The following is a 72,089-nucleotide window of genomic DNA, read 5'->3' as shown; positions in this document are numbered from 1 at the left end:
CTGTAAGTAGGTGTACATATAATTCTACATCAGGCGCACATATACCATGTGCAGTGTGTAAGACACGATACAGTATGTAAGCAGGTGTACATATAATTCTGCATCAGGCCCACATATACCATGTGCAGTGTGTAAGACACAATACAGTCTGTAAGCTGGTGTACATATAATTCTGCATCAGGCCCACATATACCATGTGCAGTGTGTAAGACACGATACAGTCTGTAAGTAGGTGTACATATAATTCTGCATCAGGCCCACATACACCATGTGCAGTGTGTAAGACAAAATACAATCTGTAAGCACGGTACATATAATTCTGCATCAGGCCTACATATACCATGTGCAGTGTGTAAAAAATGATACAGTCTGTAAGCTACTAAGCACGTGTACATATAATTCTGCATCAGGCCCACATATACCATGTGCAGTGTATAAGACACTATACAGTCTGTAAGCAGGTGTATATATAATTCTGCATCAGGCCCATATATACCATGTGCAGTGTGTAAGACACAATACAGTCTGTAAACAGGTGTACATATAATTCTGCATCAGGCCCACATAACCATGTGCAGTGTGTAAGACACAATACAGTCTGTAAGCAGGTGTACTTATAATTCTGCATCAGGCCCACATATACCATGTGCAGTGTGTAAGACATGATACAGTCTGTAAGCACGGTACATATAATTCTGCATCAGACCCACATATACCATGTGCAGTGTGTAAGACACGATACAGTATGTAAGCAGGTGTACATATAATTCTGCATCAGGCCCACATATACCATGTGCAGTGTGTCAGACAGAATACAGTCTGTAAGCAGGTGTACATATAATTCTGCATCAGGCCCACATAACCATGTGCAGTGTGTAAGACACGATACAGTCTGTAAGTAGGTGTACATATAATTCTGCATTAGGCCCACATATACCATGTGCAATGTGTAAGACACGATACAGTCTGTAAGTAGGTGTACATATAATTCTGCATCAGGCCCACATATACCATGTGCAGTGTGTAAGACACAATACGATCTGTAAGCACGGTACATATAATTCTGCATCAGGCCTACATATACCATGTGCAGTGTGTAAGACACAATACAGTCTGTAAGAAGGTGTACATATAATTCTGCATCAGGCCCACATATACCATGTGCAGTGTGTAAGACACGATACAGTCTGTAAGCAGGTGTACATATAATTCTGCATCAGGCCCACATTTACCATGTGCAGTGTGTAAGATACGATACAGTCTGTAAGCAGGTGTACATATAATTCTGCATCAGGCCCACATATACCGTGTGCAGTGTGTAAGACACGATACAGTCTGTAAGTAGGTGTACATATAATTCTGCATCAGTCCCACATATACCATGTGCAGTGTGTAAGACACGATGCAGTCTGTAAGCAGGTGTACATATAATTCTGCTTCAGGCCCACATATACCATGTGTAGTGTGTAAAGCATGATACCATCTGTAAGTAGGTGTACATATAATTCTGCATCAGGCCCACATATACCAGTGCAGTGTGTAAAACACGATACAATCTGTAAGCAGGTGTACATATAATTCTGCATCAGGCCCACATACACCATGTGTAGTGTGTTAGACACGATACAGTCTGTAAGCAGGTGTAAATATAATTCTGCATCAGGCCCACATATACCATGTGCTGTGTGTAAGACACGATACAGTCTGTAAGCAGGTGTACATATAATTCTGCATCAGGCCCACATATACCATGTGCAGTGTGTAAGACACGATACAGTCTGTAAGCAGCTTATATATAATTCTGAATCAGGCCCACATATACCATGTGCAGTGTGTAAAACACGATACACTCTGTAAGCACGGTACATATAATTCTGCATCAGGCCCACATATACCATGTGCAGTGTGTATAACATGATACAGTCTGTAAGAAGGAGTACATATAATTCTGCATCAGGCCCACATATACCATGTGTAGTGTGTAAGACACGATACAGGCTGTAAGCAGGTGTACATATAATTCTCCATCAGTCCCACATATACCATGTGCAGTGTGTAAGACACGATACAGTTGGTAAGCAGGTGTACATATAATTCTGCATCAGGTCCACATATACCATGTGCAGTGTGTAAAACACGATACAGTCTATAAGCAGGTGTACATATAATTCTGCATTAGGCCCACATATACCATGTGCAGAGTGTAAGACACCATACAGTCTGTAAGCAGGTGTACATATAATTCTGCATCAGGCCCACATATACTATGTGCAGTGTGTAAAACATGATATCATCTGTAAGTAGGTATACATATAATTCTGCATCAGGCCCACATATACCATGTGCAGTGTGTAAGACACGATATAGTCTGTAAGTAGGTGTACATATAATTCTGCATCAGCCCCACATATATCATGTGCAGTGTGTAAAACACGATATAGTCTGTAAGTAGGTCTACATATAATTCTGCATCAGGCCCACATATACCATGTGCAGTGTGTAAAACATGATACAGTTTGTAAGTAGGTGTACATATAATTCTGCATCAGGCCCACATATACCATATGCAGTGTGTAAGACACGATACAGTATGTAAGCAGGTGGTCATATAATTCTGCATCAGGCCCACATATACCATGTGCAGTGTGTAAGACACGATACAGTCTGTAAGTAGGTGTACATATAATTCTGCATCAGGCCCATATATACCACGTGCAGTGTGTAAAACACGATACAGTCTGTAAGCACGGTACATATAATTCTGCATCAGGCCTACATATACCAGTGCAGTGTGTAAAACATGATATATTCTGTAAGCAGGTGTACATATAATTCTGCATCAGGCCCACATATACCATGTGCAGTGTGTAAAACATGATACAATCTGTAAGCAGGCATACATATAAATCTGCATCAGGCCCACATATACCATGTGTAGTGTGTAAGACAAGATACAGTCTGTAAGCAGGTGTACATATAATTCTGCATCAGGCCCACATATACCATGTGCTGTGTGTAAGACACCATACAGTCTGTAAGTAGGTGTACATATAATTCTGCATCAGACCCACATATACCATGTGCAGTGTGTAAGACACGATACAGTCTGTAAGCAGGTGTATATATAATTCTGCATCAGGCCCCCATATATATCATGTGCACTGTGTAAAACACGATACAGTCTGTAAGCACGGTACATATAATTCTGCATCAGGCCCACATATACCATGTGCAGTGTGTAAAACATGATACAGTCTGAAAGAAGGTATACATATAATTCTGCATTAGGCCCACATATACCATGTGCAGTGGGTAAGACACAATACAGTCTGTAAGCAGGTGTACATATAATTCTGCATCAGGCCCACATATACCATGTGCAGTGTGTAAGACACGATACAGTCTGTAAGCAGGTGTACATATAATTCTGCATCAGGCCCACATATACCATGTGCAGTGTGTAAGACACGGTACAGTCTGTTAGCCCGGTACATATAATTCTGCATCAGGCCCACATATACCATGTGCAGTCTGTAAGACACGATACAGTCCGTAAGCCCGGTACATTTAATTCTGCATCAGGCCCACATATACCATGTGCAGTGTTTAAGACACAATACAGTCTGTAAGCAGGTGTACATATAATTCTGCAGCAGGGCCACATAACCCTGTGCAGTGTGTAAGACACGATACAGTCTGTAAGCAGGTGTACATATAATTCTGCATCAGGCCCACATATACCATGTGCAGTGTGTAATACACGATACAGTCTGTAAGCAGGTGTACATATAATTCTGCATCAGGCCCACATTTACCATGTGCAGTGTGTAAGATACGATACAGTCTGTAAGCAGGTGTCCATATAATTCTGCATCAGGCCCACATATACCGTGTGCAGTGTGTAAGACACGATACAGTCTGTAAGTAGGTGTACATATAATTCTGCATCAGTCCCACATATACCATGTGCAGTGTGTAAGACACGATGCAGTCTGTAAGCAGGTGTACATATAATTCTGCTTCAGGCCCACATATACCATGTGTAGTGTGTAAAACATGATACCATCTGTAAGTAGGTGTACATATAATTCTGCATCAGGCCCACATATACCAGTGCAGTGTGTAAAACACGATACAATCTGTAAGCAGGTGTACATATAATTCTGCATCAGGCCTACATACACCATGTGTAGTGTGTTAGACACGATACAGTCTGTAAGCAGGTGTAAATATAATTCTGCATCAGGCCCACATATACCATGTGCTGTGTGTAAGACACGATACAGTCTGTAAGCAGGTGTACATATAATTCTGCATCAGGCCCACATATACCATGTGCAGTGTGTAAGACACGATACAGTCTGTAAGCAGCTTATATATAATTCTGAATCAGGCCCACATATACCATGTGCAGTGTGTAAAACAGGATACACTCTGTAAGCACGGTACATATAATTCTGCATCAGGCCCACATATACCATGTGCAGTGTGTATAACATGATACAGTCTGTAAGAAGGAGTACATATAATTCTGCATCAGGCCCACATATACCATGTGTAGTGTGTAAGACACGATACAGGCTGTAAGCAGGTGTACATATAATTCTGCATCAGTCCAAAATATACCATGTGCAGTGTGTAAGACACGATACAGTTAGTAAGCAGGTGTACAGATAATTCTGCATCAGGTCCACATATACCATGTGCAGTGTGTAAAACACGATACAGTCTATAAGCAGGTGTACATATAATTCTGCATTAGGCCCACATATATCATGTGCAGAGTGTAAGACACCATACAGTCTGTAAGCAGGTGTACATATAATTCTGCATCAGGCCCACATATACTATGTGCAGTGTGTAAAACATGATATCATCTGTAAGTAGGTATACATATAATTCTGCATCAGGCCCACATATACCATGTGCAGTGTGTAAGACACGATGCAGACACGATGCAGACACGATATAGTCTGTAAGTAGGTGTACATATAATTCTGCATCAGCCCCACATATATCATGTGCAGTGTGTAAAACACGATATAGTCTGTAAGTAGGTCTACATATAATTCTGCATCAGGCCCACATATACCATGTGCAGTGTGTAAAACATGATACAGTTTGTAAGTAGGTGTACATATAATTCTGCATCAGGCCCACATATACCATGTGCAGTGTGTAAGACACGATACAGTATGTAAGCAGGTGGTCATATAATTCTGCATCAGGCCCACATATACCATGTGCAGTGTGTAAGACACGATACAGTCTGTAAGTAGGTGTACATATAATTCTGCATCAGGCCCACATATACCATGTGCAGTGTGTAAGACACGATACAGTCTGTAAGTAGGTGTACATATAATTCTGCATCAGGCCCATATATACCACATGCAGTGTGTAAAACACGATACAGTCTGTAAGCACGGTACATATAATTCAGCATCAGGCCTACATATACCAGTGCAGTGTGTAAAACATGATATATTCTGTAAGCAGGTGTACATATAATTCTGCATCAGGCCCACATATACCATGTGCAGTGTGTAAAACATGATACAATCTGTAAGCAGGCATACATATAAATCTGCATCAGGCCCACATATACCATGTGTAGTGTGTAAGACAAGATACAGTCTGTAAGCAGGTGTACATATAATTCTGCATCAGGCCCACATATACCATGTGCTGTGTGTAAGACACCATACAGTCTGTAAGTAGGTGTACATATAATTCTGCATCAGACCCACATATACCATGTGCAGTGTGTAAGACACGATACAGTCTGTAAGCAGGTGTATATATAATTCTGCATCAGGCCCCCATATATATCATGTGCACTGTGTAAAACACGATACAGTCTGTAAGCACGGTACATATAATTCTGCATCAGGCCCACATATACCATGTGCAGTGTGTAAAACATGATACAGTCTGAAAGAAGGTATACATATAATTCTGCATTAGGCCCACATATACCATGTGCAGTGGGTAAGACACAATACAGTCTGTAAGCAGGTGTACATATAATTCTGCATCAGGCCCACATATACCATGTGCAGTGTGTAAGACACGATACAGTCTGTAAGCAGGTGTACATATAATTCTGCATCAGGCCCACATATACCATGTGCAGTGTGTAAGACACGGTACAGTCTGTTAGCCCGGTACATATAATTCTGCATCAGGCCCACATATACCATGTGCAGTCTGTAAGACACGATACAGTCCGTAATCCCGGTACATTTAATTCTGCATCAGGCCCACATATACCATGTGCAGTGTTTAAGACACAATACAGTCTGTAAGCAGGTGTACATATAATTCTGCATCAGGCCCACATAACCCTGTGCAGTGTGTAAGACACGAAACAGTCTGTAAGCAGGTGTACATATAATTCTGCATCAGGCCCACATATACCATGTGCAGTGTGTAAGACACGATACAGTCTGTAAGCAGGTGTACATATAATTCTGCATCAGGCCCACATTTACCATGTGCAGTGTGTAAGATACGATACAGTCTGTAAGCAGGTGTACATATAATTCTGCATCAGGCCCACATATACAGTGTGCAGTGTGTAAGACACGATTCAGTCTGTAAGCAGGTGTACATATAATTCTGCATCAGGCCCACATTTACCATGTGCAGTGTGTAAGATACGATACAGTCTGTAAGCAGGTGTCCATATAATTCTGCATCAGGCCCACATATACCGTGTGCAGTGTGTAAGACACGATACAGTCTGTAAGTAGGTGTACATATAATTCTGCATCAGTCCCACATATACCATGTGCAGTGTGTAAGACACGATGCAGTCTGTAAGCAGGTGTACATATAATTCTGCTTCAGGCCCACATATACCATGTGTAGTGTGTAAAACATGATACCATCTGTAAGTAGGTGTACATATAATTCTGCATCAGGCCCACATATACCAGTGCAGTGTGTAAAACACGATACAATCTGTAAGCAGGTGTACATATAATTCTGCATCAGGCCTACATACACCATGTGTAGTGTGTTAGACACGATACAGTCTGTAAGCAGGTGTAAATATAATTCTGCATCAGGCCCACATATACCATGTGCTGTGTGTAAGACACGATACAGTCTGTAAGCAGGTGTACATATAATTCTGCATCAGGCCCACATATACCATGTGCAGTGTGTAAGACACGATACAGTCTGTAAGCAGCTTATATATAATTCTGAATCAGGCCCACATATACCATGTGCAGTGTGTAAAACAGGATACACTCTGTAAGCACGGTACATATAATTCTGCATCAGGCCCACATATACCATGTGCAGTGTGTATAACATGATACAGTCTGTAAGAAGGAGTACATATAATTCTGCATCAGGCCCACATATACCATGTGTAGTGTGTAAGACACGATACAGGCTGTAAGCAGGTGTACATATAATTCTGCATCAGTCCAACATATACCATGTGCAGTGTGTAAGACACGATACAGTTAGTAAGCAGGTGTACAGATAATTCTGCATCAGGTCCACATATACCATGTGCAGTGTGTAAAACACGATACAGTCTATAAGCAGGTGTACATATAATTCTGCATTAGGCCCACATATATCATGTGCAGAGTGTAAGACACCATACAGTCTGTAAGCAGGTGTACATATAATTCTGCATCAGGCCTACATATGCCATGTGCAGTGTGTAAAACATGATACAGTCTGTAAGCAGGTGTACATATAATTCTGCATCAGTCCCACATATACCATGTGCAGTGTGTAAGACACGATGCAGTCTGTAAGCAGGTGTACATATAATTCTGCATCAGGCCCACATATACCATGTGCAGTGTGTAAGACACGATACAGTCTGTAAGCACGGTACATATAATTCTGCATCAGGCCCACATATACCATGTGCAGTGGTTAAGACACAATACAGTCTGTAAGCAGGTGTACATATAATTCTGCATCAGGCCCACATAACCATGTGCAGTGTGTAAGACACAATACAGTCTGTAAGCAGGTGTACATATAATTCTGCATCAGGCCCACATATACCATGTGCAGTGTTTAAAACATGATACAGTCTGTAAGCAGGTGTACATATAATTCTGCATCAGGCAAACATATACCATGTGCAGTGTGTAAGACACGATACAGTCTGTAAGTAGGTGTACATATTATTCTGCATCAGGCCCACATATACCATGTGCAGTGTGTAAAACACGATATAATCTGTAAGCACGGTACATATAATTCTGCAACAGCCCTACATATGACATGTGCAGTGTATAAAACGTGATACAGTCTGTAAGCAGGTGTACATATAATTCTGCATCAGGCCCACATATACCATGTGCAGTGTGTAAGACACGATGCAGTCTGTAAGCAGGTGTACATATAATTCTGCATCAGGCCCACATATAGCATGTGCAGTGTGTAAGACACGATACAGTCTGTAAGCACGGTACATATAATTCTGCATCAGGCCCACATATACCATGTGCAGTGTTTAAGACACAATACAGTCTGTAAGCAGGTGTACATATAATTCTGCATCAGGCCCACATAACCATGTGCAGTGTGTAAGACACAATACAGTCTGTAAGCAGGTGTACATATAATTCTGCATCAGGCCCACATATACCAAGTGCAGTGTTTAAAACATGATACAGTCTGTAAGCAGGTGTACATATAATTCTGCATCAGGCCCACATATACCATGTGCAGTGTGTAAGACACGATACAGTCTGTAAGTAGGTGTACATATTATTCTGCATCAGGCCCACATATACCATGTGCATTGTGTAAAACACAATATAGTCTGTAAGCACGGTACATATAATTCTGCAACAGGCCTACATATGCCATGTGCAGTGTATAAAACGTGATACAGTCTGTAAGCAGGTGTACATATAATTCTGCATCAGGCCCATATATACCATGTGCAGTGTGTAAGACACAATACAGTCTGTAAGCAGGTGTACATATAATTCTGCATCAGGCCCACATATACCATGTGCAGTGTGTAAGACACGATACAGTCTGTAAGCACGTTACATATAATTCTGCATCAGGCCCACATATACCATGTGCAGTGTTTAAGACACAATACAGTCTGTAAGCAAGTGTACATATAATTCTGCATCAGGCCCACATAACCATGTGCAGTGTGTAAGACACGATACAGTCTGTAAGCAGGTGTACATATAATTCTGCATCAGGCCCACATATACCATGTGCATTGTGTAAAACATGATACAGTCTGTAAGCAGGTGTACATATAATTCTGCATCAGGCCCACATATACCATGTGCAGTGTGTAAGACACGATACAGTCTGTAAGTAGGTGTACATATAATTCTGCATCAGGCCCACATATACCATGTGCAGTGTGTAAGACACGATACAGTCTGTAAGCACGGTACATATAATTCTGCATCAGGCCCACATATACCATATGCAGTGTGTAAGACACGATACAGTTAGTAAGCAGCTGTACATATAATTCTGGGACTGGGGACTCCCTTTTCCAGAATGGGTGGGTCCCCGAGGACGCGCTCCCCAGCAGCCAATCCCTTGGCTCCTGATTAAGTCAAGTGATTGCTGATGACCCGGCTGTAGGCTTTATAAAGCGTAGGTGGAGCCACTATAGGAACATGCGGCCGTGAGTAAAAATATCCCCTGCACTGGAGAGGAGTGAAGAAGTCCCCTGCACCCGGCTTGGAAGACAACGTCCGGTAAGTGCAAGCGGGTGGGGGTTTGGTACTGCAGGGGAGTGGGTGACCGGTGCTGTGGCGGGTGGGGGTGAGTGGTTTAGCTAATGGCATTTCAGTGCTGTGGTAGGTAGGGATTCTTCTGGGGTGAGCAGGTGACGTGCTGGGCTGTGGCAGGTGGGGCCAGTACTTCATGGGTGAGCTGTTGCGGGCAGCTGGCACGTACGCGGGGGGAAGGGGGGCATCTGAGAGTTAAGTAAAATCCCCCCCAAGAAAAAGAAGGGCAGCACCACCGTCGGAAAGGAGGAGAAGCCAGGGGGGGGACAGGAGACAGCGGAGCCTGTGTCCCAGGAGAGCAAGGAGCATTACCTGCTGCAGATCCAGGACCTGGAGGGGCGGGTGGAGAGGTAAGCATGGTGGGGGACCAGCATCGGGCAGCCTAGGACTTGTAACTGCACCACAGCTGGATAAACCTAAAGCTCATGTCTAGCTGCTGCCCAGGCTGACAGGTAGCTCGGTCCAAGTGGTTCTGCAGCAGCTCATATATATTGTCTGAGGAGCTCATGCAGCTGAACCAGTAACGCGGCTGCAGCTACCTGCTTCCTCATATCCAACATATCCTGACTGAGAGGGTGGCTGCATCTACCTCCTTCCATTTTTGCTATTAGCCGTAAGTGTGCATCAGGGTGGGGGGCGTCGAGGGGGGGGGGCGGCGGTGTGATAAATATTAAATGTAGAGGAGAATGTCAACTGTCGCACTGTGGGAGTTTTTAAGCTGTAGAGAATTTGTATGTTTTTTAAGCTAAACAGTGTATAACACACACACAGGATCTGGTCTGTGATTGAACATGATCTTCGTGGGCTGTACCGGACAAAATGGACCCAGCAGGGATCTGTGTCGTGTACTATGTGTTTCCTGTAATGTGCTGGGGGATGGGGCTGGGAGCTGAAGTACTAAGAAGATTGTGGGGAACTGGCTGTGTGGGAAGGGACTGAAAATATCCTGGCTATGTACCAAGGGGAACTTCCAGGGACAGCGGGTTCGGTAACCACTGTCCCTGCGAGTTATATCCCCAGCATTAGGAGAAGTATTTCACTGAGGCTCCTTATATAAATAGCAGCACCATTACAATTATTATATATAATTTTTAATTAAATATATACAAATTTATATCCTTATGTCTTCTTTTTTGTAATCATATCAATTATTATATTTATGCTTCATTTTATTTATTTTTTTGTACATGCACCAGAGGTCTGAGATGGTAGTACATTTAAGGATTTTTTGGCCACTTTGTGAAGAGAATAATAATAATAATCATGTATTATTATTATTATATGCACTGGAGGGACAGAGCTTGAGTGATTACAATTGTCGTCATATTCTGCCCATCTTGTTTCCATCCTAGAGGCTTTTCACAATGCGTAGCACATGGCACTGTGGATTTATTCTTAAATATTGCATCCTTAGTAGCGCTCAAATGCAAAGTTGCTCATTTGCTCTACTACCTGACATACCTTTGTGCCAGATTACAACAAGTATATAGGGCATGTGGGTGGTCTCATGGCTTATGAGAGCTCAGAAGCATATATTGTAATGGGACCCAGAAATTGTGGAGTAGGACCCCAAATTTCTAAAGTGAGGGGTCCCTGGGACCCACATTTGTTTTCGCTCACCGCGATCACTGCTTAGGATGCTTTAGACATTCACACCGCTGCCCTTACAGCTCCCCAGAGCATCCTCAGGATGCTCCGGGCATTGCTGTAATCACCTGTGATTGTGGCCCCGCCCCATGTGACATTACGCGGAAGGGGCATGGCCTGCACCAGGTGCGCGAATAATGTTCTATATATTAAAATGGCCCTCGGCAGAAAAAAGGTTCCCCACCTCTGTTTTAAAACATCCAATGTAAAAATATTTTAGAGCTTTTTTGCTGTACTTACCTGAATTATAACGAGAACACACCGCATTTTGCTTTTGTAAGCTGCTGAACGTAACTTTTGAACGCTGAAATATGTTTCTGTATATTAACCACTTAACTGACAACTCTTTTTTCTAAAAAAAACGCTCAGAAATTGCCTTTTTTTATGAGTGAATTAGGTGAAGAACATGTATCTCAGCTTATCCAAAACAATTTCATTATTAAAAAAATATGTTTTTTCTTCTTTGTTTTCTTTTCGAATCGCCACTATCGGAACATCGAGAACATTGGGAACATCACGACCATCATGACTTTCCTTTTCCCAGTGGCTTCAGCCACCAGGAACACACTAGAGGGCTGAGCGGTGGTTAATTTACTTTTCCCCAGTGACTGCTAAACTCTGCAGCCACTGGGAGGGTCCTGCTGTGCTGACTGATCAGCAGTGATCGGCAGCAGGTCAGACACTGGGAGGTAGGGTGCAGGGAAGCAGAGGGACCAGAAGGTCCTTCTGAGAGCAGCAGCTGCAGAAAATATCTTCTCCTGCAGCCGCCCACACTGTGTATCTGACTGGTTGTGTCGTTTGTGACCAGATCAGATAACGGACAGCCTGGTGTGGTCGCAAAGGATGCAACTATGCAAGGCAAGTGGTTGAAAGAGAATAATTAATATTAAGGTTGAGGGCCGGATACAATTAGCCGTTTTCGCACTATTCACCAGTTTTGGTGCGATATTTACACGTATTTTCGCTATGCGCGGTCCCATTTTTCACCCTATCCAAATACAAAACACACAAAAATGCATATTTTCGATAATTGTGCATAGCGAAACTAGTGAAAAGTACAGCACATTTTGGGGAAATCAGTCTGTACCCCATAAAAAGCCTAACTGACATAGAAAATCAATACAGAAGTGTATTACTAGTCCTAATAAAAGTATTTTGGGTACTTAAATAGTGTGAAAAGGTTGTTATATGCATATTTGCATAAATGTGGAAAATTGATAAAAAGCAATATTTATGGGAGAAAATAATTACTGCAGTTAAATTGGAAGTACAATAAAATGGGTGTTAGTATATTTATGTGTCTATAAAGTGCAGTTTTAAAAAAAAGTTCAAAATACACCTTCTGCAGCAACCTGCAATCCTAAAAACACCTGTCCCATCCATACAGCCCCCCAAAATACCTGACCCAGTACTTTAAACCTATTTTCTAAAATTTTTTACATTTTCATTCCCAAAGAGTTCTGAATCAAGTCCCCACATTTTTTAGCCTAAAATAGGGATTTTGCACTTTTTTTCTGCTGCTCTGAGAGGGTGAAAACTTTTCACCTGTTTCGGTCTATGGAGTTTTCGCACATGCGTACACTTCGGGATTGGATAGCGCGATACGCACTTATATGCGAAAATTTCGCAACTGCGATCGCTTTTCACCAAAACGTGACTGTTCGCTTCTAATTAAATTCCCCTCTAAGTATTTATAGGAAAATGCACTAGGTGGATAATATTTAGGGTTTTATTTCCCATTACAGTCTGCCTAGTGATCATAAAGGTAATGAGCAGCTTTGATTGTCGGACACCTGTGAGAGGCTGATAAAATGGTGTGTCAGTGTGCTAGACTCCCACTATCTAGGGAAAGCAGGCTGGCAGGACTGCAGAGAGACACTGCTATTTGCATGTACATTCTGCTTTTTTTTGTGTAAGTGGAACATTAGGTCCTTCTACCTTAGAGAGGGAGTGCTCTGTTTAGTTTAGAGCTAGATAGGCCACGATTTATTTTCATGTTTTGTTTTTTTATGCTGCTAAATAAAACTAGGTGTGGGCTGGTGTGCTGTTGATTAGCACCCCTAACCTATTCTTGTGAATATAACAGTTCTTATACCCAAAGGTGTTCCAGTAGGATGAACTACTGACCTTAGGGGCATCAAGTTAATATGTCGCACCACAAGTAAGTGCAGCGATATGCCGCACTAACGGTACCTCCGGACAACTCACATCCCCAAAATGAAATAGCCAGCGCTCATAGTACTGCAACATTCTCAAACTTCTCAAGTCTCAGGGGGGTGAATCAATTAAGCGTGCTGTTGTTAGCGCCGGGAAGGAGTTCCCAGAGCTATTCAATTCAGTGCGCTGTTAGGCCGACTAAAGGATTTCTTCTTGCACCCTCCTGAGGGAGTGAGGAGAAATCCAACTAAAGTGCCGAGTGCTAGGCTGTTTGCCGGGCTTAGCGCAGCACTAACAGTCTCGTTGACGGCACCTTAAATGTAGAATGCAGGTTCTCGCAACTAAACACACAGGTTAAGTCACAAGAACCAGAATTCTCCAACTTATGTTGTAATAGTCAGACTAAACAACGCGCTGAATTGAATAGCTCTGGGACTAACTTCCTGGTGCTATTCACCTCGCGCTTAATTGAATCGCCCCTGATGTATATTATCATTGGAAGCAATTGTTTCCATATTTAGGCACCTTTTTGAGCATTGCACTAGCATTATAAAACTAGTGCAACACACAAAATTAACATCAGTGAGTATGAGTCCTTAAGCTGGGTACACACCTTATGACGGTGCAACCCAGCGATGCGGCGAGTGATGTAAAGCTAGAATGCAGGCGCCATGCACTCTGCATGATCCACAGTATGACAGCACAATGTATTCTTACATGTAACTACACAACGTCATTCATTGAATCATCCCTTCTTATGTGCAGCGTAGCAGATGGGATGATTCAATGAATGACAGCCGGGAACAACAGATCGGTCGTACATACTACAGGTTGAGTCTCCCATATCCAAAATGCTTGGGACCAGGGGTATTTTGGATAACGGAATATTCCGTATTTTGGAATATTTGCATATCATAATGAAATATCTTGGGAATGGGACCCCAATATACACACAGAATGCATTTATGTATTATATACACTTCATACACACAGCCTGCAGGTAATTTTATACAATATTTTCAATAATTTTGTGGCTCAAAGAAAGTTTGTGTACATACATGAAATTAATTTATGTTTCATATACACCTTTTACACAGAGCCTGAAGTTAATTTTATACAATAGTTTTAATAATGTTGAGCCTTAAACAAAGTTTGTGTACATTGAACCATCAAAAAACAAAGGTTTCAATATGTCAGATATGCTAAAAATATTCCGTATTTCGGAATATTCCGTAATTCGGAATATTTGGATATGGGAGACTCAACCTGTATATGATTTGTGCGATATATCATTCTGATCCGCGCTGGGACGATATATCATATGATGTATGTATCACATGGAGTGTACCCAGCTTTAGACTATACAATACCACTCCTATTTAGGTGAGCTTATAATGTTGGAAAATGGGTTAAGAGAGCAAATCCCATTTAGTATTACAGGAACAATGCTAAACTGAAAATGATTTCACCAACAAAAAAGGAGGAAAAACAATTGAATGAAAGAATTTGCTGGATAACGTGTGATCCGGGTTCTCAGAAGGTTCAGATGAAGTTTGATAAATGTGGTGGACCATGAAATGGATGCCAAAGATTCTGTTTCATGTACTTATGTTGGAATTACAAATAGCTTAATTTAAAAAAATTATATTTTAAATGAAGTAGATTGTTATCAAAGGTTGTTATACAACGAATATTTCCCCATGGTCCATGGTGACTGCTTGGGGGAAAAAACAAACTAAAGACGAACTGTAAAGCGCAAATAATGAAAAAGAGAATGCAGCACATACTTGTCTACTTTTGTTTTCTCCTCCCGGGGAGGAGAAGCTCGGGGAGGAGAAGCAGGTCGGTTGCAACGGGGCAAGACGTCCCTCTTCACGGTAAATTGCCGCGATTGGGGCAAATTTAAATATTCCTGAAGAATCACGCCATTAAGCCCCGCCCCCTACATGGGGACCCTCGATTGCCACAGAAATTCTCCCCATTCTGCCCACTTCACTAGGAAGTGGGCAGAATGTGGAAGAAATGCCTCCTCTACCAGGGGTGCGGGGGGTTACTCCAAAAATCGGGAGCCTCCAGTGACTTTCGGGAGAGTAGGCATGTATAATGCAGCATTGAAAGCACGCCACCAAACTGTCCAGTCCCTTTTCACATTATTATTATTATTATGCCTTCCCCCAGTTTGACCCCACCCACCTAATACATTTGACCTGTTTAGATCACAGCCTTGACTATTATTTACCTTGCTGCTACTCCCACCAATAACCAGGGAGGAGGATCTGCAATGCAGCAGTCAGTCAGCAATAAGTAAATGCCATATGGCTGATGGGGCATACAGATAACTGACTGCCAGCACTCCTGCTAATCCTACAGCCGCTGACTCTCCAGTTTCCGTACTGTAGAGATTCTTCAATACGGCTTGCAGTGGCGTGACTTAATGTGTAGATTTAGAGAGCAGTGTTACACCCACAGGAATACAGTCAAGATAACAACATATTAGGGACATTTCCAATCTGGATGGGTATGAAGATATTAAGATTGCGATTGTGGATAACCTGGGGATTAGCTGGTATGTGGTTGGCTTCAATGAGTCCGCATCAATTCTAACAAAGCAAGGACAAGGCATGGTGGAATAGGGGGCCCGTGAAGTCCCATGAATGATGCCATATGGGACATCAGAGGCTGAAATTAAATGGTCTGGTTACTTACACTTACAGACCATTATATTGAGCGCACCTACCTAATACAGGCTTGGGAAGTTATAGATTGGTGGGCTGGACACACAAAGGAGTACATGCACTATACATATCACTTCTTGGTATGTACTAAAGGGTTTTCTCTGCCTTCTGCCTGCTAGAGTTAATAGCAGGCTACAATTTCGTGCTGCAAATGGGTCACTTAGCCCTGCCATAGGCACCTCATAGGAAGGGCTAAGTAAACCAGATGTTACTAAGGAGAGGTCACGGGATGCCGGCGGGCGAAATCCCAGTGCCGGAATCCCGAACCGTGACCAGAACCCCGGCGCCGGAAACCCGACATCACTTGATATGCCCACACCAGAATCCCGACAGCTGGCATATCGAACGTAAGTATAGCGAGGTGGGTTAGGTTTAGGTCGCGGGGGGGAGGGTCAGGTTTATGCACCACCGGGAGGGGGGGTGTAGGGTTAGACTGTGGTGGGGAGGGATAGAGATAGACTGCGGGTGGGAGAGGGTTAAGTTTAGGCAACATCGGGGAGGCGGGTTAGGGTTAGGCACTAGGGGGAGGGTTAGGTTTAGGCACCAAGGGGAAAGGATAGGTTTAGGCACTAACGGGGAGGGTTAGACATAAGCTGGCCACACATCTAAAGATTATCTGTCCAACCAGCCAACTTGTTGATTGGTTGGAATGAAAATCTGGTAAGGTATTAAAGCAAATGACAATCAGCAATTTGCTCCCAAACGCTGGAAAATGGACCAAAACTGTTGTTTGTACAAATTGTTTAGATCAAACATTTAACAAACTTGTCTGACCGACCATTTTAATCTGTTTTCTGGCATTTAGGAGAAAATTGCTGATCATCATTTACTCCTATTCCTTACCAGATTTTTATTCCAACCAATTAACAAGTTGGCTGGTTGGATGTAAGTTGGTCTAGTGTGTGGCCAGCTTTAGCCTGCAGTGGGAGGAGGGTTAAGCTGGCCACACATCTAAAGATTATCTGTCCAACCAGCCAACTAGTTGATTGGTTGGAATGAAAATCTGGTAAGGAATGAAAGCAAATGACAATCAGCAATTTGCTCCCAAACGCTGGAAAATGGACCAAAACTGTTGTTTGAACAAATTGTTTAGATCAAACATTTAACAAACTTGTCTGAACGACCATTTTCATCTGTTTTCTGGCATTTAGGAGCAAATTTCTGATCATCAGTTACTCCCATACGTTACCAGATTTTCATTCCAACCAATCAACAAGTTGGCTGGTTGGATGTAAGTTGGTTTAGTGTGTGGCCAGCTTTAGGGTTAGACTGCGGGAGGAAAGGGTTAGGATGCAGGAAGGGATGGTTAGGGGGGAGGGTTAGGATACTTAGTGAGCCCGTCTGGATTCTGAGCATTGTGATGTCGCTGTTGGTCTTCTGACTGCCGGCTGCTGGTCTCCTGTATGTATTCCAAGTCACTATTACTGTCAGCTGTCTTCTCAAGCGGCACCTTTGTCACAGCTAGTTGCCAGTATCTGCTTCTCCACACCTGATAAGCAAGAAGAGAGCTCTTGTTAGTTTGGCCGCTTGATAATAAAGCTTTTACCAAAAAAAAGAACTGCAGTGCTGTAAGGCAGGGATAGCCAACCTCGTTCCTCTTGAGCTACCAACAGTTCACGTTTTCCAGACCACCTAGTAGGTGCACAGGTGTATTCATTACAAACTAACACATTTGAAAAGATCCACAGGTGGAGCTAATTATATCACTTGTGATTCTGTGAGAAGACTTACAAAACATGCACCAGTGGTAGCTCTTGAGGACCAGGGTTGGCTACCACTGCTGTAAGGGACTCAAGGGAGAGCAGAGGTGAGAGTCCACACGCTACGCTAGTATGCATCTGTGCAGTCACCACCGAGGGAGTGACTTTTCATTAGGGATGTTTTCCTTTCGAAGGTAGTGTTTTCACCAATGGTGTGGAAGAGATGACCATCCAATGTCAAAATAAAGCTGAACTCAGCTGTTTAACATGCGCAAACAGTGATATTAATATTTTTTTCCATTGAATTCTTGTGATGTGATGCTTTGTCTAAGGTGAAATCGAATCCCAACAAATAAACAGAGTAGTGGCAACCGACAGCGCATGTGTCCACTTATAATGAATGTAGCTACACATCAGATGCATATAGCAATACTGGGCCTGATTCAGACCCGCTCGCAAGCGCTTGAGCGCTCGCGAGCGGGTCGATGGTGTGCGCAAGCCCGTCGCGAGAGAGAAAATCTATCGCTCCATGACTCACTACAAAAGGGGCGGCTGTTGATGTTGATTGATAGCTCGCCCCATTTTGTAGGCGTGGTGGGGGGGTGGCTTCACAAATGGAGGCGTTCCCAAGCGAACGCCTGCCGTTTGTGGGCGGCCCCTCTGACATCACCAGTGATGTCAGTGAAAGAGCTTCAGGCTCTATTAGAGCCAGAAGCTCTCTGGGGCTTGTGGACACGAGACCCTACCACAAGGGTCTTGTCGCAAGCCCGATGGTCGCGATGGTCTTGACCATCGCGACCATCATCCTGGCCGCTGGCAATAGCTGTGGGTGGTCCGTCTCTGAATCAGGGCCACAGTTTGACACATAATAAGTAAACTGACACTCTCTTCTGATGGGTATAACCAATTATAGGACCTGATACAGGGATGTACATTCATCCAATGATAAACGTACATCTCTGATGGTTAGGGTTCTGCTCCTGCATGAGGCTTGTTCTCTGCACATGTACAGAATGGGTCCTGCGATTACGCTCGCAGACCCACCCCCCAAGCCGTAGCATGACTGACATATTTTCACTATCCCCAGCAATAGCTGGTTAGGATGGGATCCCAACATGCAACATTTTCCGAGAGGGACGAGGCCAGGGGCTGCATCGGCTGACGCAGCTTCCTGACCTCCGAAGTGAACAGCACCTGGTCAGGATGCTGCCGTTTGCCGATGCGGGTTTTGTATCGCGGCAGATATTTTAATTTTAAAGAAAATACTGCACTTCCGGGAGGGAGCTGTCGGGCAACCACACGAGGGGAGTCTCGCGGTAAAAAGGGGCGTGTCATGGGAGAAAAGGGGCGTGGCTTGGATAATGACACGTCATTGGGGACGATGGCATTGTGATGCAGGGGGCGGGGCTACGATGACGCGGATTGCGTCACTGGCCCCGGGATTTATGCAGGCGGATCGCTGGGGCCGGGAGACTTGCCTGCCTTTCCAGGAGGGCCAGGAGTGGCACCGGATTTTCGGAAGGCTCCCGGCCAAGTCTGGAGGGTAGGTAAGTATGTCACATGGGGTTGGATATAGAGAAGCTGAATTTCTCACATTGGAGGCAATACGGATGATCTGCACCTAGCATAGGATGGTGAAAGCTCCAATAATGCAACCAATGGAGGTGTCTAAAGACTTACAGGGGTATTCAATATGGGAGCGATAACATCGTTTTTGCGTTAATATCGCAATTATGACATCATTATCGCAGGTTTTAGTTTTACACCCTATTCAATTTCAAAGACTTACCGCAGTTTTGACTAGTCTTTGATAAAAAACGGTGATAACTTTTCACCATTGCATAGATGTCGAAAAAAAGTGCAGAATTGGGGTTTAGGGCTGCAGGCTTAAAAAAAATAGCCTGAACCCCTGAGATTGACATTTAAAAGAGAACTGTGTCAAAAAAAGTTTTTTTAAAAAATAGGGACACCCCAAAAAATGTATTTAAAAATTGGGGTGCAAAAAAAAAAAATGGGAAAAAATGTTAAACAATAGGGAAATAGGTTCAGGGCTATTCTGCAAGTATGCGGCAGGTGTTTTGAAGAATAGAATTATAGCGGCAGGTGCACAAATGCAGAATTTTTAAAAACTTACTTTAGGGACATCAAAATATGCTAGTACCCATTTTCATGTACTCCAAATTTGATGGGACCACTTAAAAAAACGAAAAAAATAACCTAAGTGCTCTTCTGCATCACTTCTTCAATGTCGGGAAAAAAACACCTGCTGCGGCTATTTAAATCCCCGACTTTCAATTAAAGGCTAAAACGGGGATACCCATAGTGTTCCCCCTTGTTTTTACAACTTTAGGGGGGTCTTACAATTATTTTAAGGAAAAATTCGTAACTTTACGCAAATCCAACTTCGGAGTTTCCTGTTTTCGTTCATTTTATATTGATTACGGGGATAAGCGGGAGCGCGCACCAGACTTTAACGCAGGAAAAAACTCCGATATGAAACGTTAACTTCGACAGTGAAGTTAACGTTTCATATTGAATGCCCCTCTTACACTGACAGTGGGCGTCTCAGTACTTGCATATTCAGAGGCATATCTGTACACCAGGGAAGGGCATTGTAATGTAATTAGCCTAAAGTCACAGATGCAACGGCAGCAAAAGACACAAGGACAGCTGCAACTCAGGGGTAAATTTACTAAAGTGAGAGTTTTTAGAAGTGAGTTTTAGAAGTGATGTTGCCCATAGCAACCAATCAGATTCTAGCTATTATGTTCTAGAAGGTGCTAGTTAAATGTTAAGTAGAATCTGATTGGTTGCTATGGGCAGAATCAAGCCCCATGAGAATGGATCCCGCACCCCTTGACAGACCCCTCCTCTTCAACAGACCCCGTCCCTATTAGGGCTGCTTCCATAAATTTCCTGAGCTGGTTTTCCATCCCAATCCGCCCCTGCATCCATGCACTGTATTGCATCACATGAGTCCTAGTGCCACCAGAGAACTAACACTAGATGCTCTATTCATTTATAACGTTGGTCTTCCTGCAGGGACTTGAAGCAATTATCTTTGTGAAGACCAGCGTTTCTGCATGACAAAGTAAAGCTGGGTACACATTAGATGATTTTTTTAAACGATTTGGCTGATTCCGACGGATCAGAACGACAAATTGTTCAAATCGTCACCTGTATATGCACTATGCTCGCTCCTGTGGCGGCGGCCATCACATCTTCAGGTCACCCCTACGTGCAGCTCAATCTGACAATCTCGATTCCCCGCAAATTATGCAGTGTGTATGCACTACCGGACGACCAGGCGATATGTTAACATCATATAATTAACGATCTAACCATCAGACAATTAAAAATATCATTCAGTCGTTTGGTAGATTGCACAGTGTGTATGCACTATGGGCCTGATTCATTACGGATCGCAGTCTCACTGCGAAAATATGCTAATGATTGCAATCGTAATGCCGTCACAGCCAAACATTAGGATGCCCACTTTACCTTACACACATCCGTAATGCTTGGCAAGTCTGCGAAACCATCGAACTTCCAAACAGAAGATGTGACTGATCTGCGCACTGGCAGTGGCAATGCTTCTAAATAATAGTTTAAGCATCAATATGTGCTTCTCAGATAGGCTGAACACTACATACAACACCTAAATTACCATACTAGGTCATTAGCATATACCCAAATGTCATAGCTCATACTAAACTCAATCTCCTGTTACAGAACTTCAAGAATATGAACCTTCACGAAATGTTAGATCCTATACAGTTATAAAAACTACCACATTGTCCCCCAATAATACATTTCTATTTGATCATTCTATAATCATGTGAACACATGACACCATATTCAGACTCAATATACATACATAGAAGAAGGCCCGGCAACAGGGGGTACTAAGGGTACACCCGTACCGTGCCCTGAGGTTCAGAGGTGCAGAAAATGATGGGGCCACTGCAGCAACTAAATTTGATATACAGACTGACCACACTGGCCGGCCGCACAACTAAGCAAAATAAAGCCAGCCATGCATACCTCCCAACTGTCCCGCATTCAGCGGGACAGTCCTGTTTTTCTGGGACTGTCCCGCTGTCTCACCCGCGGGCCGCAGTGTCCTGCGGTGGGGGGGAAGTTGGGGAGAGCACATACCGATGCTCTGAATAGCAGCGGGTGTGCAGAAGGTGAACAGATGCCGCATCTGTTCACCTGTGTAGGGGGCTCCCCAGCATCTCGAAGACTGCTGGGCACGCCCCCTATAATGACATAAACGGGGTTGGCTGTGAGGCTCCGCCCCATTTCCAATAAACTCCACCCCTTTTTGTCGTAGCTCCGCCCACTTTTCAAGCACGCGCCTAGGGTGCGCTAAGTGTCCCTCTCTGTGGAACACAAAAGTTGGAGGTATGAGCCATGGCACCATCTCTCAGCCCCCCTCCGAGTATCCTCATCACCTGGTTCATGCTGTGACTATTAATGAATGATGCAGCAGTGACATTACAGGCAATGCTGCCCCTCCCCCGGCAATTCTGTCCCTGCCTCCCTCACACGCAGGGGAGGGATGTGTTGGTGCTGGGTCAAGCGTGGTGGGTTCAGGGGTGGTGGTGTGTGCGTGTGTTCGAGGGGGGCTCCCCAGAGACATCAGTGTACTTGGCCCCAAGATTTCTGTTGCCGAACCTGCATACAAGATGTATAGTAGGTACAGTCAATAGGAAATTATACACAAGAATAATGTATTAGTGATTGTGTGGTTCTGTTCTAGTTTCTAAAGGTAATGCTGGAACCTGTAGTTCCACAAAGGCAAAAATAATGCTAGGCCTATCCCATCTAGAACAAGTAGATAGATAATTTCTGCTAAACTACAAGTTCCAGAGATATCTCAGCAGCGCAAGTCAGGTACAGTCCTATACATACAGTATATAAGCCCCATATCCCCAGCTTGCTGCACTATTACATACAGACTCTCACTATAATGCCCAGGTCGTTCTGATGTGTACCCTGCCTTAAGGCCCCCATACATCAGAGATTGATTGCAGCAATCGTGCAATTTGCAATCGATTGTGTATAAAAATATTTCCCTTTTTCAATCGATTGTGGCAATTCTGCAATCTGCAATCGATTGAAAAAGGGAAAGATTTTTTATACACAATCGATTGCAAATTGCACGATTGCTGCAATCAATCTCTGATGTATGGGGGCCTTTAGGCAGCTGCCTAAAAGTGCCAGCCCCTGGAGGGCGCTGCTGAGTCCACCAAACAAAAAAAGGATGTCTCTGAAATATACAACCTTCTGGTGACGGCTGCTGGTCTAATTAGCCGCCGCTATCTGTATGACCTTTTCACTCCAGGCTGCCAGCAAGTCTCTGCCGTGCATCTATTTATGTATGTATGTATGTATTTATGTATGTGTGCATGTATGTATGTGTGTATTTATGTATGTATGTATGTATGTGTGTATGTATGTATTTATGTATGTATGTATAAAATACTTGCCTACCCTCCCGATTTTGGTCGGGAGCCTCCCAAAAATCAGGCAATCCTCCCGGTCCCCGGCGATGTGTCCGCACCCCCACAAAGCCAGCCAGTAACACCAATGACAGGGGTCCTTACCTTTCAGGGTGCTCCTCTACCAGCACCGTTTACACCTGGGCAACTGGTCTGCACACCTCCCCAGCCCGGGTCCGACATCCCCTCTGAGGCACAATGAATAGAGAGTGGCTGTGGCGGGAGCAGTGTGTGATGGAGAGGGACTGGAGTGAGGCTGAATAAGCCAGGAACACAGAGCAATGAGCGGGCGGCAGCTGCAGAAGGCGCACACAGAGGGAGGAGGAGCCACAAGCGCCAGGGTGATTCTGGGAGCTGTAGTGAAGAGAATCTGCCGGCGGCGATTGGTTGAGAAGACGACACCGGCTGTTATTGGTTTCTGCGGCACTGCGTAAACAGCGCGTCCTGCAGGTCCCGGGTGGCAAGATAATTTTGCCGGGCAGACCGCCCTTTATATAGAGCCTTGGGAGAACATGGTTTTATATATATATATATGCATAAGTCTTGTAGCAAAGTGTAGTAAAGTGCTTTGTGAATAAAGGCCCTGATTCAGAGCTGAATGCTCTGAGCAGAACGCTTGCTCTGAATCAGGGCCGTCCTATTTAAATGTGGAGCGGCCTTATGGACGCTCGCATAGCTGTGGGTTACCACCCACAGCTTATGCGAGCATCCATGATGATGGTCACGATGGTCAAGACCATCGCGACCATCGGGCTTGCGACGAGAACCTTGCGGTATGGTCTCGCTGCCGCAAGCCCAGGAGTGATTTTGGCTCTATCAGAGCCAAAGTCACTCTCACTGACATCATTACTGATGTCAGTGGGGCCGGACTCAGACGGTAGGCGTTCCCATGGGAACGCCTCCGTCTGGCTGCCACGCCCCCGGCACGCCCACCAAAGGGGGCATGCTATCAGTCACCATCGACAGCACGCCCCTTTGGTGCGAGACCCGGAGCGACGCATTTCTCGTCACTCACCTGGTCTCGCGCATGCGCACGACGGAGCTCCCTCCGTCGTGCGCATGCGCATTCTCACAACATCGACCCGTTTGCGAGCGAACTTTGCTCACGAGCGGGTCTGAGTGACCCCCAAAGTGCAGCGTGTGCAAAGTGTGCTACTAAAGTGTTGAAATTGCCAATAATTTAACCGATTAAAATATCCCATCAAAATGGGGTAACCAGGTGGATAATAAAGTGCAATGTATCCACCTGGTAACCCATTAAAGGTTGATTAGAGGTTGTGATCATTGCTAGGCTGTGTTTTGGATTTTTGCTCATGTATAAATAAATTGCTATATATATCTTTATTGCACTCTGTTCATATCACTGGTATATCTTTTGGTATTTATGAAGCACTTTACCATCCCCAGTTTGATGGGGTAATTTTAAATGGTTAAATTATTGGTCTATTTCAGCACTTTAGTAGCACACTTTGCACACACTGCACTTTTTTCACAAAGCACTTTACTACACTTTGCTACAAGATTTATGCACATATATAGATGAACACTACTGCACTTCATTCTTGACCCAGTGGGTTATAAAACGCCATTATACATAAGACACTCTAGTCGCTTGAATCAGTTTCACTTATCAAACTCATTTCTGTGCCATAGACCCCGATGCTATTATTTATATTGGTACAGATGACGTTTTCAGAATACAGAGAAGAGTGGTCTTTTCTAATAAGTAGGTCTGCTCCTGAATTGGGCCGTTCCATACACAGTTTACACACACGCATATATATATATTATATATATATATATACACATATAACATATATATATACTGTATATATATATACACACACACATACATATAAATATTCATACACAGACATATATACATATATACACACATACATGTACAGTATATATTACACACACACACACATATAGTTATATATATATACACACATATATATATATATATATATTCAAACAGACATATATATATATATATATATATACAAACATACATATGTGTATACACACACGTGTACAGTGTATTACACATACACACATATATATCTAAACACAAACATGCATATGCATTACACACACACACACATACCTTGCAGCAGCTGTGGGTTGTAGATGAAGACAGGTCCAGGCACCATGTCATTAGGCTCCTCTCCCTAGCAGGAAAGGAATCACATCATATTGGTCCAGGGCTTAATAATATGATACCCGCTCTCGCGTCTTACAGTTTTGGGTGCTCATAAGCACCACCCTGCGTGTACCACTGGTAACTGAAGGTCAAATGTTTATGAGTAATATAATAACTACTGTATAGGCTATTTACAAAATAAACTGTTGTCATCAATATTAGAGGAAAAAGACCCTTGGGATGAGAAATGACTGCCGGGTAACCCTTTGTTTTCAAGAGTTTTTCAGGTGCAGCCAGCAGAATAGTTCTAAAACTCTACCACCAACAACAACTATGGGCCATATTCAATATGGGGCGAAAAGTCTGTCATCGGCGATAATTTATCGCTGATGACGTCATTTCCGCCTGTTTCAATTATCCCAATATTAAATTTTAAAGACTTTTCGCAGGGCGAAAAGTCTTTGTAAAAAAAATGGGTATATGTTTTCTCCATGTAATACATGGTGAAAAACGTTCAGAATTGGGGTTTTGGGGTGCAGAATAAAAGAAAATAGCCTGCAGCCTTTTTAGTGTCCCCTAAAAGTCATCTGTGTCAAAAAACATTTTTAAAAAATCCTCAGGACACCCCAAAAAATGTACTTTCATTTTGGGGGTGAAAAAAAAAATATTGGGGAAAAAGTTTTAAACTACCAAAAATGAGTCAGGGGGGTTTCCCATGTATGCGGCTGGTAGCGGCAGGTGCATTTTCTAGAATGCAGCTGGTAGCGGCAGGTGCATTTTTGAAGAATTTAAAAAAATAACTTTAGGGACTTAAAAATAAGCTTGTACCCATTTTCATGTACCCCAAATTTGATAGGCATTGTTATTTTTACTCCCCAAAAAGAGCTAAGTGCTATTCTTCACTAGTTCTTCACAGGCGCATTTATGCACCTGCCACGGCTATGTAAAAACCCCGACTATCTTCAGCAGGCCAAATCGGGGGTACCCAAAGCGATTCCCCATGTCAGAACATCTTTTGGGGGGTGACAGCGTGATTTCCCCAAAAACAAACAGCACTTTTCGATACTTACTTTTCCACCGGGTCCAGTTTTCTGCGGATCCAAATTGAATACGGGGATAAGCGGGCACATGCCCAATACGTTATCCCTGCAAAAAACGGCGATGATGGCGAAAAGTCCAACCTCTGACTTTTCTCTTCAAATTGAATATGGCCCTAAAGAGGACACTGTGACTGTGCGTCATGCTGTTGCTGATACATATTTCTACTTAAGCCTCTATAATTTATTCAATTTCTAGGTCTGAAAGGTTAAATTCCTTACTATACAAGCTAGCCTTCTATAGTTAGTCAGCATGAAACAGCACCCATGATAAAAGATACAAGCGATACACCATCTGCGTCAGTCCAGCAAGGAGATTTGTCAGTGATGCCACAGAGGCCCTCTTCCAAGCTCAAAAATGTATATGAATTAATGTTTTTTTTAATTACCCTGATTTGTAACTTCAAGCATTTGTCAACATCAATTGATTGTAATAGGAGAAGTAACAGTATCAGCTACAATGTAGCTACATGAGATGGGCATCATCTATGGTGATGGGCTGTCTGGTAAAGCATAGCTGGTGCCATCATCAGCTGCCATGCTGCTGTCACATGATCACCTGCTACTGTTTACTTTCAAAACTCTGAGTGGCAGTTGGGAGTCAGAGACAGTTGGACTGTCGACAGGATGGCGTCACATCTGGAGGAAGCCAGGAGCTCAGAGGATGAGGAGTTTTCTATCTACAAGAGAAGAAAGAAGATGATGGCTTTGAAGAAAAGAAAGATATCTGACAGTTTGGAGGAGTCTTGGGCGATCAAGAAGGCCAGAAAGAGGATTTCCACCGAGTCTCGCACGAAAGGAAGGAAGAAGTGCCTGCATGTGGAAAACAGCTCTGATGATGGGAGCCAGGAATTTTTTTCTATGGATTATACCAGCCAAAAGAGTGATAAGAGGAGGAAGAGAGAGGATCAGATAGAAGAAATTGGCATAGACAGTGGAATGATTGCAGACAGGAAGAGAAGGAAAACATCTGGGGAGGTCATTCGCTTTGGTGACTCTAGAAGGAGACAGGAACGAGCAGGTATGGCCGTATCAATATATTAGACATGACAACCAGTAGACTAGAATAATACAAACCTTACAAGAAAACAACAAAAACAATCTGGACAGTTTAGACCACTCCCATTATCCACAATTACCACACCCATTTCCTATGAGAATCACACATCCAACAAATTATGTACCTTTTGCCTGGTGGTAAATATGATAACCTTTATGAAGTAATTATTCAATATTATCTGAGGTAATCATTTATGGCCATCACATGCAGTATAACAATATTAGGATTTGCAGCTGAAATTATGAATATAATTAGAAATATGTGTTTAATTTGGCTAAAAGTCTTCTTTATCTGTTATTTTCCATCTCTTGGGTCTCTAACTGCTTGCTCAAGTTAGCATGGTCCAAGACTACATCTACTGCCCCTAAAGGGAATGTAATCATGGGTCCCACTTAGGGGTAAGGCCAACCACTAGTGAGGTGATATACTGCCATTAGTGGGGTTGTGGTAATTCCAACGAGAATTTGCTTAAGTGTAGTATATAAAGAAAAAGAGTTTCATATATTCTATGAAAAAGAACCACAGTAATGAAATGTGCCTAATCAATAAACAACCTTAATTTATATGGATTAACATATGCATTAATAAATACAAAAAATTTACTTTGCTGTTCAAGGGACTACCTAGGACTGTCTGTTATTAGTCTTTTTTTTACGCAGATAATGATCTCTGTTGCTTTTCCTAAAAATATCACAGTTGGGGCTTTATTCAGCAAACAAATTTCTACTAAACAATGCGGATATGAGTGTTACCACATTTTTCAGTACTATTCCCAATATACAGCAAAGTGTTACCAGAGAAGATAACGCAATTATCTTCTCCATTAATACCAGCTCGCACAGTATCACACTGTAGAGCGGAAGCCATTGCTCCCTACAGCTCTTTAACATTTTTGCAACTCATCAAGCATCAAAACATTAAATAAAGGTGTAGACGCTTATTTTATATAATGTCATCTCAGAATAGTGTCATATGAAGAAAAATCCTTCTTTCAGCCTGAAAACAACCAGGATAGAGGGATCTTGTACAATCAGTCCCTGTAGCTGTTCCCAGCAGTATAATGACACAGATTTGTAAAAAATGCATTTATATATATAGCTCATGCCTGAGCTTTTTCATATTGCGCCTCTTTATACACTCCTCTATAGAAACTCCAATTTGGAGATGGAGGAGCATGTTGGGAAGGTAAGCAGTATGTATTCAAGCCAGAGAAGCACTGGGAAGGCTACAACTGGCAGAAAAATGGGCGTGGTCACTTAAAAACGGGGCATGTCAATATGACACACCCCTTTATCGTAACTCTGACCATTCCTTTGCATATGCACCTTAACCCCAGTAGTGCCCCTTATACAGTACCCCCAGTATACAATGTCCCCAGTTGTGGTCAATCTTATGCAGGCCCATAGTAGTGCCCCTTTTACAGTACCCCCAGTAGTGGTCCCCCTTAAGCAGCCCCCCATTAGTTCCCCTTATACAGTACCCCCAGTATGCAATGCCCCAGTAGTGGACCCCCTTATGCAGCCCCTTATTAGTTCCTCTTATTCAGTGCCCCCAGTAGTGGTCCCCCTTATGCAGGCCCCCAGCAGTGATCCCCCTATACAGGGCACCCTGTAGTGGTTCTCCCTAATTAGTGCCCCCAGTAGTGGTCCCCTAGTAGTAAGCCCCTTATATAGTGCCCCCAGTAGTAGTCCCCAGTAGAGGTTCACCCTCCCGATGCAGTGCCCCCAGTAGTAGCCCCCCAGTAATGGTGTCCCCAGTAGTAGCAGCTCCTCCCGAGCAATGGTGCCCCCAGGAGTAGTAGCTCCCCCCCAGTAATGGTGCCCCCAGTAGTAGTAGGTCCCCCCCAGTAATGGTGTCCCCAGTACTAGTAGCTCCCCCCCAGTAATGGTGTCCCCAGTAGTAGTAGTCCCCCCCAGTAATGGTGTCCCCAGTAGTAGTAGCTCCCCCCCAGTAATGGTGTCCTCAGTAGTAGTAGCTCCCCCCCAGTAATGGTGTCCCCAGTAGTAGTGGCTCCCCCCCAGTAATGGTGTCCCCAGTAGTAGTAGCTCCCCCCCAGTAATGGTGCCCCCAGTAGCAGCTGCCCCCCAGTAATGGTGTCCCCAGTAGTAGTAGTCCCCCACAGTAATGGTGTCCTCAGTAGTATTAGCTCCCCCCAGTAATGGTGTCCCCAGTAGTAGTGGCTACCCCCCAGTAATGATGTCCCCAGTAGTAGTAGCCCCCCCCCCAGTAATGGTGCCCCCACTAGTAGCTATCCCCCCAGTAATGGTGTCCAATGCAAAACTAATCCATATGCACTGTCCATATGCAGCCCTGCAGCACCTCCACTCCAGTCCCTCCACACTACAGAATCCTATCTATGACACCTGACCTTCCCTGGCTGGCAGTCCCAACCAGTCCATAGCATCTGACAGTCACTGAATGGCAGCGCAGCAGCTGACTGAAACACGCACTAACTGTGAGATGCGGTAAGCAAAATCAATTAATTTAATTAGTTTTGCATTGGATTTACATGTAGAATATTATGGGATATTATTTAAAACAAAAACACTGTGCTGCTACTGCCAAATATATATAATATAAAAAAATGGGTATAAGCAGAGGGTGGCTTTAAAATGGTCTATCTATCTCATATCTATCTATCTATCTATCTATCTATCTATCTCATATCTATCTATCTATCTATCTATCTATCTATCTATCTATCTATCTATCTATCTATCTATCTATCTATCTATCTCATACAGTCAGGTGCATAAATATTGGGACATTGACAGATTTTTCATATTTTGGCCTCTATTCACCACAATGGCTTTGAAATGAAACAAACAAGATGTGCTTTAACTGCAGACTTTAAGATTTAATTTGAGGGTAATTACATCCAAATCAGGTGACCGGTGTAGGAATTACAACGGTTTCTATATGTGCCTCCCACTTTTTAAGGGGCCAAAAGTAATGGGACAAACTAAACAATCCTAAATCTAACTTTTACTTTTTTATACTTTGTTGCAAATCCTTTGCAGGCAATTACAGCCTGAAGTCTGGAACGCATAGACGTCACCAGACGCTGGGTTTCATCCCTGGTGATGCTCTGCCACCTCTACTGCAAATGTCTTCAGTTCCTGCTTGTTCTTGGGGCATTTTCGTTTCAGTTTTGTCTTTATCAAGTGAATTGTATGCTCAATCGGATTCAGGTCAGGGGACTGATTTGGCCATTGCATAACATTCCACTTTTTAGCCTTAAAAAACTCTTTGGTTGCTTTTGCAGTATGCTTTGGGTCATTGTCCATCTGCACTGTGAAGCGCCGTCCAATGAGTTCTGAAGCATTTGACTGAATATGAGCATATAATATTGCCCGAAACACTCAGAATTCATTCTGCTGCTTTTGTCAGCAGTCACATCATCAATAAATACAAGGGAACCAGTTCCATTGGCAGTCATACATGCCCACGCCATGATACTAACACCACCATGCTTCACTGATGAGGTGGTATGTTTTGGATCATGAGAAGTTCCTTTCCTTCTCCATACTCTTCTCTTCCCATCACTCTGGTACAAGTTGATCTTTGTCTCATCTGTCCATAGGATGTTGTTCCAGAACTGTAATGGCTTTTTTAGATGTTGTTTGGCAAACTCTAATCTGGTCTTCCTGTTTTTGAGGCTCACCAATGGTTTACATCTTGTGGTAAACCCTCTATATACACTCTTGTGAAGTCTTCTCTTGATTGTTGACTTTGACACATATACACCTACCTCCTGGAGAGTGTTCTTGATTTGGCCAACTGTTGTGAAGGGGTTTTTCTTCACCAGGGAAATAATTCTTCTGTGATCCACTACAGTTGTTTTCCGTGGTCTTCCGGATCTTTTGGTGTTGCTGAGCTCTCCGGTGCGTTCTTTCTTTTTAAGAATGTTCCAAACAGTTGATTTGGCCACACCTAATGTTTTTGCTATCTCTCTGATGGGTTTGTTTTGATTTTTCAGCCTAATGATGGCTTGCTTCACTGATAGTGACAGCTCTTTGGATCTCATATTGAGAGTCGACAGCAACTGATTCCAAATGCAAATGTCACACCTAGAATCAACTCCAGACCTTTTACCTGCTTAATTGTTAATGAAATAACGAGGGAATAGCCCACACCTGTCGATAAAATAGCTTTTGAGTTGATAGTCCCATTACTTTTGGCCCCTTAAAAAGTGGGAGGCACATATAGAAGCCGTTGTAATTCCTACACTGTTCACCTGATTTGGATGTAATTACCCTCAAATTTAAATCTGAAAGTCTGCAGTTAAAGCACATCTTGTTTGTTTCATTTCAAAGCCATTGTGGTGGTGAATAGAGGCCAAAATATGAAAATTCTGTCAATGTCCCAATATTTATGCACCTGACTGTATCTATCTGTCTCCTATATCTATCTATCTATCTATCTATCTATCTATCTATCTATCTATCTATCTATCTATCTATCTTTCTATCTGTCTATCGTGGGGTCCTGGGCAAGTTATAGATGATAATGTGGTTACTTCTACAACATATGACTTGCAGTAGTATGTGGCAATACAGGGGTGACAAAGGCTGATTGTCTCTGTAATATGTATGGGGGTATCTCTGTTCCGTGTATAGCTAATATATATATGGGGGTATCTCTGTTCAATGTATAGCTGTAACACGTGTTTTGGGAAATGCAGGGGAGATATGTGTGGGTGAGGGGGGTCGAGGGGGGCCCCCAGAGATATCAGTGTACCAGGCCGCAAGATTTCTGTTGGCGGCCCTGCCCATGGCTCAACTGAAGATATACCCTTAGTGACCTTCTGTAGCTTCTTTTCTGCTGTCATGTCCCCTCAATCTGTATATCCTCCCCCTCAACCTGATGGCCTTAGGTTATACTGTAGGTATGTGATTTATCCCTATGTTATTCATCTGCAGTCCTTTCACCTCTGCAGCTGCCTAGCACCACCTAGCCTTAAATTGCCCCACCAGCCATAATGCAATCACTATGAGGGGTATTCAATATGGGTGCGATAACATCGTTTTTGCGTTAATATTGCAATGATGAAGTCATTATCGCAGGTTTTACTTTTACACCCTATTCAATTTCAAAGACTTATCGCAGTTTTGACAAGTCTTTGATAAAAAACGGTGATAACTTTTCACCATTGAATAGGTGTCGAAAAAAAGTGCAGAATTGGGGTTTAGGGGTGCAGGCTTAAAAAAAATAGCCTGCACCCCTGAGATTGACATTTAAAAAAGAACTGTGTCAAAAAAAGTTAAAAAAAAAAAAACAGGGACACCCCAAAAAATGAATTTAAAAATTGGGTTGCAAAAAAAAAAAAAGGGAAACAATTGTTAAACAATAGGGAAATAGGTTCAGGGCTATTCTGCAAGTATGCGGCAGGTGTTTTCTAGAATAGATTTATAGCGGCAGGTGCACAAATGCAGAATTTTAAAAAAATTACTTTAGGGACACCAAAATTTGCTAGTACCCATTTTCATGTACCCCAAATTTGATGGGACCACTTAAAAAAATGAAAAAATATAACGTAAGTGCTCTTCTGCATCACTTCTTCAATGTCTGGAAAAAAACTCCTGCTGCGGCTATTTAAATCCCCGACTTTCAACTAATGGCTAAAACGGGGGTACCCATAGTGTTCCCCCATGTTTTTACAACTTTAGGGGGTCTTACAATTATTTTAAGGAAAAATTCGTAACTTTATGCAAATCCAACTTGGGAGTTTCCCGTTTTCGTTAATTTTATTTTGAATACGGGGATAAGCGGGAGCGCGCACCATACCTTCACGCAGAAAAAACTCCGATATGAAATGTTAACTTTGCCAGGGAAGTTAACCTTTCATATTGAATACCCCTCTAAGAGGGGTATTCAATATGAAACGTTAACTTCACTGCCGAAGTTAACGTTTCATATCGGAGTTTTTTTCTGCGTTAAAGTATCGGGCGCGCTCCCGCTTATCCCCATATTCAATATAAAATTATCGAAAACGGGAACCTCCGAAGTTGGATTTGCGTAAAGTTACGATTTTTTCCATAAAAAATTTGTAAGACCCCCCTAAAGTTGTAAAAACATGGGGGATCACTATGGGTACCCCCGTTTTAGCCTTTAAATGAAAGTCGGGGATTTAAATAGCCGCAGCAGGTGTTTTTTTCCCAACATTGAAGAAGTGTTGCAGAAGAGCACTTAGGTTATTTTTTTCATTTTTTTAAGTGGTCCCATCAAATTTGGGGTACATGAAAATGGGTACTAGCATATTTTGATGTCCCTAAAGTAAGTTTATTAAAAATTCTGCATTTGTGCACCTGCCGCTACTTTGCGCAATGAATAAAACACCTGCCCCATACTTGGGGACCCCACCAGAAATAATTTCGTTAGTTTGGTAATTTTTTTACATAATTTTTTTTTTTTAACCCCCCCAAATTTTTTTTTTTTTGTAATGGTGTCCCGATTTTATGGGGACATTTTTTTTTAACATTTCCTTTTAAGGGGACATTCCCAAAACTACAGGCTATTTTTTATAAGCCTACACCCCCAAACCCCTATTCTGCATTTTTTTCACTTGCTATAGTGATTTGAAAAATTATCCCTGTTTTTTTAAAAATGCCACTTGACCCCATTTAAGGAAAATAACGGGAATTTTCGGGAAATATGCCTGGGACCCCTAATGATGTCCAGACATGGGGGATCACTATGGGTAACCCCGTTTTTGCCTGCAAAAGAAAGTCGTGTTTTTAAATAGCTTTGCCAGGTGTTTTTTCCTGTCGCGGCTATTAGAAACCCCAACTTCCTTCAGTAGTTAAAAATGGGGGTACCCTAAGTGATCCCCCATATCTAGACATCATTAGGGGGGTCCCTAGAATATTTCCCGAAAATTCCCATTTTTGTTAACCTGTAAAAAAAATCTGTAAAAATTTAGAAAAAAAATGACATAATGTCCCCCTCCAGTAGCTAAACCAGCCCCAGGCTTGCCAGCCAGTGGTGGTTTCTAAAAATACGGGGACCAAAATGTGTAGGGTTCCACCGTATTTAGAAACCAACACCAGACTGCAGGGACAAGTGTTGGTTTTAAATATAGGGGGCAAAAACGACGTGGGGTACCCCCTATATTTAAGACCAGCACCAGACCCAACCGACCGGGGTGCAATGCCACAGCCCGGAGACCCAAACACCGGGGCTCCAGGTCCAAAGCATTACACCCCAAGTCGGTCAGCGCAAGCCGGTGATCTCGGGGGAGTCGGGGACCCCCCAAAAAAGGGTCCCCCCTCTCCCGAGCACCACAGGCTTACGCTGAAGCCTAGGGCTCATCCCCATACCCCTGGAGCGGTGGGTTTGGGGGTAATAGGGGGGCCAAATAATGTAAGACTATTGTACTTTACAGTGGAACTACAAGTGCCAGCATGCCTGCCATTTTGCACTTGTGGAACTACAAGTGCCAGCAGACATGCGGCACCTGTAATTTCACTGTAAAATAAATAGTTAAAAAAAGACAAAACACACACACCGTGATTAGTATAACTTTATTACATACACCTACCCATTCACACATACTTACCTATACCAGAAGTTTCTGTCCCCTTGTCCAGTAGATCCTTACAACTTGGCCCTGCAAGGAAGATTTCATACTCACCTACATCCAGCGCTGGTCTCCGTAGTAGTCCATGGGATTTAAAAAAAAATAAACGAGTTACCCGATCCACGCTACTAGCTATGTGTATGTGTGTTCTCACACATACACATGGCTCCCGAATGGCCACTGCCGGCACCTCACGGGGCATTGCAGTCCCGTCAGCCAATCAGCGGCAGCGCTGACTGTAGAGCGCCCGCTGATTGGCTCCGGCAACTGACAGTTCCCACGTGGTGTGACTCGACCACGTGGGAACTGTCAGTAGCTGGAGCCTATCAGCGGCAGCGCTACAGTCAGCGCTGCCGCTGATTGGCTGACGGGACTGCAATGCCCCGTGAGGTGCCGGCAGTGGCCATTCGGGAGCTATGTGTATGTGTGACAACACACATACACATAGCTAGTAGCGTGGATCGGGTAACTCATTTATTTTTTTTTAAATCCCATGGACTACTACGGAGACCAGCGCTGGATGTAGGTGAGTATGAAATCTTCCTTGCAGGGCCAGCTACCATGGATCTCTACTTGGACAAGGGGACAGAAACTTCTGGTATAGGTAAGTATGTGTGAATGGGTAGGTGTGTGTAATAAACTTATACTGGGCACGGTGTGTGTGTTTTGTCTTTTTTTAACTATTTATTTTACAGTGAAATTACAGGTGCCGCATGTCTGCTGGCACTTGTAGTTCCACAAGTGCAAAATGGCAGGCATGCTGGCACTTGTAGTTCCACTGTAAAGTACAATAGTTTTACATTATTTGGCCCCCCTATTACCCCCATACCCACCGCTCCAGGGGTATGGGGATGAGCCCCAGGCTGCAGCGTAAGCCTGTGGTGCTCGGGAGAGGGGGGACCCTTTTTTGGGGGGTCCCAGACTCCCCCGAGATCACCGGCTTACGCTGACCGACTTGGGGTGTAATGCTTTGGACCTGGAGCCCCGGTGATTGGGTCTCCGGGCTGTGGCATTGCACCCTGGTCGGTTGGGTCTGGTGCTGGTCTTAAATATAGGGGGTACCCTACGTCGTTTTTGCCCCCTATATTTAAAACCAGCACTTGTCCCTGCAGCCTGGTGTTGGTTTCTAAAATACGGTGGAACCCTACACATTTTGTTCCCCGTATTTTTAGAAACCACCACTGGCTGGCAAGCCTGGGGCTGGTTTGGCTTTTGGGGGGGGGACCTTATGTCATTTTTTTTCTAAATTTTTACACATTTTTTTAACAGGTTAACAAAAACGGGAATTTTCGGGAAATATTCTAGGGACCCCCCTAATGATGTGTAGACATGGGGGATCACTATGGGTACCCTCATTTTTAACTCCTAAAGGAAGTCGGGGTTTCTAATAGCCGCGGCAAGTGCATAAATGCGACTTTGAAGAAGGTGGTGCAGAAGAGCATTTAGAAAACTTTTTTGGGAAAAATAACTATGCCCAGCAAATTTGGGGTACTTGAAAATGGGGGTCAGCATATTTTAAAGTTGCTAAACATACTTGAAAAAATCGTGAAAAACCCACTTGCACAAGCAGCTGCAATGAAAAAAACACCTGGGGCATACTTGGGGACCCCCCAGAGTCAAGTTCGCTTATTTTCAACTTTGTTCCCCAACATTTTTTTTTTGGCCCCCAAATTCCAAGTGCTTTTTTTGGGCTGTCCCGATTTTTTTTTTTTTTTTGACACAGATCGTTTCAAGGGGTCCTTCTGAAGGGTGCAGGCTATTTTTTTTAAGCCTGCACCCCTAAACCCCAATTCTGCACTTTTTTTCGACACCTATTCAATGGTGAAAACTTATCCCCGTTTTTTAACTTCGACTTTTCAAAAATGCGATGTCTCTGAAATTGAATACGGTGTAAAAGTAAAACCTGCGATAATGACGTCATACCTCCAATATTAACGCAAAAACTGACTTATCGCTCCCATATTGAATACCCCTGTATGTGTCCGAGGGAGGGGGTGATTAATCCTTCTAGATGGAAAATGCAGCATTTCCCTTTTATCATGCATTGTTAGAGGATATCGGGCATAGGGGACTAGATAATGATAACCACACCCAGTGCTGTTACATGGCTATGGAAATAGGATGCTTAATGTAAAGGGGCAGCAGGCATAATTACTATGAGAAAGAGATTGTGCTCTCCTGCATGGGCACCTTACAGCTGACTACAATAGGTATATGTTTACTACTGAAGAGTATGTGGTTTTATCCAGTTATTTACATATGGGGCAGGATTTAGTGCAGTAAATGGTTTGTCACAACTAAATCTCTGATATCTTGAATCATAGTTAACATGACCTATTCCATTAGATACAAAATGCTCTGCTCCTGGGGTCCCACCTAATGTATGATTGCAGTCACCTGTGCTGAACTAGGTAATTGATGAGACAGGTGTATCAGCACAGGTGTCTGTAATCATAAATTAAGAGGGAAGTCCAGGAGCAGAGCATTTTATTCCTAATGGAATGGTCACTTTGGAGCATACTTACCGACTTTTCTGCAGGGGGCTTCGGGAGGGGGCTTCCAGGTCCGTCCAGCAGGGAGGGTGGGGGCGGTTTAGGTAGGCGGAGCGGGGGTGTGGCAACGCGATTGCATCATAGTGGCCCCAACCCCCACGCTTTAGAATGCTAATATTACTGGCATTATAAGGCGGGGCTACGATGACAATGAGAATCGCATCATCGCACCCCCGGACTGCCCACTTTCGTGGGTTTGCGAGGTGCCGGAGGCCATTCCGGGGGACTTGCCTAGTCTTGCGGGGTGCCAGGAGCAGCACCCGATTATCGGGAGAGTTCCGGGAGAGTAGACAAGTATGCGTTGGAGGGTCTGAGTTAAGCTGTCAGTAACCCGGGTTATATGAATAAATAGCATAATACATTCTGTTTGCTGCAACAAACTTTGCTGCATCTGTAAAACCATAATCTTAGCATGATAACAGCTGACTGCATGCAGCTGGGTAATGATCATGTGTCTGGTTTTAAATGCAGAGTGCAATGCGAGTTGGCCATAATAGCTCCAGCATTGCATATATGGAACTAAGGGCCTGAAACAGCATGGATCGCAATTGCAACTGCATACGCATATCGGTCAATGGTGCATACTGCGCATGTGTATGCACCGCAGTGCGCATGTGAAGGTTAGCATTGCATTTACACACGCAGATAGAAAGCCATCGCAGAGTGAGTGATGGGATGTCAGTGTTTGGGGGTGGTGACGAGGGAGTGGTAAGAGAAACCCAGGTGTGCCTGTCCGTTTGAACGCCATTACATGGGTGTGCATACATTAGCTACTGTGACGACATATGCAGCCTGAGTACTCACTGCATGCAACGGAACCTGCAATTCCTGAGACAGGAAAGATTCAGTATATAGGAAAGATTCCTGGACTGCACACCCTGAATATATATATAATATGCAGCTGTGGCTGCTCTTAACTATTTCTTTTACACTTCACTTTTCCTATTATGGCAGTGCCCTAGGGTGGCTTAGCTGGGCTAGTTTGGGGGTGTCCTGCACTCTGGATTTGACCCCTAGTATGTTAGGGACCTACCCTAAAGAGGTTACCTGGATGTGGAGGGTAGGCCCATAACCTTGGCCGTGATTATGCTAAAAACCTCTATCGATTGCAAAATTTGATAGGTCAGACCTGCTGTAATTCTGTGTGAGGGGCTGATGTTACTCATTGTTACCGATTTATACGCAGGACTGAGAGGTATTACGGATGTGAGAAAGCGGTAGTGGGCGTCTCTATGCTGGCTGAGTGGTTGCAAACATTAGCATATTTCGCAGCAGAACTGCATGCATTATCACAGCTACGATCACAATAGCGATCTATAATGAATCAGGCCCTAAATACAGATATCACCCACACGCTGAGTTGTATGCATCCTTGTGACTGGACTGCTACAATCTGTATGCTTGGCGTCATAGATGTCATTATTTTCAGTTCTCACTTGTGTCAGCCCTTTCCCTGGTGCAAGAGATCCTCCTGAATATATACAGGTGTATTTACACATATGCACAATCCCTGCATAGCCCACAATTATGTGGAGATGCTCCTAATAAGCTATATCTACTTGTTACTCATAGAGGAAACAATTCCATTGTAAGATGTTTCATTGTAGTTCCAGGGAGTATTTTAAATGTCAATACCCTTTAGCCACAACAAAATGGAGCACAGCATACAATCTGACCTCTACATTAATGAAATACATGGGGTATAACTGAATACTTTATAGCGTTTTTTATGTATTTAGGTCTGTTTACTGTAATATGCTCCAACTTGAGTTGCTGCAACTCCACATACTATTGCATGTTACCAGGGCCGGCTCGAGGAGGTGTCACGCCCTGTGTGGAGAGGGAATACGATGCCCCTCACCCTGCGCTCGGTGAAGTCGTGAGCGCCCAAAAAGGAGGCGTGGCCTAATTATCATAGACCATGCCCCCTAAGTGACACTAATTGGGGACGTGCCTGTATGGCACTTCTCCCATTTAACGTCAGGCCGGGGGCAAGCCCAGCACTCGTTCAGTAGCTGGGCTGCCCCCAGCCCTCTTCCTGCACTGAATTGTCCATTACTTTTCTATGGGGCCGGCACAGCTGCGGCGGTGGGAGTGTCCAACCTCCCGACCACCAGCGGGACCCTTCGGCCCGCGGGTTGAACAGCAGGGCAGTGCCCAAAAAACGGGACTGTCCCGCTGAGAATCGGGAAGATTGGCAGGGGTACGCCATCAATGGGGTGGCGCCCCTGTTTGACTGCAATGGTTGAACATGCCTCGTGCCAGCCCTGCATGTTGCTTTAGCCTTGACTTCTCATCTTGTGCTAATCCCTACTAACTACAATAGGTGCAAGGGGTACACCTGCTTTAGGACCCAGTGCTGAGGAGGGCTGATCTACCTTGTCAAAGTTATATGTGTTATATTTTTTACCATTGGGCAGTCTCGGACTGGAGCATGAAGGGCCCACCGGGGGAATGCAGTGATAGGGGCCCATATTTGGGGTTGTGGCCAGCCTCCACAGAGACTTGGCTAACCATTAAGAGTGCATGGTCTGGGTCCCTTGAATAATCTATATAGTAAATACTGCTAATGCATGCAAGATAATGTACAAGGTTAATAACAGCAATGCATTGTAGAAAATACATCATAGTTCTGTGCAGTATAATTTAACATATGTATAATTAATAATTCAAGTGTACAGTCTGGAACCTGAGCACTAGAGAAGAGGGTAGGCCCTTGGGCAGTGGGGCCCACCAGGGGTTTCCCCTGTACCCCTGGAGGCCAGTAATACACTGCCATTGGGTGCTACATAGGGGCCTTCTCAAACTTTTGCTATGGGGTCTTCAAATACCTACCTGACCCCACCTAGAGTTTATATGACGAAGGCCCCTGGCAAAATAAGGGACTAGCACTCCTCCCTCACAGTTATAGTACATTATTCCTACACAATATAATGTATAAAGTGCAATATAGCCCACAGGGGACAATTGTGCCTTCACATTGCCATTAATAAATAACACATATTCTAGAGACAACCAGGGTTACAGAGAGTTTTCAGGCATGCAGTTGTATGGGGACACGGGAAGTTACACACTGCGCAGCAGCACAGGCGCATTGTCAGGACTTGGGGCAGTCAGCACAGAATACCGGCGGTGCGAGTGATCACGGTATACAGCGCTCACTGCTCAGTCATTTCACATCTCCCATTCTGAGACCAACATAATAAACATAACCACTGTTGATCCCATGTAGCCATCCCCAATAAATAAATATACCTTCCATCCTATAAAGCCCATAATAACATCAATATTTAATAAATATCCCTCATCCCCACCTTAAATGAATAGACATTGCCAAGATGCCACTATTATATTAATATCCCTCATCATTAAATGAACAGTTCCCATCCACTGCTAAATGATTACCCCACCACACCAATAAATTAATAGCCCAGCCCACATCCCCATTACATTAAATAATAATAACTCCACACTAATAAATAGCCAAGTCCTCTATCCAATAACATTAAATTACTAACCCACATAATAATAATAAAATTAATAGCTCAGTCTCCTGCTTAAAAACAGTCTCCCTGCAGCCTGAGCTCAAGGGGCTCAGGGATGCTGTGTATTCTGGTCTCTCCCCATTTACATGCACTGCTCACCTGGCCAGCCCCGCAGGATTGCCCACTCACTGCTGCTGCTGGCTTTTTGCAGGGCTGATAAGTGTAAGTAAAATTATGTTTTGTACAGTTATAAAAATGGTGTATGTATATATATATATATATATATATATATATATATATATATATATATATTATATACACACACACTATATATCACTATAAAGTTTTTTTTACCTGTATAAAACTCTTCTTTTAAATTGTTCCAAAACTTATTGATTTATTAAATAATCAAATTATGTAAATAAGAACTATTACCCTTATTCAGTATAATGTCATTAATAATCTACATATTTATTAATTGTGTTTTACCAAATCAGGTGTAAATAGTTATTTACATAATTTGATCATTTAAAAAAAAAATCAACAATTTTGGGGTCATATTTGTAAAATATTAGCCAATTAAATTGTTAAGCAATGGGGCCCACTGAGGATATCCCAGATACACTGATGGTCAGCCCATCCAGCTATTATACAAATAATATTAAGCAACTGACCGGCACAAGGTGATGCAATATGACACCAGCCTGAGGTGCAAATACCCCTCCACAGCCCATCCCTGACCATTTTTCCAACAGTAGCAATTGATAACCCACTTTCCTCTGTATGGCTGAGTTTATGTGCTCTCTCTGTACACAACAGTATTCTGACTGCATTACAGTTACATAATGGTGTAATACAATACAATAATGTACATGCATTTTACATGTGCCTCTAAGAGCTCTATTTACTACAATCTGCATTGGGAATGCAGATTGTAGTGTGATATTACTCCGGTCAGCTGACATCCCATACTGCACTGGGACCCGGTCACCTGATGACTGGGCCGCAGTGCAGTAAGGGAGACCAGCTGACCGGAGGGAGGACATCACCGGAGCCCCGAACTCCGGTCCCTGGACTCAGGTAAGTACATTTTTTTATTTACTTTTTTTTTTTTTGTAGTGTATCAGCGTGTGGTCTGTTTAGACCACACAGCTGATCACTGGGGCCGTCTCCGGGCTCTGCTCTGCATGTTAGAGCGGAGCAGGAGTCCGGTAACCGGAGGAGACCCTGGATAATGCCACCTCCAGGTGGCGTTATTATCACAGGGCCTCCCCAGGTATATTTTTCACAATTTATTTTTAGTAACTTGCACACAAAATCGCATTTCCCATTCCAATTATGGGAAATGCGATCTGATTACTAAAAATAAGTGATACGTAGGGGTTGGAGTAGAATTTTACGAATTGTACTCCAATTTCCCTGTAGTAACTTTAGGTGAAACTAAAATATTGTGAAAAGGGTGTGAAAACACCCTTTTTCACTTAATTTTAGTAAAACTAATGATAATAAATAGAGCCCTAACTCTGAATAGTAAATGTTACATTGTTCACTTTTTTATCCCTTTAAGGAGGAAGTGGTGTTCAGGAAGCTGCTCCTGGAGAAACAGTCTCTACATACATCAAGAGGCTGTCCTTCTGCCATCTACTGGGCCAGGGCAGCTTTGGGAAGGTAAGTCATGTGACTGTGGTTACATAACTCAGGTAACAACTGTGTGACTCAGACATTGTAGTAAAGGAGGCATCATGAATATATTATCATTGTCACTCCATGTATGTCATTAAGCATCACCATAAAGCAGTGTGGCAGGGCCAGATTAAGGCTTGTGGGGGCCCCTTAAATTGCGGGGGCCCCTTCAAGCCACATGGAGCTTCCCCCCTTCCCCCTAAGCCTTCTGCCCTCCTACCCCCAAAGACTCTGCCGCTGACTTATCTGAGTGACGGCGTGCGGGCGTGACCTCCTCCAGGCAGAGCTGCTGCCTGGTCCTCCAGTCGATGTCACAAACGTAATGTGTCACGTGGCGCCGGTGAGAAGAAGACTCGGGAGCCGCTCTGAGCTGTATGCAGTGGCACTGTCACTGGACACCTGTTCTCGGCAGGGTCACACTGATCCAGTGTAGGGGCCCCTCCGTGTGTGGGGCCCAGGGACAACCACCCCGTCACCCCCCCCTTAATCCGGCCCTGCAGTGGGGGCAGGACTTAATGGCACTATTACCCTCAGTCACATCATTAATCTGGGAATATTCTGGATTCTCATTCCAGGAAAGTAGCCGGGTAGGCCTTACTCCTGTGCTGGCTGACTGCATATTACTATTGTCATTTACAGAAACATCATCCACAGTCTACTCTGTTATAGAATCAAATAATATGTAAAAATGACTTTTTTTTTTACTTTAATGACACTGGAAATACAATATACCGCTAACCTCTAAAGATATGGAGCTACCTGGATGCGTATGGAGGTAATAAAATGTAAGTAGAAATATGATTGTGTGTGTATGCCTCTATCACCTGTAGGTCCTGCTGGCTGAGGACTCTCTGACTGGTCAGCGATTGGCAGTGAAGGTCATCAGGAAGAGAAATCTGCTATTGAAGGACCCAGAGCTGGTGTTTGTGGAGCGCAGGGTGCTAGAGGTTGCGTCTGGTAGTGCCTTCCTCATCCATGGTCACCTTGCCTTCCAGACCACGGTACAGTGTATTTCTTATTAGTCAAGGATCATTAGTTGGGATTCTTTATTTATATTTACACATCTAACATATACAGGATTCATCTCTTCTTGGGTAATAATGTTACTATGAGTCAGTTCGCTCACTTGGAGTTGTTGCCATGTTCTCCTAATAAAATGTATTATATGACTATTGTGTGTGTCCAATGAAACAGAACCATCTATTTCTGGGTCTGGAATACGCGAGTGGCGGGGACTTATACCAGTTCCTGCAGAGGAAAGGCCGCTTGGACATCACCAGCGCAACGTAAGCACCTCAAATACAACAGACATGTACTGAAATGAACTGTAACAGTGTGTGCACAGATAGGGACAGTATAAGGGTTGTACACCTTTTGTAAATTCCCCTTAATATTTCCTACCCCTACACCTTTACCCAAAGCTGGGATGCTAGATGGCCCAGCAGCTAACATTACTGGGGTACCTTGTCCTTATCAATAGAGCTTGTTTAAGATAATAATACTCAGTTTTGAGCTGCATTACATCTGCATTGAAATGAGTTAGACTTAAATAAAATGCAGACTTTAATGTACATGCCCCCATCCCATACACCTGGGCCATCCTCTCCAGAGAATGGCAAATGTTCAATGTAATCTTTTCATTAAGGTACGGTCTGATCACCTTAATTAAGTCTTTATGTGGAATGTGAGTATGGATAGAATAACATGCAGGGGCACAGAGAGAAGGGGGAGCAGATACTAATTACCGGGACCTGGACTTGTTTGAGGGGCTTGGCAGGGTGCCTGGGCCAGCTGTCGAGGGGGATAAACACCCCCCTTTGCAGGTGCACATAGTATTTTCCACTAATTTTTTTCAGGGGGATTTGACCACACCCCCTATATATCACCTGGTCCCACCATTGTCTTGATAGCCCTGCTAACATATGGCCTATTAGATCATGGAATGTCTTGCATATATGTCAATGTGCTGATCATGTGGGGGCATAGTTGTGAGAATGTGTCAGTGATAATAGGGTGTCATGTGACAGGGGCAGTGTTATGACATGAGGGGGTAAGTGGGAATATCAGGTTTTCTACCTTTCTCTAATGTCAACAAGTTACAGTCATTTCCTCTCTTTAAGGTTCTACGCAGCTGAGATCACATGTGGTGTACAACACCTGCACTCTAAGGGTGTCATCCATCGGTAATTATACTAATAATTCCAATTTCATACATAATCAGGTCACAGTGATGTGCACTTTCTTATTACGCTTAAAGTAAGAACTGAAATCACTGTAATCACTAGGTGGCGCTGTCTGCAAAATGTGACTCCTGTAATACTACTGGTAATTCATGTACAGTATATATTTCTCACTAGACAAAACAGTTCTCATTTATTATAAATCTTTCTTTTTAGAGACCTAAAGCCAGATAACATCCTGATGGCAGAGTCTGGTCATCTGAAAATTGCTGATTTCGGCCTGGCAATCGATAACATCTTTGGTGACCAGACAGCCACAGCATACGCTGGAACCCCTGGATATATGGCACCAGAGGTGAGGGGTATAATATATTATTACTATCAGCAGCATATGTTCCGGCTTACGCCTGGCAGATGTCACATACACTTATTACATTATTAATCAATGTTTTTTGCCATTTGTTTTGACTGCAAAATACAGTGTATACATCACTTTTAGGCATAAAATGTAAAAATCTTTTCTAAAACATAGAGAAAACTCTCCATATGGAGAAAAAAATGGTTACACCACACACAAATAAAACATTATGACCATTCCTAGTCACGGTTGTGACGTTTTTAGCCACTTTAAGCAATTTGCGGCAAAGACTCAGCTAATAGAATGCTACCCAAAGTGTTACCTACTGACAGAGGTGGGATGATAATAGCAAAGAACTAGTGCCAATGAGACACAGACACATGGCATATAGTAGATAATGATAGAGTAACAATGTGCTATAATATCTCTCTTATGGTAGATGCTGGCAGGAGAGGAGTACAACGCTGGAGTGGATTGGTATTCATTTGGTGTCATCATTAATGAAATGATTACCGGAACCCGTCGCTTCCATCCCAGACGGTTCCACGAGGCAGAAGCTGTGGCTAAAGACATCATTAAGCAGCTCCTGTGTAAAAATCCATCCAGGCGTTTGGGAGTCACCGGAAACATCCGCCAGCATCCTTTGTTCCAGCGTATGGATTGGGTCTCGCTGGAAGCCCTTAGACTCCCACCACCACATGTCCCTGACCCAGTAAGTATAGGAAAAAAAGCAGTTTTGCACAATTAATGCATTTAAAGATAATAAGGGTCATTTACAAATATAATAAAAAGATGAAAGTCAACTATCATTTTATGATGAGAGGACATCGCTCAGCCTATCCACATGGTGATCACTGTGGCATTACCTGCTTTATTTAGCTAGTGAAATAAATGCAATCACATTGCACCCATATGTAGTAAGTGATTTCATGTACATTATTATATTGAGTCCAGCCACTGCCAACATGGAACTCCGGAGAGCTAAGTATTGAACATGGGTGCAGGGTGTATGGTCAGGGTAGCTACTAGGGGGGCACGTGCCCTTGACGCTGGTCTTGGGGGCACTGAGAACAAGCTGTTGAGCGGGGGCCTAGGTACCTGGCTGTTAGTGTGGGTTTGGAGCCACACGCCAGGACTGGCAGGCAGCCGCCCGCTGCCCTGCAGAGACACAGAGCTGCAATCATTCTCTTGTAGCGCCAATTGAGAGCCAATCAGAACTCATGGGCCAGCTGCAAATCAGCAGCGGCTGCCAGTCTGCAAGTTCTGATTGGCCCATGACCGGTATCGCATTAGAATGATGGTGGTGTTTGTCTCTCAAGGGCTGTGGACGGTTGCCTGCCAATGCAGGCATGTGGCCCCAAATCCTTAGCTGGAAAGCAAGCTTGCCAATGCGGCGTGCAGCTCCAAATTTTAGGGTGAGAGGCTTCAAATCCTGGGAACAAGGTGAGAGGCTTCGGGGAAGGAAGGGGGATATAAATGTGCAAGGTGCATTATGGTGGGTTAATGTGTAAAGGGTATTACTGTGGCAAAATGTGTAAGAGGGCATTATTATGGCATAATGTGTAAGGGGCATTACTGTGGCATAATGTGTAAGGGGTATTAAGGTGGCTTAATGTTTAAGGGGCATTACTGTGGCATAATGTGTAAGGGGCATTAGTGTGACATAATATGTTGTAAGGGACATTACTGTGGTATAATGTGTTGTGGGCGTTACTGTGTGGCGTAATGTAATACATGAAACAACACAATTTTTTCAGGAGTGCACATGCATTGCACGTAAAAAAATGTCTTCTTTGTTGTTTTTTTGGGGGGGAGGGGCCAAATTACTGCCTTCCCGCGGGTGTGAAAAATCCTAGTTTTGGCCCTGGTATGGTTTGGGCGCCAGTAGACTTTGCAGCCTACAATATATGCACCGCACACCCCGCACCCTTTATAGAGAGGCAGAACCACACTACATTAGTCTGTGCTATCAGCGGATCCATAGATACATGTCACATCTTACTTTTTTCTAACACTTTTAGCTTTTATGAATTTGAAATCAGATTTGAGTACATGGATGTTTATTTGTCTCTTCTTCCTGTAGCCCACCATTGAACACAGCTCCAGAGGATGTAACATCGAGGAGATGGAAGCAGCAGAGGCTCAGATAACACCACTGAGCTCAATGGACCAGGAGCTGTTCAGAGGGTTCTCATATGTGGGCTCCAACTGGAGGACCATCCCCAGAACACCAGCCTTCCAACTGCATGGAGCGAGATGGCCTAACACCTGGAAGATGGTTATGGAACGAAGAGATGGTTTTAAGCTGATGGTTTTCGTATTCATGTTTATATTGTATGTGTATATTCTCTTTATAAGTTAAGAGTATAATTTTAACACATTTTCTTTTCTATTCTTCTGAGGTCACCTCTGAGGATGTGCTCTACAGATTATGCCACCACCTCCCAGCAGGAATAGTTTAGACTTCTCGCTGGATGAAGAAGGTAAATTCTAAGAGGGTGACTTATACATCTCAGGGCTCATGTCTGTCACTCAGCAAATCAGTTGATTGATGCTGGTGATAATATTGAACTTTGAGTTTTTATAGTCAGCTCCTCTATGAAAGTGTCTTAATTATTAGATTCATACACAGCCATGGTTGTTCATGAGATCTCTGTTGGCATTTTAATATAGAGTACCCCATACTTCAATCTCTGTAATTCAAAATCAGGCCCCATATCTCTGATGACATTATAATGTAAAATATTCCCCTCCTTACCAATCTCTGCAATAATGCTAAATGAGACCGTAGATCTCTAGCAGCACAATATAATATACATAATATAATACAGCATAATATAATTTAAATCTACCTTCTATATAATATAATATAAAATCAGATCTCTGAAGTAATTATGAGACTGAGCCAGCGCCGTTTCTAGAGAGGAGGGGGCCCGTGTGCAGTCTCCGACATAGGCCCCTTCCTCTCCGCCCGGCGGCCGGCAGTGCACTGAGCTGTGCGCGGCCAGCGCTGGAGGTATAGACTCTGGGCACTGCAGAGGCGGCCATTTTCCCTGTACTGCGCATGCGCAAACAACAGGAAAATGGCCACCATGGTCGTTTTACAGCGCAGGACCCCCGCACTGATGTGCGACTCTGGAGAGGTACGTAATATTATGGGTGCAGGGTGTGCAGTGCGTTGCCCCCTTTGACCCAGGGGCCCATGTTCCCCGCACAGCCTGCACCCATTATAGATACGCCCCTGGACTGAGGGCCTGATTCAGAGCTGGAATTTGTGGACGGTCGTTCAGAAAAAGGGGCTGGCTATTTAAATTGAGCGCTCGCTCTTTGCGGTCTGTTGACGCCTCTATGTCTGAGCGAGCGAACAAAACATGCGCTCGCTATTTTGTAAAGATGCCCCTTGGCCGCTCGCATCATACGTCATCTCCGCTATTTATTAGATTAATCGAGTACATCGAAAGGCGTATGAACTGCTCGCTATTCTTCTGGTAGCATTTTCCTACCGCAATCATGCGAGCAGTTCAGACTAAAAGACAACCAAGTGACGTGGTCGATGACGCTGCTTTGTTAATTATGCACACCCTTAAAATGCCCGTTTTGACCATTTGGCACTCCTGCGTTCGGATCTCCACTCCCAGTTTTCAAGCACCTTCCCCTGTTACCACCCACAAATGCCTCATCATGTCACTCAAATTAGCAGGCATTCGCTATTTTGTGAGCAGACGATTTCCGACCGCACTGACTGGTTGGCGAACATCACTCGGAGCGAACGAGCGCCTGCTTACGAGCGGCTCTGAATCAGGCCCTGAGCCCACTTCCAAAAGTTTATTGGTATAATTATTATGAAATTAGATCACATATCTGTAGGGTGAAACAATTAAATAACTTACCCCTCCTGTGGTGTCTTGCTGTCTGTCTGTGCACTGTACAGGCCATGTGACAGCAGCCTGCACTCTGATTAGTGGATAGTTTCAGACATTCACTAATTAAAGTATGGAGACCTCCAGCTACTCCATCTTGTGAATGACCAGCACCATCCACCAATCAGTTTGCTACTGTGTAAGAAGATCTCATACCCAGTTACTGTGCAGCCACACAATGTATGACTGAACTTGGGGAAGGGGATGGCCTATCCCATTTGGTAACGCGCCTGCTGTCTATGTGATATTAGGTAATGCAGGATAGGGAATATATTAACTCACATACTGATTAAATAAGTAAATGAACAATAACATCCTGTGCATCCCTTGTTTCATCATATAGGGGCCTATTCATCATCACTTAATTTCTATAAAAGCAGGGGAAAATGAACATTTTCACCTGCAATTGTAGAAATTAAGTTATCGGGCCATTCATCAAGAAGGTATCCGTGATATCTCCTGCTTACCTTCCTCTCGCTGAATGGGCCACTGTCCCCATACACTAGTATGGGGTCAGAATTAATCAAGCTCCGAAAATACAATATTTTCAAGGCTTGAGTGCAGGAGTATTCGCCATCTTTAGATGACAAGTGCTCTGGCTCCGGGCTCGCAACCTACTCCTTCCTATGGGAAGGAGTCCCGTATAGCGAAGAGGGTTCTTTCGGATCCCTCCACCCCTGTCTGACTCCTTCCTCTAGACGACGGGGCTCTTGTGCGCATGCGTGACCTGTAGGTTACGCATGTGCACTTGTCTCACTGCTCTGAAAGGAACAGTGAAACAGTTCGGGGAGACAGCTGATTTTCGGATAAGCTGTCTCCACGCTTGCATCGAGTTAGAATGTTAATTATCGGGGTCGGAATCCCGATAATTAATATCATGAATAGTCACAATATGAGAGATCTAATGATGAGGGTGCTGGGTATAGAAATAAGACATATTGATAGGAGATGACAATGCATGTTGGAGACCTTCTGCATCCATAGTGCAGGATCACACAGCAACAAACAGAATAAGATACTGTAGTGTGTGTGTTTTTTACCATAGAAAACACACATTAAAGTCTTACTTTTTTTTTTGTTATTACACAGCACTTCAGAACCATGATGAAGAAAAGAAGAACATGTTTATGTTTTTAGAATTTTTAAAACATGTTTATATTTTTTGTATTTTTACATTTTCTACAAATAATTTAGATACATTAGATGTTATTACTATTATTATTATTTAATTGTTATTACTATTATTATTCCTATTATTTTTATTATCATTTGAACTATTATTACTACTATTATTATTGCTAAGGGGAAGGGTTAAGGGGAGATTTAATCGGGGATAGATGAGTTAGGATGGAACTAATATTATTAATAATAATAATAATAATAATAATAATAATAAAAAAAAAAGAAACATCAAAGGTGTGTGACTGGCCGGCTATATAGGGGAGGTGGAGGCCGAGTTTTATTATTATTATTATTATTATTATCATTACTTCTACTACTATGGCTATTATTGCTAAAGGGAGGGCTTAAGGGGAGAGTTAATAGGGGAGAGAGGAGTTAGGGGAGACCAGGGGAGAAGAGAGATTATTTAAACTAATAACAATAATTATAATAATAATAAACATCAAAGGAGTGTGACAGGCCGGCTATTTAGGGGCGGTGGAGGCCGGGTTTTATTATTATTATTATTACTACTGCTAATTTTGCTATAGGGAGGGGTTAAGGGGAGAGTGAATAGGGGAGAGAGGAGTTAGGGGGGACCAGGGGAGAAGAGAGATTATTTAAACTAATATCAATGATTATAATAATAATAAACATCAAAGGAGTTTGACTTGCCGACTATTTAGGGGAGGTGGAGGCCGGGTTTTATTATTATTATTATCATTACTTCTACTACTATGGCTATTATTGCTAAAGGGAGGGCTTAAGGGGAGAGTTAATAGGGGAGAGAGGAGGTAGGGGGGCCAGGGGAGAAGAGAGATTATTTAAACTAATAATAATTCTAATAATAATAAATATCAAAGGAGTGTGACTGGCCGGCTATTTAGGGGTGGTGGAGGCCGGGTTTTATTATTATTACTATTACTACTGCTATTATTGCTGAAGGAGGGGTTTAAGGGGAGAGTGAATAGGGGAGAGAGGAGTTAGGGGAGACCAGGGGAGGAGAGATTATTTAAGCTAATAATAATTATAATAATAATAATAAACATCAAAGGAGTGTGTGACAGGCCGGCTATTTAGGGGAGGTGGAGGCCGGGTTTTATTATTATTATTATTATTATTATTACTACTACTAATGCTATTATTGCTGAAGGGAGGGGTTAAAGGGAGAATAAATAGGGCAGAGAGAAGTTAGGGGGTCCAGGGGAGAAGAGAGATTATTTAAACTAATAACTATAATAATAATAATAATAATAATAATAATAATAATAATAATAATAAATATCAAAGGCGTGTGACTGGCCGGCTATTTAGGGGTGGTGGAGGCCGGGTTTTAACTAAAACATGGTAAATATGTGTCCATATAAAAATAAAACCTACAGTTTGTGTTTTAGTTATTTACAAAAAAAATTGACAGTACATATCTCTGTTACTGTCATTATTGTTATTACTATTATTATTGCAATTATTATTGTTAGCATATGAAAGAAATATGACCTAATGTTAAGGGTAGATTGAATAGGAGAGAGATGAGTTAGGGGGACCAAGGGAAAAGAGAGAAGAACTTGGATTTGTTCCCTATGATGGAGTAAAAGGAGTAATAGCTAGAGGGAGAAGAAGTAGGATAGGAGACAGGGTTAGAAGGTGGCAGGTAGAGATTTCCTATCTGATAGATTCTATGTTGGAGGTGAATAGATGACAAAGTCAGAGGCAGATAGAGGAGGAGATATAGGCAGATAGGGAAGGAGATATAGGAGTGGGGGAGGGCAGAGAAGGTGGTGATGAGACACTGGTAGTTGGAGGATTTGGAGGAGATGAAAGCCTTGAAGAACACACCATCACCTGGTTGAGTGAGTAGAAAAGAGGTCACCGTAGTAGAGAGCTTTGGGAGAAAGCCAGGTTTAGTGATGTTGAGGAGGAAGATGAATAGGTCATTAATGGGGGCCATTTTATTATTAACTACAAGTTTAAAATGTGTTATTTCCAGTATATAAACTTGCTATTAAAACTAATAATAATAATTATAATAATAACAGTATCAAAGGAGTGTGACTGGCCGGCTATTTAGGGGTGGTGGAGGCCGGATTAAATAAAACATGGTATTATAAAACAGTTTGTATTACACTTTTTTTTAATTGACAGTACAAATCAGTGTTACTGTTATTATTATTATTATTATTATTATCTGAAAGAAATATTACTTAACATTAAGGACCGTATTCAATTGCCGGCGAAAAGTCCCAGACTTTTGGCATGCCTGAGATTTCTCCGTCATCGCTTGCTTTGCCTCCGGAAAAGTATCGCTCTCGTTACCACTTTTCGCCCTATTCAATCGCAAAATATGCGAGAACGCATCCTGGCGAAACTCAAATCGTCGAAAAGTCCTTTCAGAAATGGGGAAATCATCCTGGCACCCCCCAAAAGATGCACTGACATGGGGGATCACTATGGATCCCCCCGAATAGCCCTGCTGAAGGTATTTGGAGTGCTTAAATGCTCTCAATTAGTGCTATTTAGCGTCTTTGCATAAGTGGTGAAGAATAGCATCATAAGGTTTTTAAGGAGAAAATAAGCAGTCCCTACAAATTTGGGGTACATGAAAATGGGTGCAAGCATGGTTAATAATCGCTAGAGTGCGTTTTTCAAAAAATATAAAAAATGCACCTTCAGCAAACACCTGCAATCCAAAAAACACATGGGGAATACTTGGGGGACCCCCTGGAGTCTATTACACTAGTTTTTAAGTTTGTCCCCCAAATTTAGTTTTTTTCGCCCCCAAAACAAAATAATTTTTAAGCTTTTTTGGACACAGTTTACCTTTGAGGGACTGTCCCAAGGCTGAAGGTGTGCTCCAGCAACTTTGCACCCCAAACCCCCAATTCTGCACTTTTTTCCGACTCCTTTCAGAGGCGAATCTTTCCCGCTGGTTACAAGGCACAGACTTTTCGCACCGGCAAAAAGTCTTTAGAATTGACTACAGGGAAAAGTTCTCGCCTGGCGAAATGAAATCACCAGTGAGAACATTTCGCCGATCTTGGCTTTTCGCCGGCAATTGAATACGACCCTAAGGGTAGATTGAATAGGGGAGAGATGAGTTAGGGGGACCAGGGGAGAAGAGAGAAGAACTTGGATTTGTTCCCTATGATGAGGATGACGGAGTAAAAGGAGTAATAGCTAGAGGGAGAAGAACTAGGATAGGAGACAGGGGCAGAAGGTGTCTGGCAGGTAGAGATTTCCTGTCTGATAGATTCTATTTTGGAGGTGAAAAGATGACAAAGTCAGAGGCAGATAGGGAAGGAGACATAGGCAGATAGGGAAGGAGATATAGGCAGATAGATAAGGAGATATAGGCAGATAGGGGAGGAGATATAGGCAGATAGGGAAGGAGATATAGGCAGATAGATAAGGAGATATAGGCAGATAGGGGAGGAGATATAGGCAGATAGGGAAGGAGATATAGGCAAATAGGGGAGGAGATATAGGCAGATAGGGGAGGAGATATAGGCAGATAGCGGAGGAGATATAGGCAGACAGGGGAGGAGATATAGGCAGATAGGGAAGGTGATATAGGCAGATAGGGGAGGAGATATAGGCAGATAGGGGAGGAGATATAGGCAGATAGGGAAGGAATATAGGCAGATAGGGAAGGAGATATAGGAGTGGAGGAGGGCAGAGAAGTTGGTGATGAGACATTGGTAGTTGGAGGATTTGGAGGAGATGAAAGCCTTGACGAACACACCATCACCTGTTGAGTGAGTAAAAAAGAGGTCACCATAGTAGAGAGCTGTGGGAGAAAGCCAGGTTTTAGTGATGCTGAGGAGGAAGATGAATAGGTCTTGAATGGGGGCCATTTTATTATTAGCTATAAGTTTAAACTGTGTTATTTCCAGTATATAAACCATATATGATCTCTATCCCTCTATAATTATATATATGTTTTCTTTTTTTTTATTATATTCTTTATTGGGGATTTCCCTCTCTATGGGTTATATGGACTTACCTTACTAACACTATTCTCTATTTATAGTCATGGTTACAATTTAGTACAGTACTGTATAATTTAATACAAAAATAGCAGCATTCAATGTGACATTTTATTACCTCACATTTCCAACTTTGTATCACTTTTTTTACGTGTTTATATATTTTTTATATTTTAATGTGTATGATGTTTTATACTGTATCAATAAAGGTTATATTTTAAGAGGAATTTCTCTCCTTTTTTCCATTCAAGTGTTCACCAATATTAGACAATTCTTTTATTTTTCTTGTGTATTATGTTTCATATCTATGTTACTAATTAATGTACATATGCAAGTAATCTGCATTATGGAAGTCCTACAGAATGGCAATTACAAAAAAATGTTTGGTCTGGGACTGCTTGTTACATTATTTGGTGAATGGTAATAGTCAGGGTCTGGCAGCTTTTAGCCTGGGAGAAAATACAAGCAAGTGGCCCTGGCTTTTTACCAGTGTACGGCAAAAGAAATATAGGCACAAACCAGGCATATGCAAGTGTATCTGACACAGGGTAGTACGCATTTCAAGTGAATCTCCACTAATGGCTGAGGAGGCATAACTGGGCTGTAATGAGCAATTTCATGTAGATAATGTTCAGTGAGGGCGTATTGATGGAACTGCAGCCACTGAGTTGTTCCTTAGTGTAAATACGCCTGGTGCATCTTCTGCAACAAGTGTAGTCTGATGTACGATGATGATAATTAGCAAAAGCTAAACATATGCTTAGTGGTCAGGTGTACCACAAGATGTACAACATACAAATGTGAGCGCTGGCACTGACACAAACCAGGACAAATCATAAATAATTAATAGTACGACTAATACATGGAGTTAGTAAAGTGCCACTCTATGGGTTCAATTCAAATAGTCGCAGGAGAAGAAAGCTTCAGTTGAAATGGTGTAGAAATGTCAGCAATGGCAGCTGAACTTGCCCAGTCCTGGCTCAATACCGCCCCAGACTTCAATTTTTTTGTACACAGCGCTGCAAACAAAAGCTGCGTGTTCAGAGCCACCGAAACTGCGTTATATAGCTGCACTTACTCGCGGGGCAAGCCACCTCATGGCTAATTGAATCGACCCCTATAGGTAAAAATAAATAAAAATATTACTGACTTGATATTAAAACATACATTTATATAACACAATACAAACAATTTGCTACATATACACCAAGCAACACAAGCAAAACAGTGACTACTTTATATTGGTAAAAGAAATAAATGATCATTCCCAATTTTTTATACATTAACAAGTAGATCCCAAATTTGACCCCACCCTTCCTCATTAAAAAATAGTTCCCAGATCTGACAGGTCAGTTCCCCTTCCTCTCTAGTTTAAAATCAGACCCCAGATCACACAGACTCCTTCAATTATGATCATACCCCATACCTGACAACCTCACCCGCTCCTCCAATTATAATCATACCCCAAACTTGACAACCCTCCTCCCTCAATTGCAAAATACCCTGTACCTGACAATCACCCCTCCTTCCTCAATTACTTTATAATCAATCTCAAACTTGACAACTACCTCAATGTAAATAATACCCCAGAACTGCCCCCCAAGTCGAGCCCCGACCCATGTCATAGAACTGCCTCTCCTAAACCTGATAACCCCTCCTTTTACCGCAATTAAAATCATGTCCCAGAACTGCCCCTAAATCTAACAACCCCTTCCCCTAGAATTGCAATCATATTCTAGAACTGTCCCCCACCCCCTTGCAGACCTAACAACCTCCCCCTTCTCTGTCAATTGAAATCCTGTCAATTAACACCCCTAAAGAGTTTGGAGATAAGTTCCGACCAGGCAAAAAGCGTCTATATGCGAAACTTTTTCGCCTATTACGGCTTTTCGTCTCTAATTGAATACGGCTCATAAATTGTTTCTATTGCTGAATGCCGTCCAGGGACATACACATCATTTCTAGAGATTTTTTTGTGATGATTTGTTTGAGTCCTTGGGCTGTATTTACTAAGCTGATAATTTTCAAATATGCTGATTTGTGGCGGTTTTGCCATCAGAATATAAAATAACAATAATATTGTATGTAATGGTGAAAACACGCCATTACATTCTCTATTGGCTGAAAGATGTCATGTGTACATGTCATAAAGTCAAACAGCAATAAATAGTATACATAAAGATTTTTATAGTGGCTGATACAGCACAGCAAATGGGGTATATGTCAGGGGGAGTGGTGGGGGGTTGGGAGGAGGGAAATATGCTGGATGTGTATGTGTGTGAGTATAAACTGTATGTGTTACATGCAAGTCTGTAAAATTGCAGCCGTGTGAGAGTGCTGAAAAGAAATCGTGGCACTGTTATAGTGGGAAATTACTTATTATTGCCGAACCTTCAGAAATTGATTGGCAGGAAGTGCTGTTTGTGGGTGGTGACGGGGGGGTGGTCAGGCGAACGCAGGCATTATGACGCCGTTATAGGGGTGTGCATAATTAAGGTAGTGTGGTGGCATATGCAGCCATACCGTAAGCTGTACACAGGAAGTGGCCAAAATCCTGCGGCACGTCAACCACTATTATGCTAATGGGTTGGATGGTTCTCAGTGTTACCGATGTTTACGCTATCTTGCGTGCTGATCAGTCTGTGAGTAAAGGGAGATGAGCGGCTTAATATGGGGCTGGGCGTCTGCATCTTGTGCTGCGGTCTCCGTGTGTATGCATTGATTAGCATATTCTCGCAGCGGACGGGTGCGTGCATCTGCTAGCGTGCCTTCCTGGCTGAATCAGGCCCTTTGCAAGCTACATGCACCAGAATTGTTACTAATATGAAAAAAAAAGGTTTTTTCTTTGGTGAACTATAAGTCCCATCATGGCTCAATTGCCAAAAATGGCCATCAGGGCATGCTAACTCTTGGAGAACCACAAGTGTCACCTTGCATAGTACCTGGGACCCTGGCACCTGTATTGCACTAGTGAAAAATGAAAATAAAACACAGAAACAAGTTTATTAACAAACCCATATAATAATAAAGATACCCCAAGACCCCTTTTAAGAATTCATCTGTTAATCCAATTAGGGTTTATAAAACAAAATACGCTCCCCAAAAAATTAAACTGTACTACACGGAGTGTCCTGAAATAATGTAAGAGGATCTGGGAGGCATGTGGGTAGGTCTGAAGAGCATATCGGGAGTCATATATATATTATGGCAGGAGGTCTGTGTGGCATGTGTGGAGAACTAGTTGAGATGTGGGGTTGTGCGGGGTGGTCTCAGGGGAAAACGCAGGATTTCTAGAGGGGGGTTTCCAAATGCTTGATTTTAAAGCAAGTGTGCCCAGTCCATGAAGAGGGTATACTAAGCACTTAGCAGCTATAATATGTGTCATACAAAGTGTATTGTGTGTCATAATTCCAGCATATAGGGACCAGCGATCACAGTAAGCCATTAAATGCGGCAGTAGGGCCATCCTGCCAGAGCTGAATGTTTTTATTACAGATGTGGGCTCCATTCCAGATCATTTGAGCAAGTTCGGGAGTCTGGGGGAGCAGCACAAGAACCTAGCACTGCCCTAGACATAGATGTACAGATTGGTCTCCTTATGCACTGCACTGTATAGTGTATTATTATTAGAGATGTGCGCCGACCCCCGTATTTTGGTTTTGGATCTGTATCTCCTTGGTGTTTTGTTTTTAGGTTTTGGATCTGTATTTTTTCCCCAAAATTATATAAACAGCTAAAACCACATAATTTGGGCCTGTTTTTGTTCCTACAGTATTATTAACCTTAATAACAATGATTTTCAGTCATTTCCATGCATTTTCAACCTCCTCACAGCTCACAATATTGATTTCACTATTTTTCACCAATACAGGCCAAAGGCTGCAGCGAGCTGGCTGGCTAAAGTAAGCAACAGAGCAGCGGCACAAACGCAGGGGAATTTAAAAAAAATATAGGACATCTATGAAACATTGCCACACAGCAGTGGCAGACAGGATGGCAGTTTAATTAACTATAATAATGTCAGTTGGCAATGGGCCAAATTGTGCAAAATGTAAAGAAAAGAGGTGCAAGATGGAATTGTCCCTCCTACCCACTCTTATGTGGAATTAATTAAAAAGGACATGCACAGTTTAATAAACCAAGCACTTTAGCCAGTAGGACTGACACTATAGTGGCTGAACTCCTTGGTTTGTATGGGCCCCCACAAAACATCTTTTGGAAGGACTACCTTCAATTATTAAGGAGGAGGTTGATGATGAAGGTGTTGGTGGTGGAGATTGCATGTGCTAGTCCAAACTGCTGGTAGTTGATACTGGACTGGATAATTTTGTTAGATAAATTGCATGAACTCGCTGCAAATGACGTAACAGGGAGAAGGTGCCTAGATGGTTAATGTCCCTTCTTCTGCTAACTTTGGCTTTACAAATGGAACAGATGCCTTCACAACATAATTCTTCATCAGGCCCACATAACCATGTGCAGTGTGTAAGACACAATACAGTCTGTAAGCAGGTGTACATATAATTCTGCATCAGGCCCACATATAAATTGTGCAGTGTGTAAGACACGATACAGTCTGTAAGCACGGTACATATAATTCTGCATCAGACCCACATATACCATGTGCAGTGTGTAAGACACGATACAGTATGTAAGCAGCTGTACGTATAATTCTGCATCAGGCCCACATATACCATGTGTAGTGTGTAAGACACGATACAGTCTGTAAGCAGGTGTACATATAATTCTGCATCAGGCCCACATATACCATGTGCAGTGTGTAAGACACCATACAGTCTGTAAGCAGGTGTACATATAATTCTGCATCAGGCCCACATATACCATGTGCAGTGTGTAAAACATGATACCATCTGTAAATAGGTGTACATATAATTCTGCATCAGGCCCAGATATACCATGTGCAGTGTGTAAAACATGATACCATCTGTAAGTAGGTGTACATATAATTCTGCATCAGGCCCACATACACCATGTGCAGTGTGTAAGACACAATACAGTCTGTAAGCACGGTACATATAATTCTGCATCAGGCCTACATATACCATGTGCAGTGTGTAAAACATGATACAGTCTGTAAGCTTCTAAGCACGTGTACATATAATTCTGCATCAGGTCCACATATACCATGTGCAGTGTGTAAGACACGATACAGTCTGTAAGCAGGTGTACATATAATTCTGCATCAGGCCCACATATACCATGTGCAGTGTGTAAGACACAATACAGTCTGTAAGCAGGTGTACATATAATACTGCATCAGGCCCACATATACCATGTGCAGTGTGTAAGACACGATACAGTCTGTAAGCAGGTGTACATATAATTCAGCATCAGGCCCACATATACCATGTGCAGTGTGTAAGACACGATACAGTCTGTAAGCAGGTGTACATATAATTCTGCATCAGGCCCTCATATACCATGTGCAGTGTGTAAGACACGAAACAGTCTGTAAGTAGGTGTACATATAATTCTGCATCAGGCCCACATATACCATCTGCAGTGTGTAAGACACAATACAGTCTGTAAGCACGGTACATATAATTCTGTATCAGGCCCACATATACCATGTGCAGTGTGTAAGACACGATACAGTCTGTAAGTAGGTGTACATATAATTCTTTATCAGGCGGACATATACCATGTGCAGTGTGTAAGACACGATACAGTATGTAAGCAGGTGTACATATAATTCTGCATCAGGCCCTCATATACCATGTGCAGTGTGTAAGACACGAAACAGTCTGTAAGTAGGTGTACATATAATTCTGCATCAGGCCCACATATACCATCTGCAGTGTGTAAGACACAATACAGTCTGTAAGCACGGTACATATAATTCTGCATCAGGCCCACATATACCATGTGCAGTGTGTAAGACACGATACAGTCTGTAAGTAGGTGTACATATAATTCTACATCAGGCGGACATATACCATGTGCAGTGTGTAAGACACGATACAGTCTGTAAGCAGGTGTACATATAATTCAGCATCAGGCCCACATATACCATGTGCAGTGTGTAAGACACGATACAGTCTGTAAGCAGGTGTACATATAATTCTGCATCAGGCCCTCATATACCATGTGCAGTGTGTAAGACACGAAACAGTCTGTAAGTAGGTGTACATATAATTCTGCATCAGGCCCACATATACCATCTGCAGTGTGTAAGACACAATACAGTCTGTAAGCACGGTACATATAATTCTGCATCAGGCCCACATATACCATGTGCAGTGTGTAAGACACGATACAGTCTGTAAGTAGGTGTACATATAATTCTACATCAGGCGGACATATACCATGTGCAGTGTGTAAGACACGATACAGTATGTAAGCAGGTGTACATATAATTCTGCATCAGGCCCACATATACCCTGTGCAGTGTGTAAGACACAATACAGTCTGTAAGCTCATGTACATATAATGCTGCATCAGGCCCACATATACCATGTGCAGTGTGTAAGACACGATGTAAATAGGTGTACATATAATTCTGCATCAGGCCCACATACACCATGTGCAGTGTGTAAGACACAATACAATCTGTAAGCACGGTACATATAATTCTGCATCAGGCCTACATATACCATGTGCAGTGTGTAAAAAATTATACAGTCTGTAAGCTACTAAGCACGTGTACATATAATTCTGCATCAGGCCCACATATACCATGTGCAGTGTATAAGACACTATACAGTCTGTAAGCAGGTGTATATATAATTCTACATCAGGCCCACATATACCATGTGCAGTGTGTAAGACACGATACAGTCTGTAAACAGGTGTACATATAATTCTTCATCAGGCCCACATAACCATGTGCAGTGTGTAAGACACAATACAGTCTGTAAGCAGGTGTACATATAATTCTGCATCAGGCCCACATATACCATGTGCAGTGTGTAAGACACGATACAGTCTGTAAGCAGGTGTACATATAAGTCTGCATCAGGACCACATATACCATGTGCAGTGTGTAAGACACAATACAGTCTGTAAGAAGGTGTACATATAATTCTGCATCAGGCCCACATATACCATGTGCAGTGTGTAAGACACAATACAGTCTGTAAGCAGGTGTACATATAATTCTGCATCAGGCCCACATATACCCTGTGCAATGTGTAAGACACGATACAGTCTGTAAGTAGGTGTACATATAATTCTGGATCAGGCCCACATATACCATGTGCAGTGTGTAAGACACAATACGATCTGTAAGCACGGTACATATAATTCTGCATCAGGCCCACATATACCATGTGTAGTGTGTAAGAGACACGATACAGTCTGTAAGCAGGTGTACATATAATTCTGCATCAGGCCCACATATACCATGTGCAGTGTGTAAGACACGATACAGTCTGTAAGCAGGTGTACATATAATTCTGCATCAGGCCCACATATACCATGTGCAGTGTGTAAGACACAATTCAGCCTGTAAGAATGTGTACATATAATTCTGCTTCAGGCCCACATATACCATGTGCAGTGTGTAAGACACAATACAGTATGTAAGCAGGTATACATATAATTCTGCATCAGGCCCACATATACCATGTGCAGTGTGTAAGACACAATACAGTCTGTAATCACGTGTATATATAATTCTGCATCAGGCCCACATATACCATGTGCAGTGTGTAAATCATGATACAGTCTGTAAGCACGATACATATAATTCTTCATCAGGCCCATATATACTATGTGTAGTGTGTAAGACACGATAAAGTCTGTAAGCAGGTGTACATATAATTCTGCATCAGGCCCACATATACCATGTGCAGTGTGTAGGACACGATACAGTCTGTAAGCAGGTGTACATATAATTCTGCATTAGGCCCACATATACCATGTGCAGTGTGTAAAAGACGATACAGTCTGTAAGCAGGTGTACATATAATTCAGCATCAGGCCCACATATACCATGTGCAGTGTGTAAGACACGATACAGTCTATAAGCAGGTGTACAAATAATTCTGCATCAGGCCCACATATACCATGTGCAGTGTGTAAGACACGATACATTATGTAAGCAGGTGTACATATAATTCTGCATCAGGGCCACATATACCATGTGCAGTGTGTAAGACACGATACAGTCTGTAAGTAGGTGTACATATAATTCTGCATCAGGCCCACATATACCATGTGCAGTGTGTAAGACACAATACAGTCTGTAAGCAGGTGTACATATAATTCAGCATCAGGCCCACATATTCCATGTGCAGTGTGTAAGACACGATACAGTCTGTAAGCAGGTGTACATATAATTCTGCATCAGGCCCACATATACCATGTGCAGTGTGTAAGACACGATACAGTTAGTAAGCAGGTGTACATATAATTCTGCATCAGGCCCACATATACCATGTGCAGTGTGTAAAACATGATACAGTCTATAAGCAGGTGTACATATAATTCTGCATCAGACCCACATATACCATGTGCAGTGTGTAAGACACCATACAGTCTGTAAGCAGGTGTACATATAATTCTGCATCAGGCCCAGATATACCATGTGCAGTGTGTAAAACTTGATACCATCTGTAAGTAGGTGTACATATAATTCTGCATCAGGCCCACATATACCATGTGCAGTGTGTAAGACATGATACAATCTGTAAGTAGGAGTACATATAATTCAGCATCAGGCCCACATATACCATGTGCAGTGTGTAAGACACGATACAGTCTGTAAGCAGGAGTACATATAATTCTGCATCAGGCCCACATATACCATGTGCAGTGTGTAAGACACGATACAGTATGTAAGCAGGTGTACATATAATTCTGCATCAGGCCCACATATACCATGTGCAGTGTGTAAGACACAATACAGTCTGTAAGCAGGTGTACATATAAATCTGCATCAGGCCCACATGTACCATGTGCAGTGTGTAAGACACGATACAGTCTGTAACAAGGTGTACATATAATTCTGCATCAGGCCCACATATACCATTTGCAGTGTGTAAAACACGATACAGTCTGTAAGCAGGTTTACATATAATTCAGCATCAGGCCCACATATACAATGTGCAGTGTGTAAGACACGATACAGTCTGTAAGCAGGTGTACATATAATTCTGCATCAGGCCCATATATACCATGTGCAGTGTGTAAGACACGATAAAGTCTGTAAGCAGGTGTACATATAATTCTGCATCAGGCCCACATATACCAGTGCAGTGTGTAAAACACTATACAGTCTGAAAACAGGTGTACATATAATTCTGTATCAGGCCCACATATACCATGTGCAGTGTGTAAAACTTGATACCATCTGTAAGTAGGAGTACATATAATTCTGCATCAGGCCCACATATACCATGTGCAGTGTGTAAGACATGATACAGTCTGTAAGTAGGTGTACATATAATTCTGCATCAGGCCCACATATACCATGTGCAGTGTGTAAGACACGATACAGTCTGTAAGCAGATGTACATATAATTCTGCATCAGGCCAACATATACCATGTGCAGTGTGTAAGACACGATACAGTCTGTAAGTAGGTGTACATATAATTCTGCATCAGGCCCACATATACCATGTGCAGTGTGTAAAACACGATACAGTTTGTAAGCACGGCACATATAATTCTGCATCAGGCCTACATATACCATGTGCAGAGTGTAAAACATGATACAGTCTGTAAGCAGGTGTACATATAATTCGGCATCTGGCCCACATATACCATGTGCAGTGTGTAAGACACGATACAGTCTGTAAGCAGGTGTACATATAATTCTGCATCAGGCCCACATATACCATGTGCAGTGTGTAAGACACGATACAGTCTGTAAGTAGGTGTACATATAATTGTGCATCAGGCCCACATAAACCATGTGTAGTGTGTAAGACACGATACAGTCTGTAAGCAGGTGTACATATAATTCTGCATAAGGCCCACATATACCATGTGCTGTGTGTAAAACACGATACAGTCTGTAAGCAGGTGTACATATAATTCAGCATCAGGCCCACATATACCATGTGCAGTGTGTAAGACACGATACAGTCTGTAAGCAGGTGTACATATAATTCTGCATCAGGCCCACATATACCATGTGCAGTGTGTAAGACACGATACAGTATGTAAGCAGGTGTACATATAATTCTGCATCAGGCCCACATATACCATGTGCAGTGTGTAAGACACAATACAGTCTGTAAGCAGGTGTACATATAATTCTGCATCAGGCCCACATGTACCATGTGCAGTGTGTAAGACACGATACAGTCTATAAGCAGGTGTACATATAATTCTGCATCAGGCCCACATATACCATGTGCAGTGTGTAAAACACGATACAGTCTGTAAGCAGGTGTACATATAATTCAGCATCAGGCCCACATATTCCATGTGCAGTGTGTAAGACACGATACAGTCTGTAAGCAGGTGTACATATAATTCTGCATCAGGCCCACATATACCATGTGCAGTGTGTAAGACACGATACAGTTAGTAAGGAGGTGTACATATAATTCTGCATCCTGCCCACATATACCATGTGCAGTGTGTAAAACATGATACAGTCTATAAGCAGGTGTACATATAATTCTGCATCAGACCCACATATACCATGTGCAGTGTGTAAGACACCATACAGTCTGTAAGCAGGTGTACATATAATTCTGCATCAGGCCCACATATACCATGTGCAGTGTGTAAAACTTGATACCATCTGTAAGTAGGTGTACATATAATTCTGCATCAGGCCCACATATACCATGTGCAGTGTGTAAGACATGATACAATCTGTAAGTAGGAGTACATATAATTCAGCATCAGGCCCACATATACCATGTGCAGTGTGTAAGACACGATACAGTCTGTAAGCAGGAGTACATATAATTCTGCATCAGGCCCACATATACCATGTGCAGTGTGTAAGACACGATACAGTATGTAAGCAGGTGTACATATAATTCTGCATCAGGCCCACATATACCATGTGCAGTGTGTAAGACACAATACAGTCTGTAAGCAGGTGTACATATAAATCTGCATCAGGCCCACATGTACCATGTGCAGTGTGTAAGACACGATACAGTCTGTAACAAGGTGTACATATAATTCTGCATCAGGCCCACATATACCATTTGCAGTGTGTAAAACACGATACAGTCTGTAAGCAGGTGTACATATAATTCTGCATCAGGCCCATATATACCATGTGCAGTGTGTAAGACACGATAAAGTCTGTAAGCAGGTGTACATATAATTCTGCATCAGGCCCACATATACCAGTGCAGTGTGTAAAACACTATACAGTCTGAAAACAGGTGTACATATAATTCTGTATCAGGCCCACATATACCATGTGCAGTGTGTAAAACTTGATACCATCTGTAAGTAGGAGTACATATAATTCTGCATCAGGCCCACATATACCATGTGCAGTGTGTAAGACATGATACAGTCTGTAAGTAGGTGTACATATAATTCTGCATCAGGCCCACATATACCATGTGCAGTGTGTAAGACACGATACAGTCTGTAAGCAGATGTACATATAATTCTGCATCAGGCCAACATATACCATGTGCAGTGTGTAAGACACGATACAGTCTGTAAGTAGGTGTACATATAATTCTGCATCAGGCCCACATATACCATGTGCAGTGTGTAAAACACGATACAGTTTGTAAGCACGGCACATATAATTCTGCATCAGGCCTACATATACCATGTGCAGAGTGTAAAACATGATACAGTCTGTAAGCAGGTGTACATATAATTCGGCATCTGGCCCACATATACCATGTGCAGTGTGTAAGACACGATACAGTCTGTAAGCAGGTGTACATATAATTCTGCATCAGGCCCACATATACCATGTGCAGTGTGTAAGACACGATACAGTCTGTAAGTAGGTGTACATATAATTGTGCATCAGGCCCACATAAACCATGTGTAGTGTGTAAGACACGATACAGTCTGTAAGCAGGTGTACATATAATTCTGCATAAGGCCCACATATACCATGTGCTGTGTGTAAAACACGATACAGTCTGTAAGCAGGTGTACATATAATTCAGCATCAGGCCCACATATACCATGTGCAGTGTGTAAGACACGATACAGTCTGTAAGCAGGTGTACATATAATTCTGCATCAGGCCCACATATACCATGTGCAGTGTGTAAGACACGATACAGTATGTAAGCAGGTGTACATATAATTCTGCATCAGGCCCACATATACCATGTGCAGTGTGTAAGACACAATACAGTCTGTAAGCAGGTGTACATATAATTCTGCATCAGGCCCACATGTACCATGTGCAGTGTGTAAGACACGATACAGTCTATAAGCAGGTGTACATATAATTCTGCATCAGGCCCACATATACCATGTGCAGTGTGTAAAACACGATACAGTCTGTAAGCAGGTGTACATATAATTCAGCATCAGGCCCACATATTCCATGTGCAGTGTGTAAGACACGATACAGTCTGTAAGCAGGTGTACATATAATTCTGCATCAGGCCCACATATACCATGTGCAGTGTGTAAGACACGATACAGTTAGTAAGGAGGTGTACATATAATTCTGCATCCTGCCCACATATACCATGTGCAGTGTGTAAAACATGATACAGTCTATAAGCAGGTGTACATATAATTCTGCATCAGACCCACATATACCATGTGCAGTGTGTAAGACACCATACAGTCTGTAAGCAGGTGTACATATAATTCTGCATCAGGCCCACATATACAATGTGCAGTGTGTAAAACTTGATACCATCTGTAAGTAGGTGTACATATAATTCTGCATCAGGCCCACATATACCATGTGCAGTGTGTAAGACACGATACAATCTGTAAGTAGGAGTACATATAATTCAGCATCAGGCCCACATATACCATGTGCAGTGTGTAAGACACGATACAGTATGTAAGCAGGTGTACATATAATTCTGCATCAGGCCCACATATACCATGTGCAGTGTGTAAGACACAATACAGTCTGTAAGCAGGTGTACATATAATTCTGCATCAGGCCCACATGTACCATGTGCAGTGTGTAAGACACGATACAGTCTGTAACAAGGTGTACATATAATTCTGCATCAGGCCCACATATACCATTTGCAGTGTGTAAAACACGATACAGTCTGTAAGCAGGTTTACATATAATTCAGCATCAGGCCCACATATACAATGTGCAGTGTGTAAGACACGATACAGTCTGTAAGCAGGTGTACATATAATTCTGCATCAGGCCCATATATACCATGTGCAGTGTGTAAGACACGATAAAGTCTGTAAGCAGGTGTACATATAATTCTGCATCAGGCCCACATATACCAGTGCAGTGTGTAAAACACTATACAGTCTGAAAACAGGTGTACATATAATTCTGCATCAGGCCCACATATACCATGTGCAGTGTGTAAAACTTGATACCATCTGTAAGTAGGAGTACATATAATTCTGCATCAGGCCCACATATACCATGTGCAGTGTGTAAGACATGATACAGTCTGTAAGTAGGTGTACATATAATTCTGCATCAGGCCCACATATACCATGTGCAGTGTGTAAGACACGATACAGTCTGTAAGCAGATGTACATATAATTCTGCATCAGGCCAACATATACCATGTGCAGTGTATAAGACACGATACAGTCTGTAAGTAGGTGTACATATAATTCTGCATCAGGCCCACATATACCATGTGCAGTGTGTAAAACACGATACAGTTTGTAAGCACGGCACATATAATTCTGCATCAGGCCTACATATACCATGTGCAGAGTGTAAAACATGATACAGTCTGTAAGCAGGTGTACATATAATTCGGCATCTGGCCCACATATACCATGTGCAGTGTGTAAGACACGATACAGTCTGTAAGCAGGTGTACATATAATTCTGCATCAGGCCCACATATACCATGTGCAGTGTGTAAGACACGATACAGTCTGTAAGTAGGTGTACATATAATTGTGCATCAGGCCCACATAAACCATGTGTAGTGTGTAAGACACGATACAGTCTGTAAGCAGGTGTACATATAATTCTGCATAAGGCCCACATATACCATGTGCTGTGTGTAAAACACGATACAGTCTGTAAGCAGGTGTACATATAATTCAGCATCAGGCCCACATATACCATGTGCAGTGTGTAAGACACGATACAGTCTGTAAGCAGGTGTACATATAATTCTGCATCAGGCCCACATATACCATGTGCAGTGTGTAAGACACGATACAGTATGTAAGCAGGTGTACATATAATTCTGCATCAGGCCCACATATACCATGTGCAGTGTGTAAGACACAATACAGTCTGTAAGCAGGTGTACATATAATTCTGCATCAGGCCCACATGTACCATGTGCAGTGTGTAAGACACGATACAGTCTGTAACAAGGTGTACATATAATTCTGCATCAGGCCCACATATACCATATGCAGTGTGTAAAACACGATACAGTCTGTAAGCAGGTTTACATATAATTCTGCATCAGGCCCACATATACCATGTGCAGTGTATAAAACACAATACAGTCTGAAAGCACGGTACATATAATTCTGCATCAGGCCCACATATACCATGTGCAGTGTGTAAGACACGATACAATCTGTAAGTAGGTGTACATATAATTCAGCATCAGGCCCACATATACCATGTGGAGTGTGTAAGACACGATACAGTCTGTAAGCAGGTGTACATATAATTCTGCATCAGGCCCACATATACCATGTGCAGTGTGTAAGACACAATACAGTCTGTAAGCAGGTGTACATATAATTCTGCATCAGGCCCACATGTACCATGTGCAGTGTGTAAGACACGATACAGTCTGTAACAAGGTGTACATATAATTCTGCATCAGGCCCACATATACCATGTGCAGTGTGTAAAACACGATACAGTCTGTAAGCAGGTTTACATATAATTCAGCATCAGGCCCACATATACAATGTGCAGTGTGTAAGACACGATACAGTCTGTAAGCAGGTGTACATATAATTCTGCATCAGGCCCATATATACCATGTGCAGTGTGTAAGACACGATAAAGTCTGTAAGAAGGGTACATATAATTCTGCATCAGGCCCACATATACCAGTGCAGTGTTTAAAACACGATACAGTCTGAAAACAGGTGTACATATAATTCTGCATCAGGCCCACATATACCATGTGCAGTGTGTAAGACATGATACAGTATGTAAGCTGGTGTACATATAATTCTGCATCAGGCCCACATATACCATGCGCAGTGTGCAAGACACAATACAGTCTGTAAGCAGGTGTACATATAATTCTGCATTAGGCCCACATATACCATGTGCAGTGTGTAAGACACGATACAGTCTGTAAGTAGGTGTACATATAATTGTGCATCAGGCCCACATATACATTGTGCAGTGTGTAAGACACGATACAGTCTATAAGCAGGTGTACATATAATTCTGCATCAGGCCCACATATACCATGTGCAGTGTGTAAAACACGATACAGTCTGTAAGCAGGTGTACATATAATTCAGCATCAGGCCCACATATACCATGTGCAGTGTGTAAGACACGATACAGTCTGTAAGCAGGTGTACATATAATTCTGCATCAGGCCCACATATACCATGTGCAGTGTGTAAGACACGATACAGTTAGTAAGCAGGTGTACATATAATTCTGCATCAGGCCCACATATACCATGTGCAGTGTGTAAAACATGATACAGTCTATAAGCAGGTGTACATATAATTCTGCATCAGACCCACATATACCATGTGCAGTGTGTAAGACACAATACAGTCTGTAAGCAGGTGTACATATAATTCTGCATCAAGCCCACATATACCATGTGCAGTGTGTAAAACTTGATACCATCTGTAAGTAGGTGTATATATAATTCTGCATCAGGCCCACATATACCATGTGCAGTGTGTAAGACACGATACAATCTGTAAGTAGGTGTACATATAATTCAGCATCAGGCCCACATATACCATGTGCAGTGTGTAAGACACGATACAGTCTGTAAGCAGGTGTACATATAATTCTGCATCAGGCCCACATATACCATGTGCAGTGTGTAAGACACGATACAGTATGTAAGCAGGTGTGCATATAATTCTGCATCAGGCCCACATATACCATGTGCAGTGTGTAAGACACAATACAGTCTGTAAGCAGGTGTACATATAATTCTGCATCAGGCCCACATGTACCATGTGCAGTGTGTAAGACACGATACAGTCTGTAACAAGGTGTACATATAATTCTGCATCAGGCCCACATATACCATTTGCAGTGTGTAAAACACGATACAGTCTGTAAGCAGGTTTACATATAATTCAGCATCAGGCCCACATATACAATGTGCAGTGTGTAAGACACGATACAGTCTGTAAGCAGGTGTACATATAATTCTGCATCAGGCCCATATATACCATGTGCAGTGTGTAAGACACGATAAAGTCTGTAAGCAGGTGTACATATAATTCTGCATCAGGCCCACATATACCAGTGCAGTGTGTAAAACACTATACAGTCTGAAAACAGGTGTACATTTAATTCTGCATCAGGCCCACATATACCATGTGCAGTGTGTAAAACTTGATACCATCTGTAAGTAGGAGTACATATAATTCTGCATCAGGCCCACATATACCATGTGCAGTGTGTAAAACACGATACAGTCTATAAGCAGGTGTACATATAATTCTGCATTAGGCCCACATATACCATGTGCAGTGTGTAAGACACCATACAGTCTGTAAGCAGGTGTACATATAATTGTGCATCAGGCCCACATATACCATGTGCAGTGTGTAAGACACGATACAGTCTATAAGCAGGTGTACATATAATTCTGCATCAGGCCCACATATACCATGTGCAGTGTATAAAACACGATACAGTCTGTAAGCAGGTGTACATATAATTCAGCATCAGGCCCACATATACCATGAGCAGTGTGTAAGACACGATACAGTTAGTAAGCAGGTGTACATATAATTCTGCATCAGGCCCACATATACCATGTGCAGTGTGTAAAACATGATACAGTCTATAAGCAGGTGTACATATAATTCTGCATCAGACCCACATATACCATGTGCAGTGTGTAAGACACGATACAGTCTGTAAGCAGGTGTACATATAATTCTGCATCAGGCCCACATATACCATGTGCAGTGTGTAAGACACGATACAGTTAGTAAGCAGGTGTACATATAATTCTGCATCAGGCCCACATATACCATGTGCAGTGTGTAAAACATGATACAGTCTATAAGCAGGTGTACATATAATTCTGCATCAGACCCACATATACCTTGTGCAGTGTGTAAGACACCATACAGTCTGTAAGCAGG

At 42.7% G+C, this 72,089-nt stretch overlaps 1 protein-coding gene across 1 annotated transcript; it reads left to right on the top strand.

Annotated features, from left to right (window-relative positions):
• The first annotated feature begins 27,374 nt into the window (after positions 1–27,374).
• Positions 27,375–50,904, top strand: LOC148521951 (protein kinase C delta type-like). The gene is made up of 9 exons (XM_088474316.1): positions 27,375–27,768; positions 42,991–43,091; positions 43,937–44,107; positions 44,301–44,392; positions 45,227–45,289; positions 45,503–45,641; positions 46,084–46,356; positions 47,728–48,127; positions 50,654–50,904. The coding sequence occupies exons 1-8, from the start codon at positions 27,375–27,377 to the stop codon at positions 48,004–48,006; spliced, it is 1,512 nt and encodes a 503-aa protein (XP_088330442.1). The 3' UTR covers positions 48,007–48,127; positions 50,654–50,904.
• The last annotated feature ends 21,185 nt before the right edge of the window (positions 50,905–72,089 follow it).

This window comes from Taudactylus pleione, unplaced genomic scaffold (genome assembly GCF_031769625.1).
Source record: "Taudactylus pleione unplaced genomic scaffold, aTauple2 ptg000154l, whole genome shotgun sequence".
Classification (NCBI taxonomy): Eukaryota; Metazoa; Chordata; class Amphibia; order Anura; family Myobatrachidae; genus Taudactylus; species Taudactylus pleione.
The sequence above is the reverse complement of the archived record's forward strand: the minus strand, read 5'-3'. Positions and strand labels throughout refer to the sequence as shown.

Bases quoted from the DNA above. Each gene is read 5' to 3' on its own strand.
- LOC148521951 (XM_088474316.1), top strand. From the start codon at position 27,375: ATGGCGTCACATCTGGAGGAAGCCAGGAGCTCAGAGGATGAGGAGTTT. The intron at 27,769-42,990 runs GTATGGCCGTAT...TATCCCTTTAAG, and splicing joins AAGGAGACAGGAACGAGCAG to GAGGAAGTGGTGTTCAGGAA. The intron at 43,092-43,936 runs GTAAGTCATGTG...TATCACCTGTAG, and splicing joins GCCAGGGCAGCTTTGGGAAG to GTCCTGCTGGCTGAGGACTC.